General features: G+C 39.2%; 5 protein-coding genes across 6 annotated transcripts; 2 read left to right on the top strand and 3 right to left on the bottom strand.

Annotated features, from left to right (window-relative positions):
• Nucleotides 1–13,374: 13,374 nt before the first annotated feature.
• Nucleotides 13,375–18,369, bottom strand: elovl8a (ELOVL fatty acid elongase 8a). Its single transcript, XM_063886089.1, has 8 exons — nt 18,305–18,369; nt 16,628–16,694; nt 16,311–16,498; nt 16,053–16,133; nt 15,845–15,901; nt 15,610–15,724; nt 15,366–15,493; nt 13,375–14,086 (listed from the first exon to the last, which is right to left on the bottom strand). The coding sequence occupies exons 1-8, from the start codon at nt 18,362–18,364 to the stop codon at nt 13,916–13,918; spliced, it is 867 nt and encodes a 288-aa protein (XP_063742159.1). The 5' UTR covers nt 18,365–18,369; the 3' UTR covers nt 13,375–13,915.
• An 835-nt stretch (nt 18,370–19,204) lies between these two features.
• selenop2 (selenoprotein P2) lies at nt 19,205–23,640 on the bottom strand. 2 transcript variants are annotated; one of them, XM_063884875.1, is made up of 5 exons: nt 23,620–23,640; nt 21,743–21,991; nt 20,983–21,195; nt 20,676–20,784; nt 19,205–20,309 (listed from the first exon to the last, which is right to left on the bottom strand). In XM_063884875.1, exons 2-5 carry the CDS (start codon nt 21,967–21,969, stop codon nt 19,896–19,898), a joined length of 963 nt encoding a protein of 320 aa, XP_063740945.1. In that variant the 5' UTR covers nt 21,970–21,991; nt 23,620–23,640; the 3' UTR covers nt 19,205–19,895. The 2 variants fall into 2 exon arrangements, with proteins under 2 accessions (XP_063740945.1, XP_063740944.1); XM_063884874.1 differs by lacking the exon at nt 23,620–23,640 and adding an exon at nt 23,372–23,513.
• Nucleotides 23,641–25,736: 2,096 nt separating this feature from the next.
• On the bottom strand, nt 25,737–31,999 carry si:ch73-382f3.1 (uncharacterized protein LOC100151273 homolog). The gene is made up of 4 exons (XM_063886124.1): nt 30,088–31,999; nt 28,876–29,035; nt 27,897–28,072; nt 25,737–27,710 (listed from the first exon to the last, which is right to left on the bottom strand). Exons 1-4 carry the CDS (start codon nt 30,235–30,237, stop codon nt 27,327–27,329), a joined length of 870 nt encoding a protein of 289 aa, XP_063742194.1. The 5' UTR covers nt 30,238–31,999; the 3' UTR covers nt 25,737–27,326.
• Nucleotides 30,757–37,676, top strand: toe1 (target of EGR1, exonuclease). Its single transcript, XM_063886123.1, has 8 exons — nt 30,757–31,145; nt 31,508–31,548; nt 33,953–34,049; nt 34,301–34,459; nt 35,157–35,270; nt 35,592–35,740; nt 35,936–36,098; nt 36,235–37,676. Exons 1-8 carry the CDS (start codon nt 31,032–31,034, stop codon nt 36,991–36,993), a joined length of 1,596 nt encoding a protein of 531 aa, XP_063742193.1. The 5' UTR covers nt 30,757–31,031; the 3' UTR covers nt 36,994–37,676.
• A 6,003-nt stretch (nt 37,677–43,679) lies between these two features.
• On the top strand, nt 43,680–46,098 carry tmem53 (transmembrane protein 53). The gene is made up of 3 exons (XM_063884902.1): nt 43,680–43,950; nt 44,141–44,244; nt 44,671–46,098. Exons 1-3 carry the CDS (start codon nt 43,896–43,898, stop codon nt 45,370–45,372), a joined length of 861 nt encoding a protein of 286 aa, XP_063740972.1. The 5' UTR covers nt 43,680–43,895; the 3' UTR covers nt 45,373–46,098.
• Nucleotides 46,099–59,476: the final 13,378 nt, after the last annotated feature.

The following is a 59,476-nucleotide window of genomic DNA, read 5'->3' as shown; positions in this document are numbered from 1 at the left end:
TTTTGCTTGTAATTTCATGTAATCCAGTTGTAAAAATAAACATGTGCACCATCCTGTGTGCAATCAGATCAGACCAATTAAAACACTTTGTTTTACAAGTTCTTCCAATATTATCAGTGAAAAAAGGGTATTGTTACTAAAACATGTATCAATATTACTTACTTAATTCAGTACATGAAAAAAAATATGCAAGATTATTACTCTGAAGAAGATAATTAAAGGATTTCAAGGGAAAATGTTAGCAAATTGAATAAAAACAGCTAACTTTAGACAAAAAACAGCAATTCACAGATTCTTCTTTTTAAGGAAAACACAGCGCATGATGGTTTGGGAAAGTGCTGTAGTAAGTGAAATCGAAGTTAAGTGCAGCATCAGAAAAGCTTTTACCTCTTTACACTTTGTTAGAATTGAAAGGCTGAGGTGCTTCAGTCATGTAGTCACCTTAATGGACAATTTTCCACCACTAGTGTGTCCAATATTATCCTGTAATTCTGTTAGCAGTGTTTCTAAACCACCAAAAGTCAACATGGCCTTGAAGCTCTTTATAGATACATAAAACATCATGTTGGCCAATATCCTATAAAAGACTCACACTGTCTATCTCTCTTTTTACTGTCTCTTTATCAAACAAACTCACACGAGGGGTCAGGGTGCTGGAGTGTACAAATGCAGTTTAAACAAATACACACCTCATCACATTTAACATGCTATCCCGCCACTTTCTTTACAGCTAGGGGAATTGTGTTCTGCAACATGACGCGATATTGGATTCAGGTTGACATTGACACTCTGGCATTTGACCTACCAGAATATTTTTCATGATGTAGCATTATTCACATACATTCAAGCACAGCGCGAATATGCTATGCACATTTCCACAGGTATGGTTCCATATAAAGGAATGTTTTAAATCTCGTTTTTTTGGTTGTGAATTAATAGCTGAAACAATTTTCATACAGATTAATATAAGTTATCTACAGTAGATTATAATGCAGGAATGTTACTAAGTAGTGTACAATATTGGACTAATTGAATTTGACTTTTTTAATAATATAATACATTTCATGTTAGTCATATTGTGTACTTTATTTTGATGTTAATACAATTTTGATATTGCGCTTTTGAATGACTTGTTTACACTTCACTTTTTACAATTTGGTGTTCTTTTAATGAAATAGATTGGAAGTAGTTTATTGAAAAACTTCTTCCAACTAAGGTGTGAGTGGGTCTGTCAGTACAAACCTAACAGCAAACATGTTTACAGCTTGGTACAAAAAACGTTTTGAATCTCTTTGGCTAATCCCACATTCCTGAACTGTACGAGGGGTACCTTTATATATCACTTATCCGATTCATTTATATTAGGGCTTAATGATGATCTGCTGCATCACCTGGGCCTGCCTCAGCTTCATTGACTCTCCATCTCTTTCCCCATTTTTCAGAGTTTGAACAAGACCCTGAATCAGAAACAGATATTATAAAAAAGTAAGAACCTTAACATTTTCAGTGGTCTCCATGCTGCTTTCTGCTGTTGACTAACTCTGCTTTCCCGGGTGTTTCAGACTTTGTTTGTAACAACAACATATGACAAAAAGGCATACTCATTTTCTGGCAATTGGAATGAAACATATCGCCGATTTTAGAGTTCCCAGAATAGAGGACACATGCTTTTCATTTACTACACTAAAGCTCATCACATTTTTGCTGTATCTGTCACATGCCAAAGCAAATTGCAACTTGTTGGTGAGAGGTGGTTTACAGCGCATTCTCCATACATCAGATTTAATAGTGCAGTTGAGGCACTTGCAGCCCCAGAATTCGATTTCTTGCACAATGTCTTGGATTAAGAAATTGAAAACACAGATCAACCTTGATTTTTTTTGTCTCAAGTTCAAACAAAATCCATTCAGAGCACAGAATAGTGAGCAAAGTGCAGTTGTTTAGAGTTTATTGCCCATGTTGTAAAATTGTGGTTATACTTTAATAGCAGGCTGTATTTCAGAACTTTTGATGAAACATTTACTTTTTTCTGATCTCTTAGTTCCTCAGTTGTGTATCGTACTCGACAATGAGTAACCAGGATAACTGGCCATTACATCCAGTCACATCTCGATGAAGTCATGCTTCACTCTTGCCTGTTGTCTTTTTTATAGGCATCTTTCTATGTAGAAGGAGCTAAATAAAGACGACCAGGCTGAGCTGATGATGAGTACAGAAATAATTAGAAAAAAATAGAAATTGAACAAATGAATAAGGAGTTAATGAAAAACAAAAGAGGGGAAGATGGGGAAGGAAGAATAGATTCTAAAGAAAGATACATATAGATAGATTCCTTTTATCTACAGCTATAAAGAGGGGATTTGCGATGGAGGAATTAAAGGAGGAGAAGCCTTGATATGCAAATGAAGCTGCTGCTAATCAAAGCAATAAGATTAGCCTTCCAAATTGAGATGAAGAAAGGCTCCATTATCTGGGCTGAGTGTCATGTTTAATAACGCGGAACGGCATGGTAATTCACCAGTGATGCAACTGTAGCCCATGTGTATGTGTGTGTGTGTTACAGAGATGTGTCTGTGTGGAAGAAAAAGTGAAAGAGAACACAATTACATATAGAGAATTAAACATGTGAAAGACAAATTGTGACCTTGTCTGTGTGAATATGTAAAATGTCAACCAGCGTGAATGTGTGATCGCACGTGTGTGTATGTGGGATAGTTCAAGAAAGGGAAAGATAGCATGCAAAAAAGTGGTTCCCATGGGAAAGAAGGTTGTGTGTGTTTCTGCTTAGCTTTGATGCTTAAGTTTTGTGCTATGCTAGAGGGATGAACACATGGGTAATGGTATGAAAAAATGCAGCTTTAGACACAAACTCCTGCATGCTCACACAGATATAAAAGATTAGCCTGGTTGGATTGGGTACATTAAAATTCTTCAGTGTGCTTGTTTAACTTGTAGTTCCTGCTGCTTGTTAAACCTTTTGAGCGGGTAGGGTTTATAAAAAGATGATTTAAAAGAGGCCGGGTTTGCAGTTGAATTTAAACCTCTCTTAAAGGTTTCCTATAACGCTATATTTGAACAATATATTGTAGGGCAAAATCTACACAAACTTGTCTGTGAAGTGTTTTTGCACAAAATACCAAACAAATCCCCCATTGCAGCATGCTTCATACCCCTCTACCTCAGCCCTGTTCCTGAAGTGCTGATTCTGTGACTGCCGCTTTAAATTTGAGCTGAGCTGAAGCTGGCCAAGCCCCTTTGCAGCATCATACAGCTCTCTCTCCTCTGTGAAAGTTTTCTGCCAGGAGAAGATACACAGCTTAACGCTGCCGAGTTGAAACCTCATATTATGTTCAAAACCACATCAAGCATTATTTCTGAAACACTTATTTTCTCAGTGTTTACCATTAAAACAGTGACATTATAGAGAATCTAAGTCCCTCCCTTTCCGGTGGACCACCATGGGACCTTATTTTGGAAAGAATATGTATTGTAGTCAATGGCGAGAGAGAAATTATTTTTTGATCCCGTTTTAATTGTGCCACGATTTACACATATGAAGTTGGTCAAACTTAAGAAATAATTTCCAAGTCAAGAAAGTCACAGTTTGTCGTAAAACTGTTGAAATGTAAGGCTATGAAAATACACAACTAGAAATACTACAAATCCAAGAGTCACATAAGTGATGTCATAACTGATGTCATAATGTTGTCCCTCCACTAAATATAAGAGACATGAAGATAACTTTAACAAGATGCCTGTGTGCTTTGTACCAAGTTGTAGGCATACCAGCAATGGGTCTCGCTCGTTCTTTCGCTTTTGGTGGTGGTGACGTGTATTGTCACCACCACCACCATATTTTGCATAATAGGGGACCTTAACGTATCATGCACAGAGGACCCATAGCAAAGTTAGCAACTAACATTAAAATAAGATTTTTCTCAGGAGTTGGTTTAACCATAAGGTGCATTTTCTTTTTTGGGATCCATTTGCGTGTTAATATATATTTCTGTATGTGTATGTACTTGCTGATCTGATAAAGTCATTTTAGGATTTGGATTTGGATTTTTTCTACTTTTTCTAAACGTTCAACCCAAAACGTTTTGCGGTAATGGGCTGTAGTTGAAGAAGTAAAACTTTATTATCAGAATCAGAAATCCTTTATTAGTCCGACAGCGGGGACATTTACATTTGTTACAGCAAAATTTGCATAGATGCAACACTGTCATAGCAGGTAAGAAAAAAGGTGTGCAATAAATACAAAATAAGCTAACATATTAGTAAATAGAAGAAAAACACACATTAGTTATACTATAATAAAGTAGGTAAGTAAGTACTCTTCCAAGGCTAAAGAAATGAAGAGCAGCAACTTCAGAACTTAGTGATATACAGTGGGGGAAAAAAGTATTTAGTCAGCCACCAATTGCGCAAGTTCTCCCATTTAAAAAGATGAGAGAGGCTTGTGATTTGTATCATAGGTAAACCTCAACTATGAGAGACAGAATGAGAAAAAGAAATCCAGAAAATCACATTGTAGGATTTTTAAAGAATTTATTTTCAAATGATTGTGGAAAATAAGTATTTGGTCAATAACAAAAGTTCATCTCAATACTTTGTTATATACCCTTTGTTGGCAATGACAGAGGTCAAACGTTTTCTGTAAGTCTTCACAAGGTTTTCACACACTGTTGCTGGTATTTTGGCCCATTCCTCCATGCAGATCTCCTCTAAAGCAGTGATGTTTTGGGGCTGTCGCTGGGCAACACGGACTTTCAACTCCCTCCAAAGATTTTCTATGGGGTTGAGATCTGGAGACTGGCTAGGCCACTCCAGGACCTTGAAATGCTTCTTGAGAAGCCACTCCTTCGTTGCCCTGGCGGTGTGTTTGGGATCATTGTCATGCTGAAAGACCCAGCCACGCTTCATCTTCAGTGCCCTTGCTGATGGAAGGAGGTTTTCACTCAAAATCTCACGATACATGGCCCCATTCATTCTTTCCTTTACACGGATCAGTCGTCCTGGTCCCTTTGCAGAAAAACAGCCCCAAAGCATGATGTTTCCACCCCCATGCTTCACAGTAGGTATGGTGTTCTTTGGATGCAACTCTGCATTCTTTCTCCTCCAAACACGACGAGTTGAGTTTTTACCAAAAAGTTCTATTTTGGTTTCATCTGACCATATGACATTCTCCCAATCCTCTTCTGGATCATCCAAATGCCCTCTAGCAAACTTCAGACGGGCCTGGACATGTACTGGCTTAAGCAGGGGGACACGTCTTGAACTGCAGGATTTAAGTCCCTGGCGGCGTAGTGTGTTACTGATGGTAGCCTCTGTTACTTTGGTCCCAGCTCTCTGCAGGTCATTCACTAGGTCCCCCCGTGTGGTTCTGGGATTTTTGCTCACCGTTCTTGTGATCATTTTGACCCCACGGGGTGAGATCTTGTGTGGAGCCCCAGATCGAGGGAGATTAGCAGTGGTCTTGTATGTCTTCCATTTTCTAATAATTGCTCCCACAGTTGATTTCTTCACACCAAGCTGCTTACCTATTGCAGATTCAGTTTTCCCAGCCTGGTGCAGGTCTACAATTTAGTCTCTAGTCACCTTTGACAGCTCTTTGGTCTTGGCTATAGTGGAGTTTGAAGTATGACTGTTTGAGGTTGTGGACAGGTGTCTTTTATACTGATAACGAGTTCAAAAAGGTGCCATTAATACAGGTAACGAGTGGAGGACAGAGGAGCCTCTTAAAGAAGAAGTTACAGGTCTGTGAGAGCCAGAAATCTTGCTTGTTTGTAGGTGACCAAATACTTATTTTACCGAGGAATTTACCAATTAATTCATTAAAAATCCTACAATGTGATTTCCTGGATTTTTTTTTCTCATTCTGTCTCTCATAGTTGAAGTGTACCTATGATGAAAAATTACAGGCCTCTCTCATCTTTTTAAATGGGAGAACTTGCACAATTGGTGGCTGACTAAATACTTTTTTGCCCCACTGTATGTAGTGTAAGGTGTTGAGACATTATATAAATTATGATTGATGATGATGATGATGATGATGATGATGATGATGATGATGATGATGGTGGTGAATATTGCATTGTTTCAAGAAAAGTGTTTGCACATTGCACAAGATCTCAACAGTAGGAGAGTTAAGTAAGATCTCTTACTCCTTTCATTCTTGAGAAATTAATCTTCCACAAGATCCACTCCTTTTTATCTTTCCCAACTAAGAACCTATAACTTACATTATTTGATTTGCATGCTAATATTTTCCATTTTCATTGATTTGTCCCAGCGCCTGTGTGTAAAGCCTTAGCAGGAATAAAAGAAGAGTTGTTATTACAATTTCTCATCTGTCAGATGAGAAAATATGACTGGATGAATGCAATTCTTCCTCTGAGTCTGCTATGGTGATATAATGTCAAGGGTGCCTTTCCAGCTTGTTCTACTCTTTTAAGCATCAAATATTTAAGTACTCCTAATGCAGAAAGACCCCTTGGAGAGTGATGCAAGCATAAGATATTATATTTTTTTCTGTGTGGTTGTTTATTTGTCCATGCATGTAGTTTATGTACCATAAACGAGAATAAACATATTAATTGTATTATTATTAAAGATGCTTACATTGAAAGCATCGTTCTAATATTATAGCTGGTCAAGGTTGTGCTACTATTTTCTATACTGCTGGATGGTTTTTGAAATATAACTAGATAAAGCACAGCTGAGCAAAAGACAGTGAAGCTACTGTTTATGGTAATTATACCAGTCGATCATAGCTAATTTGACGATGGCTGTTGACGTTTGAAAAATGCTGCATATAGCACCTTTAACTTTGAAGAGCCTGACAGGCAGAGCTGCCTCAGTAACTTGGGCAATGAGCCAATCTAACCATTAAACGCCAAGACAGAAATAGGCCATGCAGCCGCCAACAGTAAGCATTCTGTTGTTGTTATCTTTGCTGTTTCTCAATCCATCCTGACAGCCTTACCACCCTTTGGGGAAGGAAACGGCAGTCACTGGTGATTAAAAAGCCGCCACCACCCCCACTTCATCCAGGGAGCCAAATTATGCCTGCATTAATATTTCATATTACACAGGACTTGCAGAGAAACCACATGTGTACTCAGCCCTTTGTCTTCATGTCAAATGAAATGTGCTTGGCAATCATCAGAGGGTGAAGAGTGGGTGAGAGGAGGGGTAGCTGGCAGGAGGGGAGGAGGAGAAAGGAAGGGGTGGGGGAGATGAGAGGGAAGGAAAGGATGGCAAGGGAGGACAACAGAAAGTTGAGGGGAAAAGGAAGGGTGGTACCAGGTGGGACGAATAAAGGGATGTGGAAAAGAGAATATATGAGTGAGAGGAGAGATGGGACAATAAGAGGCTGGGAAGTCAGGAGGTATAAAATCTGAAGCCGAGAATAAAGTGATTAGAGATCAGCAGAGTAGATGAAAGGTAAGTGGAGCAAAGAAGAAAATAAAGGGGAAGAGGAGAATAAAGTGGGAGTCGAAAGAAATACCTGTGTGCTCTACTTTAAGAGGTGAAGGCATACAGAGGACAAAGATGTTTGTAATATTTTAGTTAGCTTCTAATGATCAGCTTATCTACATAATATATTATCAAGAGACATTTAAATATTTCTGCCAGATGCTAGATGTACAGTAAGAGAGCTGAAAGAAGAATAACAACCAAAATATCATACTGAAGGATCAAACAAACATCCTGTGAGAAAACCCATGAGCTATCAACACCGAGGCTAACAAGAAGAGCAGGTGCCCAGGACTCTCTTTAGCTCTACTGCTAAATTCACCTATTTTCAATCTTATCATTACCGTTATAATGCCCCAGATGAGGGAAATGTTTACTGTCGGTTGTGAAAACATTGCAGTTTTAAACTGATAACGATCATTTAAATGACTGATAACATTCACAGCGGCCAATTAATTCTATTGTCTCCGGCTGTATTTCTGCATGTGTGAATACAGAAGGTCCAATGTGATTTTGTGACATGTTTTAAATTGTTAATGGACATTTTTGATGTTGATAGGGTAGCTGTTTTTACCTTCCATTTGTTTTAAGCTTGGCTAAACATAAGTTGAAAATATTCTCTCTGAATGCAAACTTCTGCTTGTATCTCTCAAAATGATATAAATGAAAATGGGTACTTAAGAGTCAACATGTAAAGTTCTTTGCTACACTGATATTAAAATTGCTACAACAACACAAAATCTTCTTCTTTTCTAGCCTGGCTGTCAGAAGTTCAACACATTTAAAGTTGTTTTTGGTTTGGTTCTGTGCAGATCCTGCCTTCCTCCAGGCTCTTGCAATCAGCTCATTCCCCTCACCTGGTCTCCCCCAGCCCTTCCCCTCACCTGCTACTCATTTGGCCAAGCTCTCCAGCTGTACCTGGTGTCCAGTTACTTGTTCTGCCTGGTTTTGACCCTGCCTGCCTGTCTGCCTGCCTGCCTGCCTGATTGTGGACCTTGAGTTTCCTGCCTGCCACCTGATTGGATTTGTTTGTCTTGCTGCTGAACTTCCTGGTTTTGACCCTGCCTGTCCCTGATTTGAATACACTTAACCTTCTGAACATTGGTTGAATCTGAGTTTTGCAATTTGGTTCAAATCCGTACCGGAGCACTGGCACAAAGGGGGACGGAGGTGCAACCTAATTCAGGAGAATGCAGGAACTTTAACAGCAAAAAGAAGTCAATTTTAGTTTGTACAGGCCATTCCAAGCAGAACTTCCATTTCACAACACACAGATACACACAAGGATCCAAAAATAACTAAATAGAAATCTAGGGCTTGAATACAAATCAGATCAGGGGATGAAGTTCAGGTGTCATGCACTCTGGCTGAAGGTCTAAGAAGAGATATTTAAAACGAATTGGGCCAAGGCAGAAACACAGAACAGGCGAGAAAACACAAAGGCAGGAAGTGAAAAGCAGACATCACACAAGATAAACTAACAAAATAAAACAGGAAACAGACAAAAAGCCATGATCATGACATACAGTAGACAAAACATCTAAACTGTCTGGCAGTGCATTGAACTAAATTTGACTACTTGCTGTTCATATGGATCAAGGGAAATGTAAGAAATCTTGCAAGGGAACACCAAAACTGAATGTCAGGGAAACCATAAGCTATTGTGAAGGAACCCAAAAGTAGTTTGGAAAAATAAATCCCCACCAGGATCCTTCAGGGGATCCATATACTCCATCCTCATGCCCTTTAAAAGTCTGATGTCCCTTCCAGTCTGTCCTAGACAGTGTCTGGGCTTTAGACTTTGTCAATGTGACCTACTAAGTCTCACTGAACACTAAGAACAAAAGGTTAACCAATAAAAATGTTGAACCAGAGACGTAGGAAAAAAAAGAGAGGAAATGTAGCTTTAATCCTTTCCACTGCATTTCATATATTGACAGCCTATTGTGTGTGACTGTGTGTGCAATACAGCTAAAAGGGAACTAAAAACCTCATTACTGTGAAAATAAAGTGTATCTGAAAGGTTGGTCTGTCTACGCTGCTTTGTAGCTCGTCAAGATACAGTTTGAGCAGCGTTAATTTTTTCTCTGTAGCATTTTGAATGAATGGATCAAACTAAACGAAGTTAAATTTAAGGTTAAAGCTTTACAGGCAAGATACACTATTTTGTTTTACCTGGCCATTGATTGACCATTGTTACATTGAGTTAAGTTTGCTGATGATATTGTGTGTCACTCACTCTACTCAAAGAGAAAACTCATTCACGTTGTAGAAAAGGGGATCACAGTTTAGTGGTTGGTTCATGGTGTCAAAGATAATCGTTTTCATTGTGAAATTAGACCTGCTAGACTAGAATGATGCAAAAACAGAGGTTTATTCAAGACAAAAATGAAGTTATATTCTGAAGTTCCCTCTTACTAAAAATAGCAACCCTGAGTATCAGTGAGAAAATGTGTAATAATCTGTTTTTGTCTTTGATACACCATAAAACTACTCACACCTTAATGTCCTCTTGCGATTTTTGGGAGTGGTGAAGAGGACTGATTGTGATTTCTCCTAGGATTTTCTTGTATTTTTCTCCGATTGGACTGGCATTGAGATCCGCGAAGCCATATTGGTAACATGGCCATTAAGTGACAGCCATACTAAAAAATCAATTTGGGCTAACAACAGGGCAAATTTCCAGATTTGAGTTAATGCAAGACGTATCAAATCAAGTAACACCCTGTGGGCCTGAACCCTGCTGAAACAAATCTCTTTATCCCTGAGATTGTCTGACCCACAGCAAACAATAAAAGCCATAAATCAAGCCTGTCAAGACAAATGGCGCATCCCCGTATATCTTTGATAAAACAGATACAGGTGGCATTGGGTTCCTCCTATTGTCAATAAAGAGGGACGATGTCACCAACAGATGGGGCTTCTATGGATGAACACAAAGAAACACATTGATGCACACATACGCTTTGACACAAGTGATGACAAACTGACTGACTGATGGTGTTTAATGTGATTATTCCAAATGTGTTTTACACTTGAGGTTCTCCAATGTAGAGAGGCAAAAATTACCTCTTCCTCGTCAAGAGTCTAGGGGCCTAGTATTTTATCGATGCAGAAAGCACAGATGGAGAGTAGCAAATGGATAATGGTAATTCGCAGAACCAATTGGAATCTCTACATTGAACTTGGACATTTCTCACGTGTAAATTGTGTTAAGATATATACTTCATTTAAAGTGACACAATTCGGCTCAATTACTATGTTCACAGATCACCTTTGGCATTTGCAAATCAAGTTTTTACAACATTCTAACGGTTTGAGCATAAACCTATGGCATTTCACTCCGAATAGGTTAGCCTAATGGTTAGCAATGGATTTGTTTTAACAATGTTGAAACTGCTGTAGGGAAATCAACAATAAGGTTATGCTTCCTGGCCAGGAGTCCAACCGCCTTAAATCTTAGCAGATCATGTTTTTTTCTCCTTTTTGTCCTTTTCCCCCGCCAACCGCAGCCATTTTGCACGGTGTTATTTTGCCCTTTTGCCCCCTAGTCTGACTGAGGGTAGTGTGTTTAGGTGGGAAAAAGGTGACATCAGTGCATACTCTATTTTGACCACTACTTGGGGCTTCATGCTTGGTAATTACACAGCCACACACTCTTGATAGGGAGCTGCTAGCTGGCTGGTTGGCTGATTAACACTACAGTAGCTTGCCTACTGGTTGAGTGTGCTCTCATCACAATGAGATTTCTGCAGCCTCTTGTTAACCCTCATTGTATGAAACAACCCAGTGGCTCACCTTCAAGCATACTTATCAGCCTCTTACTCTGAAACCTCTCTCACTAACAAAAATAATGTCTGTATGCGCATGTGTGTGTGAGTGTGTATCCCTGTCCCTCTCACTAGCTAGGAAGTTAGAATCAGCATCTCACAGAGTGCTTCAATATCCTCTCCCTCTAACTTGATTATTAATTACAGTCTACCTCTAGCTGACCGCAGCCCAAACACTGTCTAACACTGTTACCAAGGAGACCCAAAGTCATTCACGTACAAGATGAGGGATACACACATTAAGGCAAACTCATAGCTAAGCGGATGCTCAGTTTTTTGAAGAACTGGCAAAAAAAAAAAAGGAGATATACCTTTTTTAGCATCGTTCTGCGGAAGTGCTTGGGATCATGATGCACTGCCTCGTGTGGTGGAAATGGGTGTAACAATAACAAAAACATAATCTTGACCAAAGAACAAGATCATCCGCAAGAACCTTTTTTTAAAAGATGTAAAAATGTAACTAAGCAAAAGGCTCCTTTATTCACATTGCAAAATATATATTTTTTACGACATCTAGAGTCATAACACAGGATAGGAAACAACTTAAATCTGACTTAGAAAAAAAGATCTCAGGTTTAATCTGTTTATCCTTGTTATTAAAGTATTTAAATTAACGTTAATGCCAATCAAACAGTAATCACGTCAAATTTAAGTAACACATTAAACACTAAAGATGAAACCCTTCATTGGGTTGCAAAATCATAAGTTGATCAAAGCAACTGCATGCCAGAAAGTCAGTCGTGCCTGAGCTGAACGGCTCTCAACAGTAATCAACCTGGAACTGTGCCTGCAGCGAGGCAGAGGGACATCACTCTTTAAATGGGCTTGTGTATGTGTGTGTGTGTGTGTGTGTGTGTGTGTGTGTGTGTGTGTGTGTGTGTGTGTGTGTGTGTGTGTGTGTGTGTGTGTGTGCTTGTGTCACACTTGTGTTGAAATGGAGAGCGGATTAGGTACTTGCCAGCAGCAAAATATGGCATATTATGCTACACAAGGGTTTCCTGTGTTATGTTATTACTGGCCATACGGTGATGGGTTGCACGCACATACATGATACTACTGTTATTAGGTTTCAGAAGATCTTTTTCTTTCGGCAATAAAGACATTTTTTATTGTTCTGGTTAAGACCTGCATTGGTTATATCTCGCTGATGGCCTGCAATCTGTATAATTGTCATGCACGTAGAGCATCATGTGAATGATGGTGGTCATTTTCCAAAGTATAATAAACCATTGTGGAGTGTTGACAAGCCCCCAAAGCTGTGACTGAGATTCTTTTTGAAGTACTATGTAAACTAGCTCCAGGTTTTAAACAGTTTCAAATTCCTTCATCATTAAGTGAGAAACCAATTGTTATAATGGCTCATGCAATATGGTTTCATGGCTGTCAACCAAAAACGTTATATTTATTGCTCATACAAAGCACAAAGAATACAATGTGTGGCTCCATTGACTTTAGTTGTCTAAGCCATGTTGTCATCATTAAGGTAATTAGTTTGCTTATTCTGCATTTAAAAAATATTCACTGCGGAAGATTCTTGTTTACATTTTAATGTGTTTGAAACATTTAGATTATGCCATTGTTTTGGTATCGTCCTGGCATGTATAGCGAGTCAACCTTTGTCATTGGATCTTTAATTTTAACACGTTTTCAAAGCACTTCTCTGGCTTTTGCTTTCTTTGTAAGTTGTGTTATGCTGATTTCAAAAACTCTAATGAAGAGTGGCGATTATCTGAAAAGTAATAAGTTGTGCTGATTGGTATTAAAAATCCTTTGATTTTGTCCCTTCAAAGTGCTATTTTATGTGGCATTCTGTTATTTTGACGGCCCCCTGTTGAGTTTGCAACCAATCACAGTCAAAAACAATATGCTGATGGAGATAAAAGCATAGATGTAGGAAGTGGACACAGTGGGAATACCTGATGATGGCAGAGGAAATAAAATGTAAGAGAAGCAGAGATAGTTAATTCAGTCTGTCCTTTTATTTCTGTCCACACGGGGGAGTGGATGGGCTCATTGGACTCATACAATTACACTTCTACATGATGACAGATGGAGCTGCGGGGGTTGTAGAGCGGTCTGTGGTTTCCCCGTTGGTAAAAGGGATTAAATGCTAGAAACTGGGGAGGGGGACCCTTATCTATAAAAGGGGAGGAATAGATGGATACAGAGCTAATGGCAACCAACAGTTGATTGGCTGTGAACGCCAGCCAATGGTTGTTGGAGAAGAATGAAGCGACTCCTCTGGTGATTAAAAAGTCTCATCTATTAGGAGCATGGGGGAAGGGAGCCATTAAACAAGGGTTAATGTGTGTTGAGAGTGTTGGCAGTTTTGTACTGGATGAATGAACAGAAGCAATCAATGAATGTGGTAAATGAAAGACCCTCATAAATCTACATGTGTATGTCTGTTTAAGGCACAATTGTATGATTCATAACACAGACAAATAAATAAATATTAGTGTATGTAAGAAATCATGCCGACATTTACATTCAAATATTACATAAAAATATATTTTTATTCCTTCTAACATTTTTCCGTTCCCCTTTCTCTTGATGTATTTCCAAATGTTTGATCTCAACTCTTTTCTCTCTTTCCTCAATGAGTCTTATGTCTTCTTTGGCTTGGTCTTGGTGAGGTAGCTTTTGTAGTAGAAGTTACTGAAGAGAGCGATCAGGCTGAGGGAGTAGGTGAACACAGCCATGTTCATGGAGTCGGGGAAGTCACAGTCAGCAAACAGGTTGTAGGTGGTGTGGATAGTCACGATGAAAAACTGGAGCTGAGTAGAAGCAAGTAGACAGTGAGAAAAACCATTTGCGTTACCAAAATATGAGAAACACATGATTGAATACAAAGGCAGTGACTTTAATAAGGCCATTGAGACTGGTGAACACAAACAAACCTTGCAACCTAGAAGATTATGGTAAACTTCTCCTTCACTTCAGCTTGTATAGAGACATAAAACTAAGTTCTTTGATAAAAAAAATTAAAAGCCAAACAACGGGGATAAAACTGTACTGAGGTACCATGAAAATCTGACCTTATAACTAAAAAAATCAATTCTATCTATTTTCTTATTATTTGTAACACACACCAAGGGTTCCGGCGAGGCAACAATCACTCAAAAAGAATTGAACGTATGTGATTTTGTTGGAAAAACACAATGGCCACTGCTATTTGTCTGTTATTGATGTAATATATACTGTAGACTAATCTATATCCATATGTTACATAGAACCATAGTGTTTTGGCCTGAGTACTCTGTGTAAATTAACATCGTGAACGCTTCCATCCAAACCAGTCCACACACACCTCCCCTTAAAATGTAATAATAATTACCTCTCAAAAATACAAAAGACCCAATTTACTAAACTATCGCAGCTTCAGTTCACAGAATTGTGAAGCCAACTGTTATTGTAGGATTGGGGGGTCACCTCTAGGGTCAGTACAATTATTGTTACATAATGGCGGCCAGTCACCATACTGACCTATATATGCTGCAGCTATATGGAAGGGAGAAAAACCCTAAAGGATGCATTGTCTCTTTATCGACGCTGTAAGTAGAGAACAGATGGTCCAGTAGTTAGTTAATCTGTCTAAATATGCCAACAGCCAATCAGAACAATGACAAACCAAGCGGGTGGCCTCATGTAAGTATTGCCAGTTGAAGCCTTGGAGTTTTCGGAAGCTTTCCTGGACATACATGCTACCAGAAGTATAACAACTTTTCACATATTGGCAACAATATTTCACATACCAGATGCTAAAAGTAATAGATTTTATTCAAATATGGCAAATCTTTGAGCTACAAGTGTAAATCTCTAACCTAACAAGCACCTCGAATGATCAGACGGCATTATGCCTAAACATAAAAGAGAACTGATCACTGCAATCACACAAAGAGGTATTCAGAGATGCATTTGGCAATATTAACATAATGAAGTGATTTACTGATAGCGATTGATCAAATCTTAAAATAAATGTAGAAATAAAAAAGCAGAGGCAAAGTGAATGTAAGACTCAATGTCACACACATGCTAACAAAGGAACATACTGACCAGCTGTAGAGAGGTAAGGTAGCGCTTCCACCAGAGGTATTTGGTCATGCTTGGTCCAAAAGCTGCCAATCCATAGTACAAATACATCACTACATGGACCAGGGAGTTGATCAGACCAATCAGGAAAGCTATGGATGGATACACAGGAAGAGTATTACATTTAATTCCCCTTGAGTGTTGTTAATGTTTTCAATTTGTATGACTTTTTCTGTGAGACTGGGCTTCTTGGTTGGCGTGTACTCACACTGGCCCCCTGCCACATATTTAACCCCAGCCCACCAGTTGAAGATCATTGTGGCGTGATGGTAGACATGGAGGAAGGTCAGCTGACTGTTTTTCTTTCTCAGGATAAAGAAAATCTGAACCATACAAACATAAATGGTTATAATGGGTATAGATGGAAGGACAACAATACAAGCAAAAACTGAGAGAAAAAAGAAAAAAAGTTCTGTCAACTTATTTTCACGTCTTATACTCACAGTGTCACTGAGCTCTATTACTTTTGAGAAGTAGAACCACCAGCATACCCTGGCCATCTGCAAAACAGAAGAAAATATGACATCAATCTTTTACACTGAAATGTACAACAAAAAAAAGACATTGTGAGGTCATTTACAAAATATTTTATATAAGTTTTTGTCCACCAAACTCTTTGTGAATGATAGCATAGAATCATGATAGATTTACCCTCATGGCCTGTGGGCTGTCACTGTAGTCAACTGGCTGGCACAGCAGACTGTATTTGGCCAACCAGGAAGAGGCTGTAAACTGGAAAGAGAAAAGTTGCTTTTCGTCACTGCTTTCTCACTATCAGCAGAGGGACATTTTATCCCATGTTGCACAAAGTACAGGGCACATAAATACTGTGGTATCTCTTAAGATCAACATGAGTGTGACAGGTTGCTGACAGGCGGACACGTCAATAACATTACTCTACAGGTGTACCTCATAGAACATGTAGGCAGACAGGCAAACCATGGCAAAGTTGTAAACTATCAGGAGGGGTTTGAGGTTGACTGGCTGCCTATTCCTCATCAACTTTGGCCCCAACCATATAATGAGCAGGTAGCACAGAAAGATGGAGCTGATAGGCACAGGAGAATAGACCAGAGGCCAACCGTCTGTCCTCTTGTCTAGACAGAGAGAAAGCAAGAGGAAAGCATGGATCAGGCAAAGATGTAGAATGTCTTATATAAAGATTGGAAGATACATTATTTCATTCAAATGTGTGAGTAATTAAAATTATGAAATTAAATACTTACCTCCATTTCCCAGAATCCCTTGGTAGAATAATTGTAATTTCTGCCAAATGGCGAGAGCATGAAAACCCTGAGATGGACACATATGAGCAAGAGACTTTAGCTAGTAAGTACAAAACTAAAACAATGTAGAAACATTTAGGACATCCCTTTAAATCCAGAAATTGGAAAATAAAAGATTGTATGTTCTTTTATTTACTTTATTTTAATTCTAGTCAGCTAATGTATTCACTGAATCAAGGCTTGCAAACTTCTGTAAAAGGTAAGTGGGGAAAAGGTCCAGTTATGTTTGTACAAATTATAAAAATAGTATGCACAAAAAGTATGACTTCCAAACGACTGACTCTTTCATGTGCTCATCAGGAACACCCCCCTTCTAAGGGTCTTAAATGAATAGCACCCCACTGCAAATTTGATTAAAACACTCAGAGATGATCTGGATTATAATTCAAGGATTATGTTCACTAATCCAAATGTATCTCTTGATAATGGATAATAACTAATAATCCCCTTGATGAATGACTGCCTAATGTGGACGACAGGGTGATTAATTTACATTTATGATTATTAACATACAATAGTGCTGCCCTCTAGTGTTTGCAGATGTAAAGTCGTCAAATACTCTTCTGCTCTTCATATTTTATTTCAAAACGAATTTCTTTGGGGTTATGTGTCAGGAGTTAAGCTCTCCCTTTTGGTGTTAAATCAGCTGAGTTAAGCTTTTTGTTACCGGCCTATAACCAAATTCAGACTGTATTCGGTTATGTTTCTGGGAATTGTAGTGGTATTACTAGACTCAAATTACACTTGGTGTGTTTAAAGGTTATTTTATTTTATATTTTTACTTTATTTTCTTATTTTCTTAGTCAAACACAAATGTAATTGAATACAGTATATTCGAAATATATACTGTTGCCCCATGAAATTGCATTCTGTGGAAGAAGCATGGATACAGCATTTAGGGAGATACAATTACCTCAACACATATTTGTTAAAGTATTTAAATAATTAATTTATAAATAAATAATTACAACAATTCAAAAGCTTGATGATTTGAGATGATAATGATTGCACTGGAAAACACTGTGGCAAGTAGATCATCTCTGATTCAGTATACCTCTCTTCCTCAACACCACAGTTTCTAAAAACAAAGTAATTTTGAAAGAGCATGCATCAACAGATATTTTTCTTCTTCATGCTTTATACTACACATATGAATCACAGCACCTAGTTCTGTCTTGGTAGAAGCAACATGTTGTGTGGACAGATAAGTAGTTTAGCTTCTCCATGAGCCTCATCTTTGGGATTTAGAGAGGGAAATCCCTAACACGCAGGCTTCTATACCTGCTGAGGTTTATCCGAGAACTACGGCTTTGTAAAATCTAAGGAACATAATATAATATAAGACAAGAGAAAATATAAATGAATCGGAACAAAAAGGGTTCAATCATCATATTAAACAGCCACCCCAGCCATCTGTTTACGAGAAGCCCAGTGTACAGAGCTAATGCTGTTTTGACAATCTGTGGTTAAGATAGAAGCCCTACATGCAGGTTATCATTGCAATTTATGATATTTACTTGAATTATTTAAGTAAGAATAACCAGAATCACCATAGTTAAATATTTTTTGTTAGAGACTTTTCTTTAGGATAGTAGAGTTTTCAGAAGGTGGCCTTACCTTCATTCTGATGGCGGCTGTTTGCTGTCCACAGTCTCCCTCAGTCATGTCATGCTGCATCTCAGTCGCTGTTAAGCAGGTAATCCATCTGTTATGTGTGTTCGTGTGTGTGTGTGTGTGTGTGTGTGTGTGTGTGTGTGTGTGTGTGTGTGTGTGTCCAGCTTGACTGCTCCTTTATTCTAGCATAGCAGGTCAAGTGCCTGCCAGTTTAATCGTAGTCGCACCATGCACTTAACTATTAGATTGATAACTTAATTGGATAGTTCTTATGGGAATGGGAACATGATTTTCAATGACTTGTTGTTATTATAACATAATGTGAATTCTTTGCCAAAAAAATGATATTAATTATTCTTCCTAGGATACGAAAAAATATATATATGTTTTCATATTATAGAAAAACTAAGCCCAGTTTCACCTTTGTCTAATGTTGTTTGCACCAGACTACATTGTGAAATACATTTAAAGGGAAAAGTATTTTCTCTTCGATTACAGTTCCACTTTAAAACGTATTAGAATCATAACCCAAAGTGTATGGCTGTGTTTGGGTGTTTTGGGGGGTTATTTGCCAAACTGCAGATATGTATACACTTTATTTCTTGGAGTGTGTTAACACCATGAGACTCTCAATGTTTTTTTCACTTATTGTAAGCCGCTTTGGATAAAAGTGTAATGTAGTAGCGAAACAAACAGTGAAGACTTCAGACTGCTACAAGCTGATATACCAGATAAAAGAGTTGTAACTATTTTATCATCTCATCCTAGGAAAGAAAGAAAATTCCCAAAAAGATGTTGTCATAAAGGCTTTTTAGTTGTTGTTTTTTTGGATCTTTTGAGTTGTTCAGTGTTATTGTAGTTGCACTGGCCAAATAAACATAGTTTAAGACAACTACACAAACATTTTAGATATATACTTATTCTTTAATGGAGAACAACAATCTCAAGAATCCTTCTACACCCAGTTAATTAGGTGGAAGTACACAAACAATACTTCAAATCCACAGCAAATATGATGATTAAATGGAGAATGTTATGGTAAAAGTAAAAATAATGCATTTACAGGTGTGGTTTATAATATGTAGTAGATAATAAGATTATTATTCTAATCTAATGTAGTAAAAACAATGCTTGTACAATTAATAAAGTACTGCACTATAGCCACACTTACATAGTGATGTAATAGCACAGCATAGAAGCAGAAACCGAACCCAGAAGGAAACTGTTTGGGCAGAAATCTGACTGAGGTTTCTCTATAGCAGTGCCCAACATCCTCTGACTCTGTGTGGCCAAGATAACCATCAACACATCCAATCTCTCCGCACACATCCGTCTAAAGCTTCCTGCAGGCAGGCTTAACACCATAGACTTCATTAATGGGAGAAGACGGGCTGGCATTGGCTACATCATCCATACACAGGACCTAGGTGTGGAGCTGCTGGCAGAGAAACCAAAATCTGATCACTGCTAAAACAGATTCAACTGCTGAAGGAAAAGCTGTTTACCTGCGTGTTCTGCCTCTTAACTAAAAACATGTCACCAGAAGAAAAAATACGAAGAAAAAAGCAAGTAAAAACACTCGTAATTTGGCCTCCTAGTTTTCTTCTTCCATCCCACTGTCATCACTGTGGTTGCCAGGTTGCTGAAGATGGTGATGGTCATGATGATGATGATGATGAAGATGATAATGATGATGAAGATGAAGATGATGGTCATGATGATGCTCAGGATGGTTGTGATGAGGATGAAAAGTATTATTCTGACTACGCTGATGTTGGGACTGGTTCTGGGAACTGCCGTGATGGTGTTGGTGGTGATGAGGATGATTATGAGCACGATGATCAAGATGATGATGAGGAGATCTATGAGTCACCCCAAGAGCTATGTCAACCTCTGGATCATCAGTGTCAAGTGAACTTGTAGGTATTGTAGTCGCCTTGCTGATATTAAACTGTGTTGTCTCATTCTTCATGAGGGTGTTCTTGCCATTTGATAAAGTATGGTTAGCCTAAGGAAGATAAAGTATGTGTTAAAAGTACATTTTTGTATTTCAGACATGCAGTACTGGCATTTTCTGGTCATTTTTGGGCAGCAAACAAATCAAATATTAATTCCTTTTTACACACCCAGCAAAAAAGATGGTGCATTAATATTAATGATGTGTTCCCACCAATGTAATTGTTCTATCTGCCTACATCCTCATCCTCTGAACAATAGTATGGGCTGCCATTTTTACTGTGAGGAAAAGTTTTAAATACAAGGAAGGAGAAGAAGGGAGTTCTGTTTTTGTACAGCATCAAGACCATGTCCAGTAGAGGAGACTCGAAATGTAACCTGATGTAGTTTGTAGTGTGTGTGTTCTGTTATAACTCACGGTGCAATTACAGATGTTTTTAAGATAAGTGGCTCTGATTGCTGCCTCTACGTAGACGTTGTGCAGGAAACTGTAAGGCAGCACTATGTGGAAGGTGAGAAGACCACACCTGGAGAAAAAGAGAAAGAGCTGATCAAAATGTAATAAGGAATGTCAAAAATCATGGCATGAGATTCTTAAAAACCATTGGAACCAAAGGTGCTTAGCCTAGTACAACATTTGTATGCATTTTATGTTAACACTCATCAAAAAGTCTAAACATAGTTGACATAAATGATAGGTTTCAATATGTCTTGAGGATGCCTACCTATCATAGACCAGGAAGTCATCTTTGTCTCCATCCAGAGCCTCCCACACATCATCCTGAAGAGGGGCCTGCTGGTAGACAGGAACTCCAGGGGCCGCTCTTCTCTTCAGCTCCCAGTACATGGCCCTGGACATTGCCTCGCGCTCATTCACGATCATAAATGACACGTCTGTCAGGTTGCTGCGGTTCAGCTTGTCACGCAGGCCTCCAATTCTACAGAGGGACAGTTAGAGAAATTCTCACTTCACTGTTGATATTAAAATTACAAATTAAAAGGGTCTTTAAGCAACTGTGGGACACATATTAATTTAAGTCTTTAACTTGATACTAAAAAATCTTCCAAAACAGAAAGCTCTTTGACATATTTTTTGTAACCTTTTTAGTCTCCACTTTTTGTGTAAGAACTAACAAGTCCTGCAAAGGATCATTAATAAGAGCTTAAATCACATCCACCAAGGAAAAAAACATATTCTTTAATTCACTTATGACATTAAGTAAACCTTAAGGATGCTTGTTTTGATATAGAGAAGACAATTTAACTTGTCATATTAATGAAAGCACAGGTATTTCTAATAACAGTATCCATTACACAGCTATCATTATTTTTAGAATTTACTGCGGTGCTTTTCCTACTGTGAGAAGTCAAAATATCATCTTTATGTGTTTAGTCTTTCCAAACCCTGTTCCACAATTACTTAAAATGGTTTGTTTTTTTAAACAACCTCCTTGTTAAAATGGCAGTTGTTCTCTGCTTTCTTACTTGGAGGCCTGTGTGAGACAGAACTGTCAGCTGGCCTTCAGTAGCGCCACCACAACCACATCTCCCAGCAGCTCTTGCATGGGCTCCTGTCCCTTAATCGTCCAGCGGGGGGCGGGTTTGCAGATCCTGGATGCGTCATTGTCCCCCTCCACCATTAGACTGACATGTGCGGCCGACAGCAACCCGGGCAGGACTGCATACAGCCACAGCGACGAGAAACAGCTCATTGTCCCTCTCTTGCTGCCTGGACTGAAAGAGGAAGACGAGAAAGTCACGCGATATGAAATGTTATTTTGAACAAAAGCCACTGTCATACAGGTGCCACATGCAGCCCTTTGAGGGGAAAAAACAATTAGCTTAAAGACGTCACTCAAAGAACTTCCCAAGTGGATTAATTGTTTGAACACACGCTTCAATATCCTATTAAACATGTGCTCATTTGCTCACATTTTTGGAACACAAATCTGAGATAAGTCCATGTTCAAAATGCTTCTTTTTAAATTTGTTGACATATTGGGGTCAAAGGATTTTTACTTAAGGAATTGTGGATATCTCTTTGTAATCCCTTTATAAATCCCAAAAATACAGCCAATTAAAAAAATAAAATAAGATTCCTCCATTGTATTAGAAATAAAGTGTGGTATGAATTATGAACGAACAAACCCATCTGTAAAAATCTTCAGAATACAAATAGTAATTTAACAGGCACATTTGTATTGTACAATATAGGGGTAAAATAAGTTACATTTTCGATAATGTACATTTAAACGCATCAATTACAAATGATTTAACATAACAATAACTTCACTGGTGAAATTATGAGAAATCTGTAGTCACAGAAATATTCATTATTGCCTGTATTGTTTCACCTTAAACATCCATAAACGATATTTCAAGACACGTATATAATTGAACGAAGGTCTAAAGGAATATAAGTAATCAAAGTGTGCTAAAGCCTCTACACTGTTTATAATATTGTTGACATGAATGCAGCCTGTACACCACCATGCAGGGCACTACGTGCACAGGCTGGGATAAAAGCAGATTCTTTGGCAGTGTTCCCCTGCAGTGAACCAAATGTTCCGTCAGTCTGATCCCCAAATAATTAAACGAGTAAACCCTCATTGTCTCTCTCATCGCATGTGGAGATAATCTGCAAAAAGAGTTTATTATGGGGTAAACAGCCAAAACAGGGAAGATAGAAAGAATAGGAGAGAGGAGCAGAAAAACAAAGAAAGGCTCTGACAAACATATTTACAGCCACACAAACATCCGAACTGTCTGTTGAAACGGAATATGGGCATTTTTGGTAGTCAAAATGAAATGAATGGAAGTTAAGTTATAAACTGAGTGTGTCCGAGTCTTTAAAATAACCCTACAGTTTTACCAACATAAACGAAGGACATTTGTGTGTCCTGTAAACAGTGGCTACCAGTTGAATTCAGAGTATATTAAGAGGTTAAAAGTGCTCCCTTACAATCAATGAACTACTTTCAAAAAGAGTCCCCTCAAATGCTAATAACTCAAATCAAATACAGTGGTTAGCATATTTCATAATTTAGCTTTCAAAATAAGAAAGGGAGTAATATACTCATCTTAAGTCAAGCCCAAAACACTGTCCAAACTTACCTCTGTTCACTCTGTCCTGTGACCCATATAAACACAGGCAAAAAACTCTGTTGTATTTAAAGCCTCTGCTGTTGACTAAGCACTTCCCCCAAATTAAACAGACAGAGAGAAAGAGAGAGAGAGACCCAGTATCTGCACTTACTATGTGTGCAATTTCAGACGTATCATATCAGACACATCCAGTCCACATCGATACATATTACACAGCCCGAGCTTGGAAATAGTGCTCAATATGAAATTAGACCTACCAATCATATTAGGTCAAAATGGCCCGTTGGCTGATTCCCCCTCCTGTATAGGTCTGTTATGGGCTTGAACTAAGTATGCTATCGACTGATACCTAGAGTAGTTTACAAGAAATGGGGGGGCTGCTTTCAGTTTTTTTTTTTACCCCAAACTGTGGAACAACCTCCCATTGGATCTTAGAACAACAAACTTCTTTGGAATTTTTAAAAGTAAATTAAAGATCTATTTTTTTTTTTTTTTTTGGCTTTAATTTGGGGTCATTTTAGTGGTATCACTGTTCACGTTTCATGCTCCTGGAAGGTAGCTCTTTCGTTTGTTCTTTAACTTGTTTTTAATTATGTTCCTCACTCTTTATTTTGTATCTTGTCTTACTCTGTGAAGCATTTTGGGCTGCATCTTGGATAAAAAGTGCTATATAAATAAAGTTAATTATTATTATTATTACTTCTTAAACAAATAGTGTGTGCATATAGTTTTAGTCGTAAAGGCCTAATATTTCACTTTTTTACCCCTGGTTCAGGTATTTATCTTTGACTATCAGTGTCTTTTCACTTATTTTGTGAAATATACCTAAGCATCAGATACATTGACACTTGGGAATTTACAGATATTCATGGGCCCCAGATGATGAACGCTATGGACTTCAGGTCAAAATCTTATCTGGACCAATTGTTGGATCATGACAAATCTGTAAAACGAATTGGCTAATCAGCCCAACTAACTGTGTTTTGTGTAAATAAAGAAATGTTAGCTTGTTAACATGCCTAACTAAGTTATAAACATATTACCTGCTAAACATTTGCATAGCATTATCAACCGCACATGCTGCAGACGTTGGCACTCAAAGCATCACAGTATACTTTTTTGACATTTTTGTTTCTGTCAAAATGAACATTGTACGTGATATTGATCTGATTACTGAGTATATTTACTTTACTAAGCATGACTCAGAGTTTTGACTGTGTAGAGGTGAATACCACCATGTGACAAACAAAACCACAGTTGCACTTTTGTAAGAAGCGGCCAAAATCAATGAGCAGCAGCAGTGACAGACTCACTGCATACTTGTATTGTTGGTGAAATAAACCCGTTGTATGTGTATGAAACTGTAAAGCTGCATTGCTCAGTCTTCACAAACCTGATTGCACCATTTGCAATAATGCTTTTACTTAAATGTTGTCATTATTTTTGCAGTTCAGCTGAGGTAAAACGTGCTAAAACAAATATCTAATCTCTCTTGTGAGTAATTGGCTCAAAGTCCAAACTGGTCTAATAATAATGCTCTTCTTCATGTGGGTGTTGATCTCCTTAGGCCACACCCTCCCTCATTACACAAATACACATCACCTAATATGCTTGGATTCAATAAGCATTGGAGTTTATACAGTTTTGAGTTGGAAAATATCATTATATATAATTATTAATTATTCCCACTGCCACCACCATAATAAACAAATCCCTGTTGAGTGGTGAGGTTCCCCCCTCCCTCAAGCTGGCAGCCATCAGACCAGTCCTGAAGAAGCACAACCTGGATCCTGAGGTACTAGCAAACTACCCCCCTATCTCAAACCTGCCTTTCTTGGCTAAGGTTCTGGAAAAAGTTGTTGCCCTCCAGCTTCACGAACATCTCCACTCACACCAGCTCTATGAAACCTTCCAATCTGGTTTTAGACCATCTCACAGCACTGAAACGGCTCTGGTGAGGATTCTAAATTACCTGATGATGGGCGGCTGACTCTGGCTCCCCAAGCCTTCTGATCTTGCTGGATTTAAGTGCAGCATTTGACACTGTAGACCATCACATCATATGTCAGTGTCTAGAGGAGGTGGGAATTACTGGCAAGGCTCTGGACTTTTTCCAATCATACCTCTTATAGTTCTTTTCTTTTTTTTCTCCTTTAGCATTGTGAAGCAGCTTGAGATAACGTTTTTTGTTTTTCTTAAGTGTGCTATAGAAATACAATGTATTATTATTATTATTAAAAATGCTTACAAATTACGATATGGTCAAAATACTCACGTGCCTAATAATTGTGTATATTCGTTACTGTGAGCTGCCTGATATGCATAGCAGACCTGTATGCACAATGTCTGTCTCACAAACAATGAAAAATGCAGATCATTCTTTACAAGCTCTTTATTTTCTCACAGCGCCAGTATTGTTTTTTGGGTGTGCGATTTTTTTGGGTAACTATAACTGCACTGCAAGTCCTCACAAACACTTCATGTCAGAAAAGTATACAAGCTATTGAATTGCAGTAGTAGGGTTTACGTTTATTTCCTCTTGACGATACGTACCTCTAAGGCTCTAAATGAAATAACTGAAAAACATCCATGGTTTGTTCCATGTGGAACGGTGTTTTGTAAATGTGATCAAAATAGGTTACACGAGTTAAGGATATCAACCCTTATTCTGTTCACAGTACTTGTACGAAGAAATGAAATTAAACAGCATAGTATGAAACCAAACCCCGCTGATTGTTCGAATGCAAAATGTCTTCCTTGCGATCGAGTCGATCCCTGTTATGTTTCACGGTTTATGTACAGGACATCAAATGATACATACTTTTGGAAAGTAAAGCTTAGATAATGTGCAGGAAGCAGTTTGTAGTGCGAGATATGTACACCCTTTAGTCATTACTCTATAATCCAGAGTATAGTTCTTCTGCTCTCATTACATTTGAGTATCCTGAATAATAGCAGGCTTTTACACTAGCAATCAGACGAGCACATTTCATCAGGCTCTTTGCAAATGGGATTGTATCGCATTTTATGGCAGATTAAATATTCACTATAAGTTGAAAGTGATACATCTGGAAATATTCAGTGACCGAAATAAGCTGTCTTGCTAGTTTTTGTGAAAGAGAAGTGAATAATGGAGCCTGATTATGAAAATACAAGACTTATCAAGTAAGAAATAACAGGCTCTTGCTGTTTTTCTAAAATACATCATTGGAGGACCTTATGATTCAGTTCTTAATAGTGTTTGTTTTTACTTTAAAAGATGTGTGATGCATTCAAGATAATTGATAAATAATAGAAAATATAAACTGATTCCAATATGTTTTAGTGGATCTGTAACTATTTTTGGGATAACATGATCTGCAATTTCTTTGGCAAGCATAATCGTGACAAGAGAATTTCATATCATCTAAGCTGCAATATTTTACTAGCAATAAATCCCCCATTTACATTCCTCAATCCACGGTTTGGTCACCTGCAACCTTTTCAGAGTTGAAGGTCTTTATGTCTTGTTTGGAAGGCTCAAAGCCAAGGATATTCACTTTAATAATATGAAGCAGAGAAAAGCAGGAAGTCAGTTTTAAGAGGCTGAAAATCTGCATTTTTTCTTTATCGATGCAGCTCTAAGCTCATCCCATGCCCTTTCTTAGTCCGCAACTAGATTTAAAATCTCCTCACATGATGCTGAACATACTTAGCACCTGTGCGGTACCAAAAGCTGAACCCTCGTCTAACTGCAAGCCCCAGTATCCCACATCAGTTGAGCAAAAAGACGTTTTAGTAGTGCGGATCACAGTCACTGACAAACGAGTCACAATATCTGTGAAGGGAAGCATTTTAAACTGATGCTCAAGTCTTTCATAGATGAAGCACACCGTGCCCATCTTCTGCTACTTGAAGTCACATCTACAGAAACAGCATCCTCTGCACATTCTTCTCTTGTTCAGGGTCATGCAAACTGCCTCGATCAGGACAGAACACCTATGAGTTCCTCCTCGTCATTGTCCCCGACGCCCTCTGTGGGGCTGTCGCAGGCGGCCATGAGCCCCAGCCCCAGCTCGGCCAGCTCCTCGCAGCTCATGTCCGTCGTCACCATGATTTTAGTCTCCAGGCGGTTACACAGAGTCCTGTAGGAGGGCAGAGGGTATCCCAGCTCTCTCAGGTACTCGTAGCCTTTCGTGCCGACAGCGCAGCGGATCTTCCGAGCCTTCAGGATGGTCTCCGGAGACCAGACAGCACGGCGGGAGCGTTTGGAGAGGGACAGGGCGCGGATCTGGTCCTCGTACAGGAAGTTCTGGAGACCCTTCTCGATTCGGTCGAGGCGATATAGCCGCTTCTTCATCTCCTCCGCCTGACAGACAGAGAAAACTGGTTTGTTCGGGCTTTCTATTAAGCAATAGAACTAAACAAAAAAACTCAATATGAATTCTTTAAATATGTCTAAAATGTCTCTGTGTTAAAATGCAGCACTCTGCCCCTTCAAAGGAAAACCAAAACAAGAGAGTAGGTTTTGAAAGACACACAGCAGCCATCCCACCTCCTTCTGTAGCCGCGCAGTGTGCTGCACCTCCTGCTCAAGCTGCTTCTTCAGGAGCTGACACTGTGTGCAGGACGGCTGGTCCTCTGCAGTCCCGTCTGCATCCTCCTCCTCAAGGCCCGGTAGGGGGGTGCGTCTGGCATAGCCATGGTCTCCCCAATTCAGATCCTTCTCCACTGCAGACACAGAGAACGTCTAACTAGTATTGCATTTACTGGAATCTGATGCCTTTTACATGTTACTGAACTTACAAGCATTACACTTTACACCAAAAAATTCCATATATATCAAATTGCAATATGGACTAAGGTTAAGGTTAGCTCATTTATATAGCACATTTTCAGACACAAAGGCAATTCAAAATGCTTTACATCAACATTAACACATAAAAGTTAAGGAAAAAAACAAAAGAAAATAAACATAATAGACAAAAAACAATGAAATAACAGATTCCTAAAGACATTCATAAAAGAGACACAAAATGGTTTAAATCAACATTTGAAATACAGATGATGCTGCAAAAAGTGTAATGATATAACACAGTTAAATGACTTCTGAGTAAGCAGCAATAAAAATAAATGATTTAACCTTGACTTAAAAGAACTGAGGGTTAGTGAAGACCTCAGATTTTGTTGAAGTTTGTTCCAGATAAAAAACGACCAGTTAAATATTGCAGTAGGCTCAATATTTGGTAAAGGCAAAATATGTGAAAATATCTTAATTAAATATTGTGGTCCAAACAAGTCTTTGACTACAAATATTATTATTATCATTATTATTATTATTATTATTATTATTATTATTATTATTATTATTATTATTATTATATATATACACTACAAAATCCCCTTTTGACTCAGATCATCTTTACACTATTATCAGTTGCCTTGCAATATGTTTCTGATTTATTGGCTGCACACCTGTTTTAACGAAAGAAAATATATAAAATCATTTTCATCCCTGGTCCTTGCAGATTTACCTGGTTCATGCTTCATTGGCAGCAAGATGTAAGGAGTAGCGACTGCTGGGTACGGAGGCTCTCCAAAACAGAACAGAGTGGGGATGGCATTGGGCTTCAGCTTCCTCCCCCCCGCCGGAGACCTTGCTATCTCCTCAAACTGGGTTTGCTCAAAATGGTCCTGGTGGGAACAAGATAGGAATACATATACATTTTTACACAACAAACAAGAACAGTGTGTGAAAAGTTCAGAGATGACAGAATAAAAGTATTGTAGTGGCAATCAGGTGAACCCAGAGGGGAATGTATCTTTCTGAATAAAGTGTCATCTTCTTTTCAACTGATCACCTGCTTTAATTTAAGTCAATTTATTGAACTGATTGAAGATTGTTTTTACAAAGTACAAATAACAAAGTTCATGTTCAAAAGCGGCAAGAAGAAGCATAAAAGCTTTTTGTTTTTTCTAGCAAACATTGCTTATCAAAAGTCATACAGAGTTCAGTTCATAGTCGTCAGCGGTCGTGATATTTGCATCATTTAAAAAAATAAATAAAATTAATCTCTTTTTACAAATCAAATAAATAAATAATAATAACAACAGGTAAACCAAAAAAAAATAATCGTCAAAGACAAACAATAATCCTGAGATCATCGGTCCTGCTCACAACCATTTAAAGTTTGTTTTTAAAATAGCCAAATACTAGGTTGGAAACGCGTTATAACTTCAGCAAACACCCATATTTTACATGGTCAACTGTACCATTGTTTACAGCTACTTGTTTCAGATACCGGGATTTAGACAGATTTCGGTGGCTTACTGATTTTGATTTATAATGACGGTTGAGTATCTGTACAGCTGGTTAAGCACTTCTGATATTGTCACAATATGGCGAGGAATAAAACCCGTTTATAACCATATAGGAACTTTGAGATTAAACGTTTACTATGTTGTTATAATGCAGTAAAAGAAAAGTGACTTATGTATTCATACAGTACAATCTTTTGTCACTCTTGTCACATTAAACAATATACTGTACATGCCATCCTAACAGCTGACATGCCAAATATAGGCTCCTTTAACACGATCAGAGGACTTAAATGTCATGTATGACATATGCTTTTGAGTTGTAAACGAACATTAAGGGCACTAACTAAGTGTTGAATTTAAAAGACTTAAATGTAGTTAAACAACAAACATGATTTTAGTGAGATGATTGTTGATCATTGATGTACCTGACAGAGTCTGGAGTGAGGAGTGGGTTCGAAGTCACGTCTGCAGTTCACCACCCATTTCTTCTTCCGCAGAGGGTCTTTGGGGAATCTGAACAGCTGTTTTCCTATGCTGGTTGAATTAGAGCAGTTTGGAGCAGAGCACCCACCCATTGCTCAGGTTGAAACAAACAGCAGGTCTAAATATAGCAAACGTCAAGATAGCTTGGCTGCCAACGAAGCTCAGCTGGGGATGTTTATCATCACTTGTATTTAGTACTTACACGGTGTAAAAATGACAAAAAAGTTATACAAGCATTAAACGTTAACTCTTGGAAACCGGAGTTGTGTTTTTCAAGCTTTTACATAGTATATGTTTGTTACACTTTTAAAAAGCCTTATCGAGGATAAAATGTTTCTGACTTTGTTTGAGCCAAAATGGCGCTCTTCACCCCGACAGTTAAGTTTGGTGACGTATTGTTTATGTGAAGCTATCGCAGGCGCCTGCTTGAAATGTTTATTGAAAAGATACAATTCAAAAAAGAAAGAAAAGATAAACCAACAAGTACAGAACATTCTATGAATAAATGTATACTTATTATTATGAATATTATTTTTCATACATTAGGGCAAGTGTTTTACATTTTCTCTCAGGTAATACTGCTACTACTAGGGGCTTTTTGTCACAGGACCCCGAAAAGCACGTTGAAATGTTTACGGTGGAAGCGCGGTTAGCCGTCTACCAGAACAAGTGCAAATATATTAACTAAAACAATACCGAGTATATATAGATAATAAAATAATCAAGCAACAAGCAAGGGCTCTGCATAGAACAGTGTATAATGGAAACATCTACATGGTAGTAATGTAAGATAGCTAATATTCCAGGTATCCGTTGGTGACTGCAGGAAGCTTTTCATTCACAAACAGGAGCTGTTTTCTTTCTGTACTATTACTTTGGGATAAACATGGCTTCCTCTCTGGTTGTTCCCGTTATTGATGTCCAGAATGATACCTTCAAAGAGCTTTGGCCTGCTATGGTATTGGCCATTAAAACCTCTTCCTTCGTTGCACTGGACACGGTAAGTGCGTCAGTGTTTCTATCTTATCAACCTGATATGCAAACAGAAAAATGGTTTCAGTCCCAGTCGGTTATGTATTTTAATTTAGGAAAAAACATAATTAATAGTCTCCTTACTACAGAGAAGCAAAATGTATGATGGATTAGATTATAAAAAGAAGGTGGAATTCCATACATGCATGCACACACTCTTATTAGCAGATCTAACCTCTGTTTGTAGACCCTGAACAGGTCATCACATGCCTTATTGAAACCTGATTTGTTTTACAATCTGTTTGTTTTTCCATGTCACTGTTTGATGTGTCACATGATTCCACCCATTTCAAAATAAAGTTAGTAACTGCTGCCTGCATGTTGTTTTAGGAACTGAGTGGTCTTGGAAACAGGAAATCCTTGCTGGCTGAGTGAGTACAAACATTAGTTTTCCTCTGCAGTTCTTACACACACTCACCATTGAAGAGTATTAACCGATTGTTGTGCAAGATGACATGCATACCAAGCCCTTTCTCAATTCCCAGTTTGCACCTCCTCGACACCTCTCAGATTTTGTTTATGATTCAAAGGTTTATTGTCATAACATATACACAACTACAGTGTAATTATGTAATTTATGAAAGACTTAGGGTGGCTTTACACGGAAACGAAAACGGCTTAAAAACGCAAAACATTTTTGCGGATGCACTATATCGTTTAGATGGAAACGGCGTTTTGGGGGGATGAAAACGCAAGAAAGTGAAACCACCCTCCAGAGTGGAATTCTTGAAAACGCTCCACTGTCGCGCCACCGTGTAAAGGATGAAAAACGCAAAACTTCGTTTCTCGTCACATAGAAATGACGTGACAAGCATAATAAAGCGCCAGAAAACCGAGGGAAACACATTAGAAGGCCAAACCTCAAACACTTTTGCGTTTCCTTATGCACGCAGATTTTCACCCTAAAACGCTCGTCTAAATGCAGATTTAAAAGTGAAAACGAAACGCCACTTTTGCGTTTTTGTTTCAGATCGTTTCCGTGTAAAGGAAGCCTTAGATTGCAGGTTCCTCAAAGGTGCAGTTTACTTACATACAGTGGGGCAAAAAAGTATTTAGTCAGCCACCAATTGTGCAAGTTCTCCCATTTAAAAAGATGAGAGAGGCCTGTGAAGGCCTGTAATTTTTATCATAGGTATACCTCAACTATGAGAGACAGAATGAGAAAAAAAAATCCAGGAAATCACATTGTCTGATTTTTAATGAATTAATTGGTAAATTCCTGGTAAAATAAGTATTTGGTCACCTACAAACAAGCAAGATTTCTGGCTCTCACAGACCTGTAACTTCTTCTTTAAGAGGCTCCTCTGTCCTCCACTCGTTACCTGTATTAATGGCACCTTTTTGAACTCGTTATCAGTATAAAAGACACCTGTCCACAACCTCAAACAGTCATACTCCAAACTCCACTATGGCCAAGACCAAAGAGCTGTCAAAGGAGACCAGAGACAAAATTGTAGACCTGCACCAGGCTGGGAAAACTGAATCTGCAATAGGTAAGCAGCTTGGTGTGAAGAAATCAACTGTGGGAGCAATTATTAGAAAATGGAAGACATACAAGACCACTGCTAATCTCCCTCGATCTGGGGCTCCACGCAAGATCTCACCCCGTGGGGTCAAAATGATCACAAGAACGGTGAGCAAAAATCCCAGAACCACACGGGGGGACCTAGTGAATGACCTGCAGAGAGCTGGGACCAAAGTAACAGAGGCTACCATCAGTAACGCACTACGCCGCCAGGGACTTAAATCCTGCAGTTCCAGACGTGTCCCCCTGCTTAAGCCAGTACATGTCCAGGCCCATCTGAAGTTTGCTAGAGGGCATTTGGATGATCCAGAAGAGGATTGGGAGAATGTCATATGGTCAGATGAAACCAAAATAGAACTTTTTGGTAAAAACTCAACTCGTCGTGTTTGGAGGAGAAAGAATGCAGAGTTGCATCCAAAGAACACCATACCTACTGTGAAGCATGGGGGTGGAAACATCATGCTTTGGGGCTGTTCTTCTGCAAAGGGACCAGGACGACTGATCCGTGTAAAGGAAAGAATGAATGGGGCCATGTATCGTGAGATTTTGAGTGAAAACCTCCTTCCATCAGCAAGGGCACTGAAGATGAAGCGTGGCTGGGTCTTTCAGCATGACAATGATCCCAAACACACCGCCAGGGCAACGAAGGAGTGGCTTCGTAAGAAGCATTTCAAGGTCCTGGAGTGGCCTAGCCAGTCTCCAGATCTCAACCCCATAGAAAATCTTTGGAGGGAGTTGAAAGTCCGTGTTGCCCAGCGACAGCCCCAAAACATCACTGCTTTAGAGGAGATCTGCATGGAGGAATGGGCCAAAATACCAGCAACAGTGTGTGAAAACCTTGTGAAGACTTACAGATAACGTTTGACCTCTGTCATTGCCAACAAAGGGTATATAACAAAGTATTGAGATGAACTTTTGTTATTGACCAAATACTTATTTTCCACAATAATTTGAAATAAATTCATTAAAAATCCTACAATGTGATTTTCTGGATTTTTTTTTCTCATTCTGTCTCTCATAGTTGAGGTATACCTATGATAAAAATTACAGGCCTCTCTCATCTTTTTAAATGGGAGAACTTGCACAATTGGTGGCTGACTAAATACTTTTTTGCCCCACTGTACATACCTACATATAACAGGTTGTTGTGTAAGAAACATGGATACAAAATGTGCAATTCTGAGTCTGTGTGTTACTGCTAAGTGTTTGCTTTTCTGTGAATTGGCCCTGACCGCACTGTCATGTTTCAGATCTATAGAGGACCGATATAAAGCCATATGCCATGCAGCTCGCTCTCGTTCCATCCTCTCCCTGGGATTCGCCTGTTACAAGAAACTGGACGATAAGGTACAATAATATGAGACTCCTGTTCATATAGTTTTGTTCATACACTTTATATCAAAGGATTATTACATATTTCTGATCAGCATGAGAAACTGATTGACAAATCCCAATTAGATGCTTCTCACACGTATTTCATATTTCTTCTCTACAGCATCATCACAGGACATGTATCATGTGCATTTTGAATAAATGAATTGCCTCTGCAGACTTTTATGCTATGTCTGATTTTATTATTTGTTTCTCTTTTTTACCAGGCCGCTGAAACGTACCTGGTCCAGGTGTATAACCTCACCCTGCTGTGTTCAGAGGAGTACATCATAGAGCCTCAGTCAGTCCAGTTCCTGGTGCAGCATGGCTTTGACTTTAACAAGCAGTACGCCCACGGAATCCCTTACTGCAAGGGCAATAATAAGGTGAAGATACTTACATCATGTTCAGTGTTGTGCTGTGAGTCCTGAGCCCACTGTCTTCATTATTGTACGTCTGTTATTGTGGGGTAGATAGTTAAAACGTTATACATTTTTACATAAAGCCTGCCACTCATTGCTAAGAAATATGCTCAGCCACACACAGGCATCAAGAAACCACAAGTGGTAGAACCCAATTCAAACCAGGTTAAGAATAAACCACCTTAAAGCAGCCTGTGTGTTTAATCTCGGGTCAGGTCTGGATTTTATTTAGAGAACATCAGCTGGTATCTGATCAGTTCCATTACTGATCAAAATCTGTAAACAGAATTTGATATTTAAATCAATGGTGTTCCCTTTAGAAATGATGTATACTATAGATTTTTTGAGTACTTTTTTTTTTACCACATAATATCGTTGCAATAGATTATTTCTAAATTGGTGCTTATCCATTAAGTTTGTCTTTGTTATATTACTTTCTTTTTTCAAATATTATGTGATGGCTCTAATTACTGACAGTGAGCTGCTTCATGCATGCCAAGATACACTCATCATGAGGGGACTAAAATATCTAATAAATCAGGGCACTCATCATATAGGAAAAGACTGAAGTAGAACAGGGCACTGCAAAGGATAAACCATATTCCTTTGATATTTTTAATTTATTATATGTCTGTCATTTCTCTCATCCTTCTTTGTTTAGGCAGAATCAGACGATCGGGGGGTCCACATCCGAGCGTTATTCACTGAACTGCTGCGTGCCAGGAAGCCCCTGGTGCTCCACAACGGCCTCATCGACATGGCCTTCCTTTACCAGGTAACACCAACTTAGATGTTCACTTTTCTTATTTTCCTCTTTTTGATAATATTTTTTTTCTTTGCAGTAAGCAAATGCATAATTAAAAACATTTTAAATGAAAGAACAATATTCGTTGCTATTACCATTGTTGGAATTTGAGCTGCAATGTCAATTACGATTGGAGAATAGCCTGAAAACCTTTTCGATATTCAATTTTGTTGTTCAAGTATTTTTAATTAAGCTAAAATGCCAAACGTTCTCTGGTTCCAGCTTCTCCACAATTTGCTGCCTAATTTTATTTGAAATATGTTGCAATGCAAAAATGTCTCTTTCCCCCAGAGTTTTTATGCACATCTACCCGATCGCCTGACCACCTTCACAGCCGACCTGTCTGAGATGTTTCCTGCCGGCATCTACGACACCAAATATGTCACCGAATTCGAGCTCCGCCTCACTGCCTCCTACCTGGAGTATGCCTATAAGAAATGGTGAGTATGTGTGACTTGTACAGTAAATAATAAGGTTCACATTTCATTGTAATAAAAAACAACAACACACCCGCACGGTGTACCTGGACTATTCCTTTGGTGTGTCCATTATTTTCTAAAATGATAGCTGTGTTGTAAAATGAAATGCTGATGTTTTTAAGTATCTGTTCCTTCATTATCTCCTCTTCCCTCCAGTAAGCTGGATAGCAGTCGCAGGGCCACCTCTGGAGGAGCTGAGCCTCACCTTCAGCTAGAGTTCTGTCAGTATGCTGGTCACATGTCCCACTACGTGGACTACAGAGTGTGTCCAGCTCTGGGCTCTGTTGAGGGACAAACTGACATCTGCCAGCGCTTCTCCGTGAGTTTTCCCTTTCTTTAAGAAATCCTTATGTGTGCTTAAATGTTCAAGCTTAAGGTAAATAGACAAACAGGCCAAATAGACTCTATTTATATTAACATCCTTTTCTTTATGTTTGTGCGTGTTTGTCCTATAGGCATTTGGCTGGTGTCCAAATGGCAGCCAGTGTCTATTATCCCACGACACTGACCTGATCATTCTCCAGGACGAGAAAGACCTGGGGGACAAGAGAAGTAAGAGGAAGAGACGTAAAGATAAGAGGAAAGGTAAAGGCGAGGCAGCGGAAGACGGGGCCCCTGAACACAAAATCCCCCACATGGAGGTGGATCCGCAAGAAACGCCAGATGAGAAGCAAGGGGCTGAGTCATACCCAGAAAAAGGGGCACTAATGGACACCCAACAGAATGAAGGGGAGAAAGCAGACATCGAGGGGAACGGAGTGAGCAAAGAGAACGTAGACTTCAGAAACCTTGAAACACCCACTACTGATGACAACACAAAAACCAACACAAACAACGTTGAAGAAGAAAGCAGAACAGAAGACAGAGGAAGTGAACAATTAATCAAGAAATCGCCTAAGACTGACAATCAGAAGCAAAACAACGATTCAGGAACACACCGAGCCGGGTTTGACGCCTTTATGACGGGATACATTTTTGGCCACTCATTAACCCTCAACAAGAAGAAAAGACCGGGAGCTGTGGAGAAGGAGCAGCAAGAGAAGGAGGAGGAGTCGTGGCTTCCTTCATGTCTCAATAAGGTCTACCTCAGCTGTAAATCAACCCCTCTCAACGTGGTTAAAAGCACCTTCTCCAAATCATCCAAGGCCCATGTGGCCAAGATGGAGATGGTTTGGGGAAAGAGTGTAGTGAACGCACTTCAACCCAGTATTTAAGTGTTTACATTAGGGCTGCAACTTGTGAATATTTTCACTATTATCTGCTGATAACCTTTACAATAAATTGTCAGAAAAAAATAAAAAAGGAACAATTCCATTTCTCAAAGTCCAAGTGATTCAATGTTTTGTAAAGTCCAAAACCCAAAGATGTTAACTTTTTAATGTAATATTTAACAGAGAAAAGCCGAGATCTAAAAACTGCATTTTCTGACAAGGATTCATGAATAATCGAAAAGGTTGGCATTTTGTTTTGGTGAATGCAACTATGAATTGGTCAATTAATAATTAGCAACTCCAATGTACATATGCAGGTTCAATATTAATTATTATTTTATTGTTTAGTGACATTTTGGACTAGGGACTAGAAGGTAATGATCAGTTTGCTTTTCAGTCTGGCTGTGTATACAATCTAAGTCGGTTTCTCATGCTCTATACTGTTTTTATTTCTGAATAAGACTTTTTGTACATTTTTACCTACTATAAATAGTATTAAAGACTTCCAACTGTAATAAAGTGCAGTGGCAGCTGTTTTGATCAAGCCAGCTATTATTTCTAAGATTTCTGTGGAAACTACCTGATCATTGATTTGATTTGCAATCATTCTTCATTTTAGATGTTTGTATCATTACCTGTTTCAGGAGTAACCTATACAAAAATAAATGTATGCTCTTTAATAATGATTATTTTTCTTTGTTTCATTAATCTACTATCTGGGAGGATGTTTAAAACAAAATGCCAAGAATATAATCCCTTGCTTTAACCAGCACATTATTTTGAATTGACTGTCCATGGAAGTTATAGTCAATAGATCATCAGTGGTCACAATTTAAGATCCCATTTATAGATACATTTAAAAAGTCTGATTGCCGATACATGTATTATCATTGTGAACTAGAAGATAGATAGTAATGTAATTTCTGAAATGTAAGCAAACTGACTCTACAGTGAAAGCTGGTGTCTTTTAGCTCCCTCTGCAGAGGATAAACCATCTGATCTTTGTAGTAACTCAGCCTTTCCTCTGGCGCCGCCCTCTGGACAAACCTTGTCTTGCTTCTGTTTGTGCGATGGAGGAGAATTACATTTGTTTGTTGTTACAAATACTCCCAGTTTAATGTTCCTGGTGAAAACATTGTTTGGAAACAGTTCAGCTTTAACACACCACTGAGGGTAAAGTATGTCACAGAACACAGGATAATTGATCATTTGACTGAATTCAACATCATAGCAGCCAATTGTATGGGCAGCTTAGAGTTGCCTGCCGTTGAGCTTATTTACATCACACTGGTTGTGTAGTTATCTTTGATGTCTCCTCTCCCTCTTCAGTAAGGCCGGTGATACACCAAGGAAGAGTCCTGACCTGTTATAACAAAACAAAGGTAATGTACAGAGATGAGATTAATGTTAATCTTGGCATGAAACTTTTATCAAGAAAACCATCAAGAAACTGACAAACTCTTTCTTTAATGATCTATTTAACAAAACAGAGGTGTCCACTTCTGTCCATTTTGTGGTCAGTCACCACAGTATGGTTCACTCAGAGTCAAATATAAACCAACTATAGCATATTTTACAAAATGATTGCAAGGAAATTGAGCACGAAATCATTTATATATAGGTTTAAACACATCTCATATCAGACAACCCTAACCTCTCAGATCTGTAAATTCCTATTAACATATGGACTTCATGTTAGGCTGATTGTGTACATTTTACATCACAGAGATGAAACGTGTTGAATGTTTCATGAAGCTCTTTTCATATTATTTTTTTCCATAAAGATTTGTCTTTAGGTAAAATATGAACCATTTATTGATATCACTAATGTTGTCTCTGCTGTTTTATTGTGATGTATCTAGAAGCTAGATAACTGAACACTGCGTGTAATGCATCTCCAGTTTAATACCAGTTAAATCTACAGATTCATTTATATTAACTTTATCTCTGGCTGATAGTATAAACTTTATATATGAGGTGAAACGTGAGTGCGTGTAAAATATGGACATAAAGGATTCCATGGTTGCTATGGTTTGACGCAGGAGTAGCATTAATATCGGATCATTATTTAAACCATAACAACCTGAAAACAACCTGAAGACGGTCACGATCCGCTTTCACTCGACGTTTCTTCCAAATCATCGCTTCTACTCAAGTCTTTGTACATCCTGACAAGAGTTACAGACTCCCTGGGAATTATTACAGCGAGAAAACCAACTTTCATCATGGAAAATGTAAGATGTAATGACGTTCAAAGTCCCCGTTGTTTTCAACGAGATTTACCGTAAACATTTTCAGAAACCTCACAGTTTACTGATGTTTATCAAATCATGTAATGCTACGTAGCATTACATACTGTAAACTTTAGATACATTTTTTTACTCCGACCAATTCATGAATTAATGCATTTAAAAATTCCAAAAATACACATGAATTAATCATAACGAGGACATATATGACAATATTAACAAATACATGTGGTAAATATGTAATACAAATAATTTATATTAACTTTGTAGGTTATTTCACCCAGCTCCCAGCTGAAATAAATTAACCTTCTGACCTTGAATGTAGCAAATTAAAGTCACCCTGAAGTACTTTAACCAAGCATTATTTCCATCAGCTGTGTAATATTATATGTTCATACAGTAAAGAGAAATATGCTTAATATATATGATATTATACACACAGTATATGTGTCAGTAAAGCACAATATTAACTGACATGAGGGCCAAAAGGTGGGTCTTGTTTTGTTACCGTACCTGTCTCACCTTGAAGAGGTTTTCAGACTTTGATTACATTTTTCATGTTCCTTCATTTATGTTTTTTATCCAACAACCACATCCATTTCTCGCCAGGTATTATTCCAGCACATAAAACTAGCAATACCAAATGGGATTTTCATTCTACGACATGACAAAATATTTGAAAAAGGTCCCTCCTTGTTACGCTTCATCCTAACATGAGTGTGTTGTTTCAGGTTCGAGGGCGCGTCCCCCTTCAGGACAACCAGACAGGAACGAGAGTCTCTGCACGCCGGTCAGGGCGTGCGAGGAGGCCTGCAGTCTGCAGACCGTGTCCATGCTGCAGGGATGACCAGGTGAGACATCTGATCCTCAACTTTGTTCCTTCACGTTGTATGTCATTTAATGCTCAAGAGCTGAGGTATTTGACAGTTTTGCAAAAAGGCAAACAGATAGGGGAACTAGATTGTCAATACTAAATGTTTTGGTACCAGACAAGGTCCATTATACAGGACTAATGCATCGATTACTCTCATTTCAAGTAATCCTCTGCAGTGCATGTGATGTAGATGTTACCTCTTGTAAAATGATAAAACTGTGTTGAAGTTTACTAGAGTCTGACATCCTCTTGTATTTTTCTGACCTTCAGGTATCAAATACAAAGCGCCGGCACCCTGCTGCTTCTGCAGACCTTCCCAAGAAAAGGAAGCAGACCTCCGAGGCTCCTCCTCCTAAACCTGCTGCTTCTCCTAAACCTACTGACCTGTCACCTGTCTCTTATGTGCCCCCTAGCTCCCAGACCTCCACTGCTCCCCTGCACCTCGACGACCCTCCAAGGATCCACAACCACTCAGTCGAAGAGTTCCAGCCCATCTACCATGGAGTTGTGGATGCCATGCTGCGGTACGTTGTGTCACAAATCAGTCAGTTCATTTACAGAGTGTCCAATCTCTTATAAATCTATCTCTCTATTTTCCTTCATCATAAAGATTTATTTTGTGTTTCTTTGCTCCTCACAGGTTCCAGAACGGTCGCCTGCGTCCATATAGTTTGGGTCTGGGTCGTCGTATTAAGCAGAAGCTGTGGGAGCGACTGGACCGTCCGATGTTCACAGAGACAGTGGATGAAGACGGTCTGGTTCATGTGGACGTGTCCTATGGTGCTGGAGTCCAGCCTCCGCTCTACAATGTGGATGTTTCGGGTGAACCAAAGCCCGAACATCCACCAGCAAAAAGGGCTAAACACTAAGACACACTCACATAAGCTGCATGTTTAAATAATACTCTGCTTTGAGTTTATTTTAGTCGTTGTTTTAAGTTTTAAGTATGCAGTTAAGTTCAAGTTTGATATGTTTAGAGTTAAGTGTTAGATTTTTAGTGCTAAGCATAAGTATTTAGTATTAAGTGTAAGTGTTTAGTATTAGTATTAAGTGTGTTTAGTTTTAAGTAATAAGTATAAGTACGAGTATCATGTGTTAAGTGTAAGTGTTTAGTTTTAGTATTTAGTAATAAGTATAAAGTATTAAGTGTTACGTATTTAGTAATAAGTATAAAGTATTAACTGTTAAGTGTAAGTGTTTCGTTTTAAGTATTTGTTTGAGTTAAGATTCCTTTCGTTGATCTTGAATGTATCCCACCACTAATGATGTGTCTTCCTCTGAATCAGTTCATGCTCCTCTGGGAACAGTCTTCTCAATCCAGCTTCAGCCTCAACAGCAACCTACACCACCTGCCAGAACACCTGCTCCACCCTCCAGCCTCCACCTGTTACTTCTACCATCCACTTAAGACAAAACACCAGCCTTGAGCTACAGCCTGTGAGATTACAAACTCCTCTCCAGCTACAGCCGCTGTCACTCTGCTGCCTCCATCCTCTACCAGCAGCTTCACCAACAAACTGCTGCCTCACTCTCCACCTGCAGCCTCCGTCAGCAACCTGCACTTGCGTCTACATCTATCACAGACAACTGCTGTCCAAAACCTCCATCCACAGCCTCTGTCAGCAACTTGCAGCCATCTCCTCCACCTGCGGGTTCTGACGAACAGCTGACGTCTTAACCTGCATCTACAGCCTCTGCCAGTGCACTTGTGCCTACACCTCTGGAAGTGAACTACTGTCCAAAACCTCCGTCCACAGCCTCTGTCAGCAACCTGCAGCTGCAGCCTCCACCTGCAGATTCTGACAGATCGCTGCTGCTAAACCTCCACCTACAGCCTCTATCAGGAAACCTTCACAGATGTTATCCTACCACCATGTGGAGACCTCAGTGGAACAGCAAGGACCAGAGAAACACACGCAGCTAGTCTTTCAGTTAATATGCAAAAATACTTCTGTGTTATTAAAGCTGGGTTTCTGTTTACAGTCTGTTCACTTCTTCTTCTCACAGGTGTTTCCATACGCTGTGTGAAAGACTGAGCACACACTCCTCAGCAAGAACCTGACTGACTGTGATGATTCCTTCATGAAACAGAAAGAGCTCCACTTCCTCCCACTTGTAGGTACAGTATTGCAGTATGAGATATACAGTAAGTAATGGGATTTTTAATGGATATTTGGTCATGAATGCTATTTTAATGCAATACCTTTTCTTTGTGTTTTCTTTAGGCCTTTTTGGACTTCCAGATCCAGAGATGCTTCCTCCTCCTGCCCATCCTGCACATTCAACCCCCTCTCCTGCTCATCGTCAGAACTTAAAATGTCCCTCCCATCTCAGCAACCACCACAAGTTTCTCTGCAAGCAGATTCATTGAAGTCCAAAGATTGCAGAGGCCAGAGACTTCAGTGCCTTTCCTTTCCAACAACGCCCCCTAAAATGACGCCGAATGTGTTCTTTTACTGTGAACTTGAAACCTCTGCACAATTATTGTCTACAATAATCTGATCATGTGCCTTTCACTTTCTAACAAGCCATTTTATCAGCTGTTATAAATGTTAGTAAGTCCTTAATAAAGGAATTTGAGTTCTTTAATTTCTATCTCTTGTTAATACTAACTTTAAATAATATTTTTATGATCAGTTTGTGTAGAGAAGAGTGCTCTCCTGGCAGTGGAGTTTTGTGTTTTTTCTTTTTTAAATCACTATTGAAATGTAACAAACTAGATATTTCAAATTCCCTATAACTCCTAAGTGATTTGGTATGACACTTTTTTGAAATAGTAACAAATTATTTTGTTTGCTAGTGAATATATTGAAACAACTGATCACCTTTCCTTCCATCATATGCACTGAAGATTTAGGGCTGGATGTACATGACTTGCTTTTCCTAAAGAGTCATGATTTGCCAAATCTGTCTCCAAAGGACATTATTTTTGGACTAGCTAAATCCAAACTTTGGAGTAAGTAATTTTTTTTATCAAGCCCTTCAGTTAATGGGAAAAAATACAAGCAAATTAGTGATCATATAAAATAATTAGATTTACATAAAAATCCTTATGTTATTGTATTGTCAGTTTTGGCTATTTATTCCCAGAGTTGGAAAGTAAATAAGTGCATTTACTGAAGTATTGTACTTAATTAATTTTTCGACATATTTACTTTACTATTTAGTATTTTTGTTTAATACTACTGCTCTTTAATGCTACTTTATACTCTGCTGAATTTCAGAGGCAAGTAGTACTTTTTACTCCAGTACATTAATGTTAACACTTACAGTTCTTAATGACTTTGTACATATAAAAACAAATGGTGAGCTGAGCAGCTCTGTAATCTACACAGAATTTCTCTAAATTTGGTCCACATTGACAAACTTCAACACTTAAACGTGAATGGATGAAACAGGATAATATAATAACCGTAATAATATAATACTATGAGAAGATCGTTGCTGCATAACAAGTGCTTTTACTTTAGATATTTGCAGCACATTTAGTTGACAATATCTGTAAACTACTCTATCTGAAAGCCATGTTGTTTTGAAACGTGTACAGAGGTGGCGGTATAGCAATGTGAGCTGAATGCAATCCACCCTTTACAACACGAAGAAGAAATAGGGCCGTATGATGTGACAGTCCAGCAGGAACCTGTCTACAGTGTGTCTATTTTATAACAAGCTGTCTGTGATCATTGTATCGCTCTGTAGCTAGTTTATCATCCTTTTTACAATAGCCAAATGAACCGTCCGTTAACGTCAGAGAACATTAGTTGATACTCTCTCATACAGAAATGGCAGACGATGAAATAGACTACAATATCGTGTTTCCAGATGCGGGGACATCGGGTGAGCATCATTTCATTGTACTGTACGTTCATGCCTCAGTTAGCTTAGCGTACAAGCTAACATTTGTCTTACAAGGGAGGCGTGAAGAATCTATTCAAGTCTTGCTGTTAGCTTAGCTTGATAACTTCCTTTAGCTCTGCTAGCTGTGGTAGCTTTTTCGTGATTTTTATCGTCCTTTTTTCTATTTCAGAGAGACACTGGCAGGGGACAAAGGAGCCAGTTGTGATCCTGTTGGGCTGGGCTGGCTGCAAAGACAAACACCTTTCCAAATACAGCTCCATCTACAATGAACAGGTGAAAACTAAATACGATGATACCAAATCAGCGGTGGAAGAAGTACTCGGATCTTGTACTTAAGTAAAAGTAGAAATACCAGAGTGTAGAAGTACTCTGTTACAAGTAAAATTCCTGATTTCAAAAGGTTACTCAAGTAAAAGTAGAAATACCAAAAGTTATTGATGTAGTAATGTGTTAATAAAGCTGGTAAATGTAGGACATGTTTTGATTACTTTGTATACTGCAGGGCAGCTTGTGAATTTACTTTAGGTATTACATAAATGTAGTAATTACACAATTTGAGTTAATCTACTTTGTTACTTTACACCACTGTACCAAATGAATTTGAGTATTGTTTTTGTAAATTGAGAAACATTGTGGTATTGTAGAAGCAGTACAAACTCAAATATATATATTATTTCTTTCTTTGTTTTGTTTTTTCAGGGATGTGTCACCATCCGCTACACGGCCCCCCTGAAGACGGTCTTCATCTCAGAGTCGTTTGGCTACAAGGAGCTGAGCAGCACGGCCCTCAAGTTGCTGGAGATCCTCTATGATTATGAGGTGGAAAACAGTCCTATTTTCTTTCACATATTCAGTAACGGTGGCTTCATGCTGTACCGTTACATCATAGATTTGTTGAACAATGATAAACAGTTCAGTTCATTGCGTGTGATTGGGGCCTTAGTGGACAGTGCCCCAGGTAGTGGGAATGTTCGCGGGGCCCTGCGTGCACTGGGGGCCACCCTTGGGCCCAAAATAACTCCCGTTTTAAGGTATGTCCTCTTAGCCCTTTTTGCAGTGACTGTTTTTCTTTTGCGAGTCGTGCTGTATCCGTTGACCAAGTACATCCACAAGAACCACTACGACGCAGTGCAGGAGAGTCCGCCGGTCTGGCCTCATTTCTACCTGTACTCCAAAGCCGACCAGGTTATCCGGCACAAGGACATCCAGGTGTTTGTGGAGACCCTGAAGCAGAAAGGGGTCCCTGTGGACAGTTTTGATTTTGTTTCCAGTCCCCATGTCGGTCATTTGCGGGAATTTCCAGAGCAGTATGCACTTAAGTGCCGTGAATTCCTGGTTTCTTGCATGAAGGACTTGGAGGGGACTGACAAACAGAAGAGACAGAGGATTCCGGATCAATAAAACTCGGGAGAGAAGATTTTGCTAACCCTCTGTTATTCACATAACTTGGTTTTTCAAAGTGGTCTGAAAAATCAGTTTAATTAAGGCAGGAGGTTTTTGCAGAACGGCTTGAATTTGACCAGAAAATCTTGCTGATATTTTCCGTCTTCAGGCACATAATGGTAAAATCCCACTGATGTGGTCTAGGTACACTAATCCATGTCTAGAAAAAACGTCAGCTGTATGAATCACAATATTAATAACTGTGTGGGAAATGTTTGCAACATTCATAACACATATGTAAAATAACAATACAAGCAATTTCTTTACACTGGAATTGTAAATCCCTTAGGATGATTTAAATGGTATTTAATATTGCCGTGAAATGTGATGCATTGTATATTAGAAGTAGTGTGTCTAAAACTGAGGCTGGGTATTGGATACTAATAGTTAGTATCTTCTATTTATAACATTTACAATGTGTTTATGGTTGTAATCCAACAAGTGTCATTGAAATAAGATCACAAGGGCGCTATGATTAAGGCAACAGTAAGAAATTAATGTTTTTTTATTTCAAATAAAAAAGTCTAATTTGTTGCCTTAATCAGCAAATGCCTTTTGTCCAGCAATTGTAGAATACCCAGCTCTAAGGAAACGGTGATTGACAATGAATGTATATGTTCAGCACAGCTACTGTGTTCTTAATTAACAGATGTGCCTTCAATAAACTAGAATGCTCATAGAAAAGTTTCTCAGCCTATTTATTCATTATCGTCCCAAATCCTGATTTCAATCAGGTTGTCAGTTTCAATGGATTCTGTGGAAAATAAAGATGTTGAGTGTTACTGCATTTGCAGCAGATGTACATTTTGTTAACATTTTTACTAAATTAAAGACCCGCAGGTGTATCATAAAAAATACTGCTTTTAGATATGGGATATTGTGAGGGGGGAAATGGTTGGCACTTGCTAATCATTATGCCTGGTTTTCATTAACCACTGAGCTAGCAGCGTCTGAGCTTCCAGATGTGGTGTCAATCACAGTAAAACAAACATTCATGATAAAAGTTAAACCTTTCTTTAATTTTTGTTTGTCTCTTTGTCAGCATGATAACTGGATCATTTTTTTGAAAACTTGGAGGAAGGGTTTAACATGGGTGAAGGAAGAGACCATTACATTTTGCAGTGTGTCTGAATAACGGGTGGATATATTTAATGGATTATATTTCACTCAATTTAACATTTCAGATTGGAAATTTGTTTTGAATTATTCAGCAAACTAGTTCCCGACTGGTTAAGATCATCTGAACGTCATAAACCACAAATTGGAAACAAAAATGTATCTATGTTATTGTACATTACGACTTAAAACCCATGACATTTCTAATACAGAAGTATGGATTCCCAATTGGGGAAATAGGACCATGCAAGGAAATAATGAATGCACCGTTTGCCATGCCGTAAGTCTGCGCTCTCCAAAGGTCAATCTAGTTCCAGCTCTCTCATTTGCTTGTATATGAACCTATGTTTGTAGTTGAAGTAAATGCGTGTGTCCACATGCTATAGTGTAACTCTGGCCTTTAACATCTTAAGCGATGCTATCGGTTATTAGGGCTGTTTCATTTGAACATAAGTTGAACTCTTTGCTGATGACCAGAAGGAATCACTTTGTGCATAGGATCACTCGAGGGCTCACTAAGGGCAACATGTTCAAGACGAGGTGTTTTTGTGACCTCATAACCCGAGGCCGATCAAATCCAGCCATTTCGCCTCCACTCGTCAGGAGACATCAGGGACTGTTTGAAGAGCGCAGCTCTGAATTGGTCCAGCAGGGATGGTTATTGAATGTCTACGACATGTCAGATTTGACATTTGGAAGAGCGAGGGGTTGGCATTTGTCTCTGCGCCAGGCCTGGTCCTGGCACTTCATGTATCATGTAGAGCTGCTCAGAGGAAAGGGAGACAGAGGAAAGTTTACATATCGGCACAGACAGATGAACATCGCTTACTGGAGTGCATATGAGACGGGCTGCTCAATGATGGAGCAAGGCCTCAGTGGTCGAACTTGTTCACTTTGAAAGGTTCTGCACAAAAGCTGTTATCTTTGGAAACTTGTCAGAGTATGACTTTGCAAAATTAGAGATTACATGTTTTGATTGAGAAAAACAGGATCGCATTTACGGTAGACACTGCTGTAACAAGCAGTCAGGTTCATTACTTTTGTGGCAAAAATAATAGATAAATACTACACTGAAAAAACTATTCAAACTATATCCAAAAATTGGTAAAGGACACAACATATGAATGAAAAATAACTTCACTTTTAGTGTACTTAACAACATCATTTAACAGCAGATATTCCTTGTGAGGCAAGTCGTGCCTTTATAACATACATATCTATTATATCTAGATATATACATATAATTATATAAACTGCACTTAATGTGGTGCACATTTCCTTTATTGGAATGACCAAATTCTGTAGAATGCCAAATTCTACTGTGCATCGATTGTTCATCAAAAAACGCAAAAAGTTAACACATGATATAATACTAAACTTGAAGGCAACTAAACTTAAGTTTAGTGATTTAGTCTTTTGACAATTGGTGACATATGGGTGAAAATGTTAGCAAACAGTTACTTATTTGCAAAGCCAGCAGTTACAGAGCAACCTCAAATTTTTTGGAGTCTTGTTGTGTCTGCCTGATGAATGCAAGTCAAATATTGTTAATAAAATTAAACACACTAAAGCATCAATTATAACCCAAAATAAAAAAAAACATTATTTTGGAACGGGTCATTATTTTACTGTGCTACTAAAAATATCTTGATGCTAGTATCTTTATGCTTTTACTTGAGTAAACTCTTGGATACATGTCTTTGGTGATATTGCTGATTTAACTTATTTAAAGACCTCAAAAAGACCCACATTGCAAAATGAGGTATAATTTACAACAAAATACCCATACAATTTACTACCATATCCAAGCAGCTATCGTATTACACATACAATGATTCATCAAATCTATTAACCCAATTTGTAGCCACCTGACAGTTATACCTCACACTGATATTTGGCAAATATACAAATATCTGAATGACATTTTAACAATGCAGTGACATTGATATTTCTGAAGAGGGCAGCATTGACTCACAGTTCCCATCATGCAACATGTGACTGAGGCCTCAGCTGAGCATGGAGACCGTATGATCAGCAGTGGGTGTTTTATTCGGGGCTCCTGAGGGATGAAGGCTGTGAATCGTTACCTTAAGACGCTGTTCTGTGCAGGATTGCTCTGCTTTAAATAAGAGAAACTAAAGATTTTACTGGTGTATTTTTGCAGCAAGAAATAATATCTTCATATTCTTATTAATGTGATTGGCAACATTACTTCCTTAAAATCCAACTTTTATGCATTTTTTTCTGATGTTTTCGTAGATACACGAGAGATTTAAGCGTTGTTTCAAAGGTAATAGAGGAGGAATGGATGGGAAAATGTGGCAAGCAAAAGAGAATAGCTCGAGGATGAATGGATGGGAAGGAAACGTCATAACCAACCCCCTTCTCTCTCAAAAATGCACTGAGAGAAGAAATTACCCCATGGAAGTTAATGAAGTCTCACAAGTTGATGAGGGGAAAATTGCAGCGAAGAGGGGTCAGCGCTTTCTCTTTAGCCTTTCCCTCTTCTGCAGAAAAAGGCTGCGGTCAAGATCCATACTTTTAGAGGACGCCAAGCACTCCAACGACGGTGTGAGGGGGATGGGGGGGGGGGGGGGGGCACCAAGATTAATGGTATTAAGTGGTGGCACTTGGCAATGCGGTAACATATCGTCTATGGTCTCTATTCCACACTGATATTCATAGACCTTGTCTTTACACATTGACTTTTAGCCGTGATTTACAGGATTCAAATAATCCCGGTGGCTTTTCATCATTGCAAGACCCGCGAGCGTCTTCAGGGAGGAGTCAAATAAGTGCCAGTTTTATCGGGAAAGACAATCAAAAACCTTACAATGTTTCCTGTCTGCACTTTGGATCGCTGGCTATCATGCAAAGCCCAAAAATGAACTTTCTTTCTTTCAGAGATCCGCTTAATACTCTGTAACAATTTCCTCTCGGTTTAATGTCACTGTGGAACGAAATATATATATTTTTGTTGTATTTATATACATGTTGACATTTTGGATGCTTCCTTGTGAACCCCCTTTCTAGACCATTGCATGAAGAGGTGCAGTATTTTATCTGACAGGCGCACACAGTAACAGATAGGATCTAATGGCAAAGCTCAGTGCCGTGATCTCCGGTGATTTTGTATAATGTTTGACATTTAGATTTTAAGTCTGAGATACTCTGATTTTATGGCCAATGATGAGGATGTTTTTGTTTGTCCTTTACACGCTTGTTTGCAATACTTCTTCAAGAATGTATGGTAATGGAAAAAACGTTTTTGCTATGTGACAGTTTGTACTCATTTGTTAGATTTCAGAGTTAGACAATCCTCCTGTAATCTTTTGAGTCCTCCCATTGTCATCCCTACACACACGCGCACACACACACACACACACACACACACACACACACACACACACACACACACACACACACACACACACACACACGTATCCGGGTGTGTCACGCTGTATTATTTCCAGGCGAACCACGTGAACCTCGACTTTCTCTCTGACTCCACGGGACGGGCCTTGTGATCAAGTTGAGCGGGGAGCCGACAATAAGTCACTCGAGTTGCCCTCTCTTCCCTCTAATGAGCAAAGTGTCTCTGGAAGCCAAGTCCGTGGCAGCATGGGAGCCCCCACACACACAAGTGCTCACACAAAGAGGAACTAATGCATCGATGTGATGAAATCCGGAGGATCAGGACCAAAGTCCCATCCGCCTTTGAGTAACTTTAAAAGGTCTCCTGGTGTTTTGGATTGAAGAATGAAGAGAGAATTGATGCGTGTGTCTGTATGTGTGTGAGAGAAGGGAATCGGCTTGCTGGACCAGACAGGGAGCCGTCATCAAAATCTCCCCTGGTCTATCTCAGCCCTTCAGCCCTCTACTTAAGACCAAAAGAGGCAGAAAAAAAGGCGATGGAATGTTAGATAAAGGGAGGGAGGAAGACAGAGCTACATAGAGGGAGAGGAAGATGGAGAGTGAGAGGAACAGCAGTGTAGAAACCCCTCAGCGTGTGTGCAGCCTCTCTCCCATCGTGTGGTGCAGCAGGATGCCTCTCTCAGCCTATTCAAAGCGAGTGTGTGAGTGGAGGAGAGTGTGTGTGTGTTTCTTCACAGATGTCCTTGAACAGAACCCCCTCGGCTCTGCGGATCCCTGCTGCCACTGGAGAACATTTGACAAGCAGCAGGCTCTTGTTAGAGCGCTGTCAAATTAAAGGTGTGTGTGTGTGTGTGTAGGTCTGGGGAAGTGTGTGTGTGTGTGTGTGTGGGTGTGTGTGTGTGTGTGAGAGGGTGTGGGTGTGTGTATGCATTTTCAGAAGCTCTATTCAGAGCCCTGTCAAATTAAAACTACCAAACAAACTGTGTGTGTCACAAAGACAGGCCAAGACGCATGTATGATGGTGGTGGTAGGCATTGGGCTGCTTTGTCTGTGTTTGTTTGTATGTGTACAAGTGTGTGTTTGTGTTTGAGTGTGTGTGTGAGAGAGACACTTGGATTTTGTGCATGCCCTTTTTTTTACATGCATCTTTCACTTGTTTGCAATAAACACACATTGGTGTGATGGAGGAATCTAATGAGGTGTGTCGAAAGGTAAAACAGTGTCTGTCTCACACACACACACACACACACACACACACACACACACACACACACACACACACACACACACACACACACACACACACACACACACACACACACACACATTCCACCTTGGCATAGAGTTCAGTCTGTCTCCATTCTAATGAATTTACATGATTATGCAGGAGGTCTAACATCCAACACAACAGAAAAAAAACAATCATTACTCTACAGGACAATACATTACTTATTTTTATTTTGGAAACAATTACTTTCAGTCAGAGCTTACTATTAAATATAAGGATGATTTATGATTAACTTGAGCTTTAATCTGGCCTCTAAATAAATGATATAACCAAGAGGAGGAAATACATCTGATTAGACGGACATAGACAGGAAGCAGGGAGAAGCTAGCATGGTCTGGCCAAGAATGCAGGTAACTCCCCATAAGAAATATTAACGTAATTCTTCAGTTTCCATTTTTCATACGACTATTTTTTCACTACAGATAAGAGATTTGTACTTATCTTCTCATCCAACTTGTTTTAAGTGAAAAGGCGTACTGCTCATTGTCGAATTGTTCATTTTAGGGCTCACAAGCCATGGAAAGGGCTGGATAATAGCTAGAACTGTGATTAAGAGTAAGTTAAGTTAGCCATGTAATATAGAGTTAAATTTGAGTACTAATTTGAAATACTACAACCCGTGTGCATGTTTGCTTACCCCAGTGTGTATGTGTGCATAGTGCAGTGTCTGTACACTACAGAAGACGCTGTGATAGTGATTTAACTTTGCCTCCATTAGCAAAATGTTATGATTTATGCAGTTGCTGGCAGACTAATATCTTAAGAAGTTTTTTTTTTCCTTTATCTTGTAGCCGGGAAGCCGATTCATCTTAAAGAGTGATGAGGGGAGGTTGCTCTCTATGCAAAACGCATTAAAGCTAAATGAGGAGTCTATTACTCAAATCTGGCTGATAATCCGTTAGCTAAAGACCCCTGGCCGCTAACTAAGCAGATTAAGATATGTCATTGCCACCGCGACCGGGATGACAATAGTACACTACTTATGTCCGACACACGGTAACACCTTGCTGAGTGCATTGTATAAAACCACACTTGGCATTGCTTGGCATTCCGCACACACACACATAGGCATACTCACACATGCACATTATATGGTCAGTTAATCCCATACTTTCTCACACACTCAAACACACACACATACACATCGTTCACACACCCACCACTTATCTACATACAGTGTCTTCTTTCCAGCTCACTTCATAGAATTAATTCTCTCCTCTCCACCCACTTTGTTGTGCTGTTCGTGTGTGTGCGTGTGTGTGTGATAGGAATGCACAAGGGACTCATGAAGGGGCCGTGTTTGTATGAACACAGACAGTTCATCATCGCTTGATTAACATACAATATTTTTTATCTCTGTTTCTCCCCCATTTCCCTCTTTCCCTGTCTTCTCACTGTGCTTTCCTCCAGTGGTGATAATTAAAAAAATAATTTATTCCAACGGTTAAATGACTGATATCCTTGGCTCAGAGTCTTATAAATATGGACCTCAAAATACAACAAAAGAGTTATTCATGCCACATGACGTGATCATGAAATTGACCATTTCTTATCATACCCAACATTTGGATACCAACACAAATATAGCAGTTACAATTGTCCTGATTACGTCAAACACAGCCTCATGTATTTACTTTCCTAAATATTTCAGTGTTGTTAAAGTTGGCGATATCAATGGTTACCGAGGTAACAGCAAGTGGGGTTAATACTACAGCAAACACTCCTTAAGTAGTGAAAACAGAGCCGGAAATGCTTAAAATAAGATAGAATTGTGCTGATAACACACCTTGCTTTCTGTAAATGTTATACTAAGATGGTGATTTAAATCAAGCACACAAAAAGTGAAAGCTGCATCTATATTCCAAATAGGGAAAACATTTGAAGAGGTAATTGCTAAAGGGAAACACAATGAAAAAATGCAGACTGTAAATAAGATAAATAATGCAGATTGAGTTTAGAAAAAACTTGAAAATGTTGTATGATTTTAACTTCAGTATGTTAAAGAAATTAACTAAATTAAATTTAGAAATTACATCCCAGATCCCATCTAATTTGAATATTTTATATATGTTATATCATTTTGAATACGTGTTTACTAAAACATTTAAAGTCCATCAGAGTTTGACTGAGCCAATCATTTGACCTTTTCTTCTGGAGCTATCCACTACATGTAGGTGTTTGCATTCCTAAGCACACACCCGTATTGGCATCCCCAATAAGTAATTGAGGGCAGACTGTGCCCAGTGTTGTACACATTGTGACTAAATAGACGTTGTGGAGCCCAGCTGCAGACTGTAGAAGGCCCAGGGCAGACATCAGTGTCCACATCAGTCCAGACCTTGGAGCTGGTTGACCTGTGCTGGGCCTGTCTTGTTTCCAACGACCGTTTGTTACTAATTAATGGACTGGAGCCCATTCTCCAGCGCTGAGTGCAACACAAACCATATGCATTAAACATGACCATGCCTCCCTCTGCTGCCAGAGCTGGGAAGACAGAAAGATGGAGAGAGGGAGGGAGAAAGAGGTGACAAAAGAGAACAACATCCACCTGTAACGCTTTTGAATAACAAACTATACAAAGAAAATAAAAATTAACGTCAGCAATAGGTTTTTGCTGTTAAACACACAATCCAAGTATCCGGTAAATTGTGAGATGTGCCAAACTTATCGAAAGACTGGACTTGCCCTTTAAGACTGAAAGCCTCCTCGATGGCCATCATCTCACGTGCACGTACACACAGGAAGCGAAACACACACACTGTAACACACGTTAATGCATAAATTGCCATTATCTGAGCTGCCGCCGGTGACAGAAGCGCCCCCACCAAGATCACCTCAGCTGACAAAAGTTAATTTGCACTAATGATGTTTTACTCCTCTCATTACCTTAAATCATCTCCTTCCCTTCCCCTCCCTCCCTTCACTGCGGAGAGGGATGCAAATAGAAAGGTGCAGAAAGAGAACCGACAGCCAAAGTGGAATAAGTGAGACGCAGTGAGATGCACTGTGGCCAGGAGCGCAGTAAGCAGTTTGTAATTGTTATTGTTCCGGATGAAGTTGATGTTCGTCCGCACTGCACTAAACAGCTCTCCCTCCACTCGCTGTTAAATATTTTACACCATCGTATAATTATCAAAGCTACTCAAGTTAATTTTTGATGGAAGGCATGTGCACTCTCAAGTGTTTTTACTGTACAGCCCGCTGCAGCCTTGTATTTATGTTGTAGGCTTAAGTGGTGGACTTTGTAATGATTACAGAGTCTGGGCTTAACAACTGAAGTGTTTAATGTGTAAATTAGCTTTTTTATCATGCAAGTTTGAGTATTATTGTCTTATGACTTAGGGTAATGAGCATTTTGTTGTGTTTGGCCAAACTTCTTCATCCTCACAGCTTTCATTACTGGTCTTGTGCAGGTGTCTCTGCATAACTTGTTTGCCATCTCCATTATACATTAATTATACTATTAGGATGCAACTCAATCATGTTTGTGCTTGGAGTTTGGAGACCTGTTACAACTCCCAGCATTGCTCTATCCAACTCATAGGAAAGAAGACAAATCAGTATTTGTTAAGGTTAATGCAAGGCCTTAAAGGGCTGTTTTTTTCTCAACCAAGGCTTGGGTTTTTGTACCGTTGAAGAGCTCTACAGAACACATCTACGCTATGTCTGCATCAACCAGTTGTGCTTCAATATGTCAAAATGTTTGCTTAAAGGGGCCCTGTTGTGCTTTTTGGGTTTTCCCTTTCCTGTATTGTGTTAAATAGTTTTTTGTGCATGTGAATGGTCTCCAAAGGCTAAAATCCCAAAGTTTCCTGCAGAGGGATTTTCTCTCACACACTCCATCCCTTTCCAAAAACACCTCACTTGGACTTCTTTGTCTTTTTCCCTACCATGATGACATCACAATGTATCACTCACACTTGTATGGGCTAGCATTCCAACACATTGTACGTTACATGCTAAGTGGTGGGTCACATTTCCGATGCATCTCTAAGCAGTTGATCAATCACAACAAAGCCAGCCAATAACCAAAAGAGCAGACTGGGCTCTGGTTTCAGACAGAGGGTGAAAAGAGGTGCTGCATCTTAGGCAGTATGAGAAAAATAAAGACCTTTTTGAACCTTAAAGCATGTAAACATGTCACAGTAGAGGCACAAAATACAAATACGAACTTGAAGATAAACATAAGAGAGTATGTCTTCTTTAGGAGCACATTTAAAGGAAAGCAGATGCATCCCCAATTACATTTTCTCATTGAAACATAAAAGTTAAAACAGCCCAGAAGTTCACAAAGTCTGCTACAATTTATTGTCAATGTCCTCCTCCCTTGATTGCATCCCAAATGATAACCATGGCTCTCCATTCACAAGCTCATATAGAAAGTTAGCCGATATTGATTAAATAGTCCGGGATCATAGGAATCACACACGTTAGCTGTGTGGATTTGACCTTTACTGTAAAGCATCACTCCCCAGAGTTTGCACACAATGTTCTCCAGACAAAGTTATGAGCCACCGACCCTTCCCTCACATCAACTCTGAAACCTCGCAGTCATTAGCAGCCGATTGATGAGGGAAATGGTATTAGTCTGAAAACATTTGCAGCTCATCCAGGGAAGGGGCCATTTTTACAATTGGTTTAAGGGGTTATGAATGTGCGCATGTTCTGTTTGAAATAGGCAATGTTCATTTTTTATCTGTAATTGTTTCTGGAGGAGGCTTTTAGTGAGAGATGAGTTAGGATTCTATTAGATCCATGGCTTGCCTTCATTCTTCCTCTTTTATAGATAAAGAAGTCTTCATTTTTTATCCATGTTGAAAGGTAAATTGAATTTTTAGACATGACACTTAAAATAAATGATATAAAATATTTTTCAATGTATAAAACAGTAAAGAATGTAGCTTTTACAGCCACAATTAAATGAGCGTTTGAACATGTGTGTAATGATTTTCCGTATAACTGTCGTCTTTAGTAACGGTCAGCACCACGTGCCCTCTTTGATGATACTCACGGTGCGTAAAAGACCTTGGAGACGTTTTCTTTTTGTTGTCTGGACATATCAGTTTAATCTCCATCATCATTCTGTTAGTAGCCAGGAGCACAACTGATGTCGACCTGAATACGGTGGCCTTTCTGTCCGATAGTGACACAAACATGTATTCAGTACCAAGCATACATACACAGAAAGAGTGTGGTGTAGGGAGCGTGTCATGTGAGTGATGATGAGTGGGTATGAAGGGGTGAGGGATCAGGAAGTGGCTTGCGTGATGGATCAAAGGGTTACATGACAACCAGACGAGGACTTCCTGGTTGACGGGAACATTCCTCAAATGGACAGCGCGACGTATCAAAGGTAGCATGTGTGTGTGTGAAAAAGAAAGCGATCAGCCCACAAAATAGACAGCGTCCAGTATCCGGGATGATGTGTTTTCTTCATCTCAGGTCCTTCTGTCTGTCTGCGTCTTCATCTTCATCACCTGTCCCTGATCTCTCCCTGTGTGTCTATCTTACATACACATAAATACAAGTACAAATGCACATGTCGAAGTGAACCATTTAATATCTTTATGGTTTTAGCCATAGCATTATACCGTAACTCAAATGCAGTTTCTTGTCCTCTATTGCAAAAAGATAGGAAATAAATATTCACACATATCTGTTTATGAGCTTGAGGAAGTTTCGATTTTTCGAAGTTAATTGTGCTGAAACTCATAATCAGGTGTACCTTATGGATGGTTTATAAGTTGTAACTTACACATTTATCAACAGTCAATAATTCATTGATTAATCATTTAATTATTGATCACTAAGGAGCATTCATAAGCCATTGTCTGTTTCTATGGAGTCTTATTGGGTTTCATCCATCGATCCATCTTCTACCGCTTATCTGACTCAAAAAATGTGGTTGCATAAGTTTTTCTTATTGGTCTTGGAAATTATACACATGGAAAATAAAACAAGCAATGATTAACTTGATGCTGGCAGTAAACTTGTTTGGAAAGCGTTCAGAAAGCAGGCGTATGCAAAAGAATCCGTTTGGTTTTTCATCCACCATTTCAAAAGCACTATGATCAGACAACAGAGTTATGTATCTGTCCTTGCAATTAGTTAGGAATATTTTATCAATGCAGAAAACAAACTGCACTAGACTTACAATGGGTTGAACTGCACTAGAATTTGATTTAAATTAACTTAATGCTGGCTTGTGAGACTGACTTAAAAAATCCATTAGGGGGGATTGCATATTGCATATTTCTATTTTTCTTTTTTTGACTACTCCATGGGGACACTTTAATGTACCCAAATGTATCTTTTTGGGAGAATAAAGTTCACCCCTGAAATGCAACAGTAACAGATATGTGTCAGCTGTAATACTTGCACTGGTGTTACTTTGGTTCTCTTCTGAACTATGAATCTTCTCTGTCAGGTGTTGCTTTTATCAAATGACAATGACATCTATTCAAAGGCAAGTGAGAGAATGACAGGAGACGCAACACAAAGCAAGAGGGTCGCAAGTGCACGGTATGAGTGTAACATAATGCAACACCCCCAGTTTTCCTTTCTCCAGATTAAAGACGTTCTTGCTTCTGGATCAAACCTACCTTGTAGCCCATCTCCATGTATCACCATGTCCAGAGCCCCGCGGCCTTTGCGAGGGTATAGAATCACACGGACCAAACATAATAAAGGTAATTTACTGCCAAGGCAAATTCCATAGCTCTGGGCCTCCACCCCATGTTAAACAGCCTGCTGACCTTTAGCGTCTGATTTCATAAAGAGGGACACAATCCGATTAGGCCCGGACAGGAAAGGTCAAATGCACTGGCAGTTGTGGCGGGAACGTCGCCGCTAGCTGGCTGGAGATTTTCAGAATGACCGCGGCTGTGTGTGGACCGCAGCAGCCCTGTGAATGCTTGAGTGTGTGCGAGTGCGTGAGTGTGCATGTGAGAAGAGGGTAGATGCTGTCTGTCTCCCGGTGTGTGGGTGGGTGGGCGGCAGAGGTGGGGGCAGTGACGGCAGTTAGCCTCTGTGGCCTCTGGAGCCGTTAGCAGAAAGGGCAGCATATCTGACATGGGTGGCTTGTTTCCTTTTTATGTCCCTGTGACCACACACACTCAAACACACGCACCCTCACACAAAAAATGTCCACACTTTTCAAAAGTGTCCTCACTCATTTAAAACTTGGTTTGATCCTGACTTTGTAGCAAGTTTTAGCACACACACATACACACCAGCTGCTTTAACTTATAGCATATTAAACTCCACTGAGCCTTGCACTGCAGCTCTGTTCGGGGTATGTGCGTGTTGGTTTTCTCTCCTTTTCTGTCTTATTTTTTATTTTGATATTGTCTTTATGTGAAAGGAACATTGTGAAGGTACAGTCTTCAATATTGTCTGACAAGGTTTGGTCTGTTGATTATCACTAAAACAGATAAGGTCTTTGTTGTCAATTTCAACCTTAACTTTAAACAGAAAGATACGTATTTCTTACATCTGACACTCTTTTTTGAACTGTTGGTTGTAATTGCTATCCATTATGATAAATCTTTACTCACGATCTAGGAACATTGCACCATTCGTTACAACAGCGTCCAACTGGCAAGAAACAATTGGTAAAATCAAACAGGTTGACACTGTAAGTCCCTGTGCATCTTTGGTGTGTGTGTGTGTGTGTGTGTGTGTGTGTGTGTGTGTGTGTGTGTGTGTGTGTGTGTGTGTGTGTGTGTGTGTGTGTGTGTGTGTGTGTGTGTGTGTGTGTGTGTGTGTGTGTGTGCTACACAGGTAGTTTGTCTCTCCCGTGGCTCTTCTTGGTAGCAGAGCTGTCGCCTGTTTTACGAGGTGCCCATTAAGGAGCTCACACGGATAATGCTGATTGCATGTGGGGTGCTGCCAGGATGTGTGTGTGTGTGTGTGTGTGTGTGTGTGTGTGTGTGTGTGTGTGTGTGTCTGTGTGTGTGTGTGTGTGTGCGCGTGTGCGTGCAGTAGGCAGAGGTTAAATGTGTGTGCCTTTGCATATATACACTATACATTGTCTATATTTGTGAATAACTCTAAGCATGTGTGTGTCTACATTTATGGAAGGATTCACGTACAAGTTCTTCAGTGTGTGTGTGCTGTTTGTGTAAAGTTTTGAATGAATGTACATAGCCGGTGTATTTTGCAAGTGTGTGTGTGTCATGGTTAATGTTGATTGTGTCGGGGCACAGCGAGGTGCTGACAGTGGCGTGTCTGCTGAATGACGGAGATGATGTTAACAAGCACAGGGAGGCGGTCACCACCCCC

This window comes from Eleginops maclovinus, chromosome 6, assembly GCF_036324505.1.
Source record: "Eleginops maclovinus isolate JMC-PN-2008 ecotype Puerto Natales chromosome 6, JC_Emac_rtc_rv5, whole genome shotgun sequence".
NCBI classification, from domain to species: domain Eukaryota; kingdom Metazoa; phylum Chordata; class Actinopteri; order Perciformes; family Eleginopidae; genus Eleginops; species Eleginops maclovinus.
The sequence above is the reverse complement of the archived record's forward strand: the minus strand, read 5'-3'. Positions and strand labels throughout refer to the sequence as shown.

Bases quoted from the DNA above. Each gene is read 5' to 3' on its own strand.
- elovl8a (XM_063886089.1), bottom strand. From the start codon at position 18,364: ATGCAGCATGACATGACTGAGGGAGACTGTGGACAGCAAACAGCCGCC. The intron at 15,725-15,844 runs GTGAGTATAAGA...TGTATGGTTCAG, and splicing joins TAATAGAGCTCAGTGACACT to ATTTTCTTTATCCTGAGAAA. The intron at 15,494-15,609 runs GTGAGTACACGC...ATCCATCCATAG, and splicing joins ATATGTGGCAGGGGGCCAGT to CTTTCCTGATTGGTCTGATC.
- si:ch73-382f3.1 (XM_063886124.1), bottom strand. From the start codon at position 30,237: ATGGGTGGGTGCTCTGCTCCAAACTGCTCTAATTCAACCAGCATAGGA. The intron at 29,036-30,087 runs GTACATCAATGA...TGTTCCCACCAG, and splicing joins CTCACTCCAGACTCTGTCAG to GACCATTTTGAGCAAACCCA. The intron at 28,073-28,875 runs GTAAATCTGCAA...CTGTGTCTGCAG, and splicing joins GCCAATGAAGCATGAACCAG to TGGAGAAGGATCTGAATTGG.
- toe1 (XM_063886123.1), top strand. From the start codon at position 31,032: ATGGCTTCCTCTCTGGTTGTTCCCGTTATTGATGTCCAGAATGATACC. The intron at 34,050-34,300 runs GTACAATAATAT...CTTTTTTACCAG, and splicing joins ACAAGAAACTGGACGATAAG to GCCGCTGAAACGTACCTGGT. The intron at 35,271-35,591 runs GTAACACCAACT...TCTTTCCCCCAG, and splicing joins ACATGGCCTTCCTTTACCAG to AGTTTTTATGCACATCTACC.
- tmem53 (XM_063884902.1), top strand. From the start codon at position 43,896: ATGGCAGACGATGAAATAGACTACAATATCGTGTTTCCAGATGCGGGG. The intron at 43,951-44,140 runs GTGAGCATCATT...TTTCTATTTCAG, and splicing joins TCCAGATGCGGGGACATCGG to AGAGACACTGGCAGGGGACA. The intron at 44,245-44,670 runs GTGAAAACTAAA...TTGTTTTTTCAG, and splicing joins GCTCCATCTACAATGAACAG to GGATGTGTCACCATCCGCTA.